This window comes from Gorilla gorilla, chromosome 5, assembly GCF_029281585.2.
Source record: "Gorilla gorilla gorilla isolate KB3781 chromosome 5, NHGRI_mGorGor1-v2.1_pri, whole genome shotgun sequence".
NCBI lineage: Eukaryota > Metazoa > Chordata > Mammalia > Primates > Hominidae > Gorilla > Gorilla gorilla.
In genome coordinates, this window is record NC_073229.2 from 112,294,027 (window position 1) to 112,366,115 (window position 72,089).

Genomic DNA, 72,089 nt, shown 5'->3' on the forward strand with positions numbered 1-72,089 from the left:
AGACAGCAAAGTAATAAATATTACAACATTTATTCATTTAATAAATACATATTTGAGACACCATAGAAGTAAGTGGGGTTACTGTAGTGAACAAGATGGACTCAATTCCTGCCCTCAAGAAACTTACATTCTGAAGGAGAAGACAAATATTAAACAACTAATTATCATCTTAATTCCAATTGTGATGGATGTTACCTAAAATGGTAGAGAAATACATTATCTTGATCAGCAGCACCTAGAAACTTTGTTACAAATGCTAATTATCAGTTCCTATTCCAGAGCTACTGAATTGAAAACTCTGGGTTTGGGGATTCACAATCTGTGTTTTAACAAATACTCAAGATGATTCCAATGCAAGTGAATGCTTAAGAAGCACTGTGTGAAGCTTTTACTGTTCAATTTAATGGAAAGAGCTCTTCATTGTAGTTTAAAACACCCTAACAGAACCTGGAATGGAACTGCTGAGAATTACTAGGCTCCAGGTATTCTTATTGTGCCTTCAGATTTTCATGGGTTTCTCTGAGGACTAATTTAGGTTTAAAAAGACTGTTTCTTAAACTGAATCTTGATAAAAATCTTAAGAAAGAAACCAATAGCTAATTATAGTCTGTTTGGTTTCCCTTCTTCATTACCCCCTGTGGAAATTTAATATAGGCCTGCTGTCTCTAGCACGGGGCTCCACAGTCACCCAACTGCTAGATGAGGCTTTCTAAGCAGGAGTGGAAGTGAAGGTCAGCTGTACACCCAGGCTAACATTACCAAGAATACAGCCAATGGATTGTAGCTTGGTGGTAGATCACAGAGTACCTTTTAAAGAAAGTAGGTCCAGGCCAGGTGTGGTGGCTCACGCCTGTAATCTCAGCAATTTGGGAGGCCAAGATGGGTGGATCATGAGGTCAAGAGATCAAGACCATCCTGGCCAACATGATGAAACCCTGTCTCTATTCAAAATACAAAAATTAGCTGTGTGTGGTGGTGTGTGCCTGTAATCCAAGCTACTCGGGAGGCTGAGGCAGGAGAATGGCTTGAACTCGGAGGTGGAGATTGCAGTGAGCTGAGATCATGCCACTGCACACCAGCCTGGCAACACAGTGAGACTCCATCTTAAAAAAAAAAAAAAAAAAAAAAAAAGTAGGTCCAGTTAACTGCAGGGCTTTTATTTTGTGATGGGGCATACAAATTGGGACAATACTGTTACTAGAAAAGAGTCCCCATCCAGATTCCAAGAGAAGGTTCTTGGATCTTACACAAGAAAGCTTTCAGGGCTGTTATAAATAAATTTTTGGTGCTGCAAAAGAAATAGCACTCAAACATAAATTTAATTTTCTCAGCAAGGCAATTTTTACTTCTATAGAAGGGTGTGACTCACAGATGGAGTAATGGCAAGACCACACCTGAACAAGGGAGGGGAAGGGGTTCTTATTCCTGTTGCAGGTAGCCTCTACTGCTCTGTCATTGCCCTATTGGCTAGGATTGGACCGCACAGTCTAAGCTAATTCTGATTGGTTATTTTAAAGAGAGCAGGGGTACGAGCTGGAGTGGTGGGGTGAGTACTTTGGCAGGAAGGACAGTTACAGAACAGGTGACTTATGATGATTCAGGTCAGAGCACATGACTGGGATGAGTCAGGATGGACCAGGTGACCAGGGAACAGATGTGAACTACTGATTAGAACTGGTGGGAAAGTTGTTTACTGAAACAAGAAGTAAGGGGGTGAAGAGAACCAGGAAGTTAAACTTTAAAATGGAGAACAAAGAATAAGAGAGCTGAACATACTAACAAACTGATTCTTTGAAGAGCAACATGGAGTTCACTATATTTAACAGGGTGAGTCCATACAGTAAAATAAAAGCAAGTTTATTAGAGAAGTAAAGCAACAAGAGACTGGCTAGTCCATAGTCAGAGCAGTGGCATTGGCTGCTCAGTTGAGTATATGTATGGTTATTTCTTGATTATGTGCTAAACAAGGGATGGCGTATTCATGAGTTTTCTAGGAAAGAAACAGGCATTTCCCGGAACTGAGGGTTCCTCCCCTTTTTAGACGATGTAGGGATGTAGGATAACTTCAGGATGCTGCCATGGCATTTGCAAAGTGTCATGGTGCTGGTGGGATTGTCTTTTTGTATGTAAATGCATTATAATTATAGTATAATGAACAGTGAGAATGGTCAGAAGTCACTTTCATTGCCATCTTGTATTTTTGTTGGTTTTGTTTATCCTGTTTTATCAGCAGGGTCATTGTGACCTGTATCTTGTGCTGACTTCCTATCTCATCCTGTGACTAAGAATGCCTAATCTCCTGGCAATACAGCCCATCAGGTCTCAGCCTCATTTTACCCAGCCCCAATTCAAGATGGAGTCGTTCTGATTTAAATGCCTCTGACAATACTACCGGTGGTTTTTCTCTTTGAGTCTCCTTTAGAGTAATACTCAACTTTTATCTTAAATGCATCTTAAAAAAATCATTCATGAAAATCCATTCCAAGGGATGCCAAATGATTAACCTGCCCAGAGCTGCCACAGGTCCAGTTCAGGCCAGTGCAAACAACAGCTCTATGTCATAGCATGTCAAGAGATAGATAGCCTGTTGCTGTGTTCTTCACTCTCCGAGATGGCCCATCTCAAACAAGAGGAAAGCAGCTGACCTCACTAAAGTTTAACAGCTGTTACAGGTAAAGGCAGCATCTTTGAGGCTGAAGCTAGTCTAGAGGTAACTTTCATTCCCAAGGCTTGTTTGTAAGGAGGAAGTTATTGTTTGGAGGAAGTTTTCCTATAGACATCTTTTTATTCATGGTTCTTAGACAACCAGATCAACCCAAACTCTGCCTGCAGAATAGTATTAATAGTGCTTTTAACTAGACATAATCAGTATCTATAAAGGAAAAGGAGGAATGCATTTGGATGCAAAGAATACTTCTCTTGGACGGGCACAGTGGCTCGTGCCTGTAATCCCAGTACTTTGGGAGGCTGAGGTGGGCAGATCACTTGAGGTCAGGAGTTCGAGACCAGCCTGGCCAATATGGTGAAACCCTGTCTCTACTAAAAATACAAAAATTAGCCGGGTGTGGTGGCACGTGCCTGTAGTCCCAGCTACTCGGGAGGCTGAACCCAGGAAGTGGAGGTTGCAGTGAGCCAAGATCATGCCATTGCACTCCAGCCTGGGTGTTGCAGGGAGACTCCGTCTCAAAAACAAAAAACAAACAAACAAACATAAAAAAGAATACATCTCGGTGTGTGATGTTCCCCTTCCTGTGTCCATGTGTTCTCATTGTTCAATTCCCACCTATGAGTGAGAACATGCAGCACACCAACATGGCACATGTACACATATGTAACTAACCTGCATGTTGTGCACATGTACCCTAAAACTTAAAGTATAATAATAATAATAAAAAAGAATACACCTCTTTCCCTTAATGGCAGGGTTAACAGAAGCAGCATTTTGTGACACATGATTGTGCTGGGAGAAGGGTGAAAGAAAAAGGAAGATGGATTCCTTTAATAAGGGTGTAGTGCTCTTTTATACTTCTATATGTGTGTAGTGAAAGAAAATGCTTGATAGCAGATATAAGAAGGCCCCTCTTAGTGTTCTGCACTGGAGACTGCAGGCATTTTGATTTGTGGGTGGAGGTGGAGGGGTGGGTTGGATTCCAGGTTATTTTACAGCCCAGGGGTGGGCTGTTTGGCAGCATTAGAATGTGGTCCTAAAGTAGATTCCTAATAGTTCTTTAGTTAAACAACAAGGAAGTGATTGACAAATGAAAACATTTTGTGTGTGTGGCCAAAATATTGGAACCAGTATGAGATGCCAAATATTATAATGTAAATTCAGAAGCATTCCTGGAGTTTTTTTAGAACCAAACCACAATGAAAGTGCTCCTGATGCAACTTTGCCATAATGAGGAAAAATTCAATAGGTCCACTACCCCAACCTTTGTATCTGCCCAAGGCAGACCATGTGTGCAGGCAACAAGGGTAGGGATGGGTTGCCACAGAGCTGAGGAATACCTGATGATACAGGTAGAAGTTATCAAAGTGGAAGGCACCTACCTCAACATATTTTTCACTCTAGAAAATGGGTTATTTGGAGAACAGATGTTCATGATAATAAGAAAAGATGAGAATAATTAGTTATTATTTTATTTTATTTTTTATTTTTTTGAGATGGAGTCTCGCTCTGTCACCAGGCTGGAGTGCAGTGGTGTGATCTCGGCTCACTGCAACCTCTGCCTTCCGGGTTCAAGTGTTTCTCCTGCCTCAGCCTCCCAAGCAGCTGGGACTACAGGTGCATGCCACCATGCCCAGCTAATTGTTGTATTTTTAGTAGAGATGGGGTTTCACCATGTTGGCCCGGATGGTCTCCATCTCTTGACCTTGAGATCCGCCCACCTCGGCCTCCCAAAGTGCTGGGATTACACGCATGAGCCACCATGCCTGGTCAGTTTTTATTCTTCAAATGGTTGACTTACATTGCTATTTGTGTGTATTTCTTATGAACTCTCAAAACTATACTCTGAGATAGGTACAAACAGAGAAAACTGGAGGTAGAGAAGCTCAATAACTTGCTCAAGGTCACAAAGTGGTGGAACTGGGTTTTGAAGCCAGGCACTCATGCTCCAGAGCGTATGCTCTTAATCAGCTAAACCCCTGTAAACTTAACTGCCTCTTAGTCTCTCTGGATTTATGGACAAAAGAATGCAGCAGCCTTTTGTAGTCTAACCTCCCACAGGTGGAAGAACCTCTGTTTTCTAAACTTTGCACTTAACCTCACTTATTCTGCAAATTCAGATGTTATGCAGCGAGACTGAGGAAATTTTCAATGCATTGACTTAATAATTTGGGCATTTTCCATTGTTATTTCCCTCCCCATTGGTCTCCAGTTGCTTTCCAAACCCATCATCACTGCATTGCCTTTGGAGGATGTTACAGTGGCTAAAATGTTTTAATTCCCAGATTTGCTATGTGTTTGTATATGACCTTAAAGCTAAGGAATTCTCAGGTGATTCTAGTATCTACATTTGTAAATGGCAGTATCTAGGTTGTAAATAGCAGGTAATGTCTATTGCCTGATGGGTTTTTACAAAGCAATTATTTTGTAAATGATGTTTGGCTTCTTGGGTCAAAGAACTACATCAATTAAATCAGAAGTGAAAGGTTCTGACATGATACCAGTTATTACTAGGAAATAGAAGAACATGCCTACAATAAGAACCATGGAGATCGGAGAACAAATACACTCAATTGAGTGAAAGTAACAAATTATTGGAAAACACTTTTCAAGTAGAAAAAAATGACGTGTATATGAACAACAATATTCTTACTAATTTTAAAAGAATATAGAACTTCTCCCATTGCAGCCCATCAAAATCACCTTTAACCGTTTTTGTCTGGAAAAATGACTTACTATAATATTTTGTTTAGAGACTAAAATTCCTGGCTAGGCTTGTTGCTCATGTCTATAATCCCAGCACTTTGAGAGGCTGAGGTGGATGGATTACTTGAGCCCAGGAATTCGAGACCAGCCTAGGCAACATGGCAAAAGCCTGTCTCTACAAAAAAATACAAAAATTAGCTGTGTGGTGGCACATGCCTTAAGTCTCAGCTACATAGGATGCTGAGGTGGGAGGATCACTTGAATCCAGGGGGTGGAGGTTGCAGTAAACTGAGATCACTCCACTGCATGCCAGCTTGGGTGACAGAGCCAAATCCTATCTCAAAAAAAAAAAAAAAAAAAAAAAAAAAAAGGCTGGGCACAGTGTCTCACGCCTGTAATCTCAGCACTTTGGAAGGCTGAGGCAGGTAGATCACCTGAAGTTGGGAGTTCAAGACCAGCCTGGCCAACATGGTAAAACCTCATCTTTAACAAAAATACAAAAATTAGCCAGGTATGGTGGTGCACACCTGTAATCCCAACTACTCAGGAGTCTGAGGCACGAGAATCTCTTGATCCTGGGAGGTGGAGGTTGCAGTGAGCCGAGATGGTGCCGGCACTCCAGCCTGGGTGACAGAGTGAGACTCTGAAAAAAAAAAGAAAAATGAAAAAAAAAAAGCTGAAGAAGCACTTATTTCATTGATTGACAGAACTGGAAACTTAAAAGACATTAGATTGAGGTGGTGAAAGCAGCCCACAGACCTTCTCAGAAATGAGATCAAGATGTGCGCAAGAGAATTACCAGAAGAGCCTGTCAGATCTGAAGGAAAGGTTGACAATAGATCAGGATCTATACAGCAGATATTATTTAAACACACAAGATGTATATAGCAACATGGATTACAGTATCTCTTCCCTAAATACCAGAACCATATCAACTTTAAATCTGCCTAATGGCACCCTAAGAACTGATGAAGAAAAATCCTCTTGTTTCACGTTCAGACAGGTTAGAAGAATCCATGGGCTTCTTGCTCCACATTGTTCAATGCTTTCCAACTCCCCTCAAGACATGCTTCATGCTCCAATATTCCCTATTCTATATAATTGCCAAATTAAAGCTCAGTTTCCTAAGTCAGACATTCTAAACCAATGTGTGAAAAAACAGCTTTGGGAGGGTTGAGTTATTTTCCTCAGTCCTTAGAGTGGCTACATAGGGCCTGAGGCCAGTGGTTTCCAGCCATATGCAGCTTTGGCAGTTTACTCTCGTGTAATATGGAAATAATATATTCTATGCATGCTGTGACTTCGCTTTTTTTTTTTTCTAAGTTAGGGAAGAACTTTAAACTTGGAAGACCTGTCCTGAGTATAGCAGGTAGACACTCTGATTAATATTACAAGATTAGCTCATACTAATTTAGGAAGCATTTGGAACAGTGTCCAGCACATGGTGAGTGAAGTTAAAGTGCTTATCAAAAAACACATATAATTGAAGCTATTATTTAAAATAATTTACACTAAAGTATAAATGACTAATATGTTCAATGTACCATGAGGGTGTTAGCTGACTAATAAAGGATCTTGTTAATCTGAATGAATTTCTAATTGGATAAATCACAACTTGTGTGATGAACTCTTGCAATCTGTGCATTTTATGCCTTGCAAACTAGTCCTATAAGGCAGAAAATGCACAGATCGATGTTGTTTTATAGTAGAAAGCATCCTGTCACCTACACTTTCTATCCTAACACCCTTACAAGTGATTTCATATCCCATAGGATTTGGTAAAAATAATCATCATTGGAGCAAGAAGTGAAAGTTGGCAAGAACCATAGTGGATATTTAAAATCAAGGAATTATACATATAAATCAATAAATAAATTCTGGTCGATTAATGCCAAATATCATCAAAGAATAGAGTAAAGCAATCTGGTCTTTGCACAGTGCTTTAGCCTGTCAAAGACAATGTAGCAATAAGCAATTTTACCAAAATATCATAACACAATATCTGAGAGTTGAGAATTATTGTACAATCCTATTAACTTGATTAGTCAAATATACAAGTTAGATTTTTCAATCTATGTTGCACTGATTCCCAAAATTAGATCTCAAATCAGGACTGAAATAGACCTATCAGTAACATGGAGAAATTTCAAGTATATTTCTAAATCCACTAGGAATCAACTATTGTTTTTTTTTTAACTTTCAGTGCCTTTAATTCTTTGCATATATGTAACCTTTGGGAAAAAGTATATATTGCAGGATTTGACATTATGTATGAATTCTATGCACATAGATTGACTGCTACTGAGTCTCCAGGAGGCTTTGGAGAGAGCAAAGTGGCACTGAATTTGATCATAGAAGACAGAATCATATTTTTAAAAGAATTCTCCCAGCAATTCAGCTGCATAGCAAAGGTTTGTCACTTTTCCTCTCAAACCCTTCTGGCTGTCAGTGCTCTTGGAGGAAGGTAAGGAGGAATGCAAACAAACTGCTAGGGTGAAATCCAATAATAGAGTTGGGCCCTATTGGGGGCTCCTGGGAAGAAACAGCCCATCTAACGTTACCTCCGCTGCTATCTCATCGTCCAAATCCTGCCATTAAAACCTTTCATTAGGCCAGGCGTGGTGGCTCACGCCTGTAATCCCAGCACTTTGGGAGGCCGAGGTGGGTGGATCACCAGGTCAGGAGTTCAAGACCAGCCTGACCAACATGGTGAAACCCTATCTCTACTAAAAATATAAAAATTAGCCAAGTGTGGTGGCGCACGCCTGTAATCCCAGCTACTCAGAAGCTGAGGCAGGAGAATCGCTTGAACTTGGGAGGCGGAGGTTACAGTGAGCCGATATCGTGCCACTGCACTCCAGCCTGGGTGACAGAGCGAGATTCCATCTCAAAACAAACTTTCATTAATACTGTACCTTACAGACTTAAGGTGTGGCCAAAGAAGTGATCCTGTCTGCTCACAATGCCAGCCTATTTTCCCTTTGAAGCAACCAAGAGAAAGATTTAATGGGGCCTCATAAATGGGTAAGGGAAGAAGTACAGCCAACATCAAACTGAGCTACTAAGTCAGGCTTTCAACTCAGGCTTAGCATCCTTTCTGCTTCAGCACTTTAGCTTCACTGAGTCTCTGCAGCTTTAGGGAGCCATTGCCTGAGGAAGTAGCTGGTGATGATGGCCATTTTGGAGAGCCTTGAGAGAGGATGCAACGCACTATAGGAGGCTGAGGTGCTTAGTCTTCTGGGCATGCAACAGACATGGACAAAACATTGCTGAATGGCAGTAAAATCTGCTCAGCGTTCTTTGCCTTGTTTATGATCTTCTTGTTATTTAGGAACTAATTACACAGTCTGCAGAGTGTCTCTGTTCCCAGGCCTTGTGCTGCTCTCTGACCACTTGCCTGCCTGTTATTTCTGTCTGTAGACAGAGGTCAGCAAGAGAAGCCATCAGAGTTTAATCAAACTTCTCCCCCACTTGTTAATATCAGTGACAAAATCTTTGATGAGGACAGAATGTTTCATACTTGGCTATCAAGGATTCAGGGATCTAGGGATGATTTATGGATTTCGTTATGCACTTAATTCCCATCCACTGTTATTGTGAATAGCTGAGGTTTTGCCTATATCCCTAACACAATTTCAAATCTGCAGAGGGGCTCCTATGCCCTGAAGTGCTGAGCATGTTCAGGTTGTCATGCCTATCCAAGAATTCTGGGTTGCACAATACAAAAATATGCAAGAAGCACTTGTGTGGGATTACAGGGTAAGATAGGTGAAAATGTTTTAAAGTGTAGGAACATCTCACTTTGAACAATAGAGCTGTTTCAGAAAAAGTTCTTGTAAAATGGATTTATGAACATTTAGTTACATTTTAATCGACCAGAGGAGTTGACAACTCAAGGCTCACTGTGCAATGAGCTCTTTTGCAGGTGCAAAGTATTTATGTGAAGAAATAATTCCCTCCCCATTTATCTTTTTTATGAATTTGAATTTTAATATATCAAGTTGTCTTAAAACACCTGTATAGCTAAATCTGCCAAGATGCTTTTCATTGAATATCTGGTAGATGAAGGAACTCATTCTCCCAGGGAAATATTATAAACAGCCTGGCTGTTTCCACTTTCAAAGCTGAGAAATGCTTATTGTAAATTGAACATAAAGTTTTCAATGGGCCACACCTAATTAGGTTTCTACACTTCTTGAACACTCACTCTCCACATACGGGAGAAAAGCAAGGAGAGCAGTTCATATAGTCAGGTTTAGAAGTTTTTGCTTTGTTTAATGTTAAATCTATTTGTTATTGTATTTATGTATATTTGTTTCTAAATATTTATGTATATTGTTTCTAAATCTTGTATCTTTGCAAATACTTTAATCACTTGCCTACAGAATTTTCATTTAGATCCAAAGAATCAGAATAAGCTCATTTTCATTTATAAATTTCATCTTTTTCTGCTGTTTATGCCTCATCTTTTCTCTTCTACTCCTAGACAAAAGCTTGTGTTTTTAGCTCCCATTTTCCAGATGATTGCTCTGTCTTTGCTGTCATTTGTGCAGACGGCTTCAGAGTTCCAGCACAAACATATAGTGCCATAAAAATAAGCCAGATTTTTTTAAAAAATGTTAAAAACATAGTAAATCTGCTTTTGCCTACTGTTTGACTTTCTCTTGGCTCACTGCCTGACATCCATTAGGTACACTTGGAATATTCTAGCCCTGGACACGAAGGAAAGAATTTGCTTTTAAGATTGCTTTGTACTATTTAAAGTCAGAGATGATAGTAACCAGAACAATGGCATTGAGCCTTGTTGCCAAGTCTTTTGGTTTATGGCTCTTCCTTGGCTTTGGTATTCATTCTCATCTTTGCATCTGAGATGAGAAGTCCTATTTTGGTTAATGACAACTTCCCTCACACATGCCTAATCATCCTTAGAGGCAGACCTGGAGGCTCTTTTGGTTGTTTAGGCATATGTTCATTTATAAACAAAAATGAGTGTATTCTGATTCTTCTGGTCTAAATGAAAATTCTATAGGCAAGTGATCAGTTAGTAACCTATCCCACAAGACAGGGCAGGAATAATTAGAAATGGAGAGTCATGGAAGCTGACTGCATTGGTGGACACCATGTTTTAACCATAGTATTGTTTGTTTCTGGTTCCTAAGCACCAAGGGAAGTCTACTAGCATGCACACAAAGCCTCAAGAAGCTTCTTTACTTCAGGCATCTCCTTAGGCCACCTTGTTAAAGAATTTACTTTCATAATCAGTTTCTAAGAATCAGTATTTCTTTTCCTATTTTCCTCCACTTGGACATAACATGATTAGAACAAAGAGTTCTCATGCTTTGGGACTGATCAGAATCATCACTAAAGAAAATACTACCAACAGTCCTACCTTCATGTAGGAACTCTGTTGTTTTCCCTCCACTTGCACATCATAATGGCTGTGAGAAATGAGGCTCTGGAGGAAATCAATTCACATGGAGCCCCATCTTCTTGGAGGGCTCTCTGGGAGGGGCAACTGCACCAAGATTTTTGTTGAACCATATTTGCTGCAACGATGACGTGTCCATCACACTCATATCTCTCGAGAGGCCCCCTGGGAGATAGTGGCATTTTGCAGTGAGTGTGGCCTATTCTGGGTCATACCAAGGAATATTTGGATCTATCTAATTTAGGTAAATAATGATGAAATACATAGGGGTTTTCCCTGTCTTAAGAACTGGAGGATGTTTTCTAAGGCTTTCTTCAATCAGTGGGAGGGTACAAACACTTGAAAGTATTCACACTGGATTACTGGGTAAGACAAATTGCTCATAGCCACCCAGGTTAGAAAGATTGGGATTTAACATGACAAGCAATCAGAGGCTGAATTGAATGGTTAAAGGGTCTGTGTCCCTTTGTAGAATAATCAGAGATTGTTAATGAAGCACAAACCAGAAAAATTGTTATTAGGCTTGTAAGTGCTAGTAATATAATGTGTCCAAAAATACATGGCAAAGCTCCCTCTCCCTTAAAAAGACACAAAATTTACACAAAAAAATTGTGTGAAATGTGTATGGTAAAATCTTTATAAAAGCTGTGAAATGTGCAATTGATTTGGAAAAGGGTTAATGCCAGAATATTTTAAAGCTTTACTCCCCTCCTTGCAGTGTAATCCAAAGATGTCTTCAGTTTTTTCCTTCCTTTATAAACTCAAACTCTTAATTGAAAAGCAGTCTGTGTTACTCAATATGAATGAAATAAGTACACTTGGGTCAGGTGTAGGGTTGGGTTGCTTTGGACAGTTTAAAAAGATTCTCCTCTTAGCCCTTATCTCTTTGTTCCCTGAAGGATTTCTGTATCCCTTCAGGCAAACCAAGCAGTAGGAGCAGCAATAATCTTATTTACAAAGGGGGCAGGAGGGCAGAGGGTTGGAAATCCCAAGGGCTAGCGCTCAATATGGTCCCTGTCATCTTGAGATCAGAGGGTTTGCCCCAGCCCAGGTGAATAATGACCAAGAACATTTTGTGACTGATGACTCTGCTATGTATGAGGAGTTAATTGATGTCCCTCTGTTCCAAGTGAATAATCCACTTTCTAGCAATGATGGTAATGTCATCAAGTGGGAAAATATGCAGCCAGCTAATGTGGAAACAAGATATAGAGTCCCCACCCCCACCCCGGACTCTCTTCTGGGCAAGCAGGAAGTGATACTTTTACAGATACATGCAATGCTTTGTAAAAAATCTCTGAACTAGCAGAACTAGGAAAAAAGCTATCTAAACTTTGACGTTTTTGACTAATCTTATGAATCTTCTCAGACTTCTGTAAACCACAATGCAGGTGCATCAAGAACAATTAATCACCTTAGCATCTATGACCCTTGGTTATCTGGCCCTCCACCCTCATCCTCATTACTCTCCTTCAGGTACCATGTCCCAGACACATGAGACTATGTGTCATTCACTGGACATATCACACTGTCTTACATCTCTCCCCTCTTACCCCCAACTCACCATAATTTATCTCCTTGGAGCTTCCTTTATCCCCATTTTCCCCTTTATTCTTTTCATAGCTAGCTCCTACTTTGTCTTCAGTGCTCTATTCAAGCATCACCTCTTCTTCCTAAATCAGGTATTTGTGCCCTTTCTAGTTTCACATAGCCTCCTCCATTTTAGCATTGATTGCATTGTATTGCAATTATCTTTTTAAGTGCTCACCTACTTTCACTAGATCTTCAGTAATTTGATGATTCACCATGGTAGATAATAAATGTTGCTTGAGTTGAACAGGATATATGCACAGCACAGTTCACTTATATAGAAATTGGCTTATGGGTCTCAACTCAGTAACCTAATAGTTAAGAGTGAATCTGAGCTATACCACTTACTAGTTGTGTGATCTTCAGCAGGCTTCCGTCTGTCAAACTGGAACATTAATACCTCACAGAGTGGCTGAGAAGATTAAATGAGATGATTCATCTCATACTAAATGAGATAAATACCAATCATTGTTATCAATGCCAAGTACGAGGTAGGTTCTCAGTAAATACTTGCTAAATTGTATTTTACAATTTTCACAATTTACACTTCACTGGCTATCAGAGTATTATTTCTTCAATGACTTATTCTACGTACAAGTTAAAAATAAAAGAGAAGTTTTTTTTTTTTTTTTTTTTTTTTAAATAAGTGAGTTAAAATCAAAACAAGAAAGTGGCCAAAGGGCTGGAAAACTCGCTACTGTAGGTGGGACTAGGAATTATTTTAGTGCCCGGCTCTGGAGATGAAATAAATCTAACTTCCCCTCAGCCACTCTTTCAGCTATCCAAGGTGTGTGATGATTCATATGAGGCCAAGTAACAAAGAACACAAATTTAATTGATTTTGACATCCAGAATAAATTTGACAAAGTTTTTGAATTGCTGCTGTCTGGAAAGGGAAGGAAAGGAAATAGAAACATGTACCTCATCATACCCATGCTCCCTTGCAATGTGGTGTGATGGAAAGATCCAGAGTTTAGAGACAAAAGACCTGGGTTTGCATTCAAGAGCAACTTACTAACTACCCATGTGAACTTGGGCAAGATACTTGGCCTCTTTGAGCCTACATATGTAGAATTAGATATTTTTACATTATTTTTACAAGGCATTCTGGTAGGTAGAGGTGGTGGTTTTCATCTTTAAATTTGTTAGCACATGGGAAATTTTCAATAAATACTTGTGGAATATATGGCTTTAACTGAAAGAAAAGTGAATAAAAGGAGGCACTGCTTAATAAAAATAATTTGGGCTTTGGAATCAGGAAGTCCTGGGTTCTAACCATAGTTACCTTGTCTTTACCTCACAGAGTTTTCCTTTCGCTTATAACATGAAGTTAATAAGAGAGACATCACAAGGATGCTGTGAGGGTTAAATAATACATATAAAGTGCTGGCACAATGCCTGACACTCAGTAAGCACAATAAAATATAGTGTCTTTGTCCTGATCACTAGCTAAAGAACTGATATAGACATTATTAACTGAATAAGCCAAAATGAAATATTCCAACACAGATTAATTCTAATACTTTACATTGTTGTAGCCTTTTGCAGGTTTCAACGCTCTTCAAAACACTTTATACCATCTGATGTTACTGCTATTTTCAGAGCTGGCATTTTTACAGATGAGAAAATCGAATCAGGGGTTGTGGCTTGTTTGAGTCTAAACAGCTGGAAAGTGAGCACACACTTCTACATTTCCGCTACAAGTGGGTCTGCATCTACACAGCGGTAATTCCTCCTCAGTGTTCTTTCCAACACAGTGGCTGCCTGGGTCAAAACTGGGTATCTTTGACATTTGTCATGAGTCTGATATTAGCCAAAAAGATTGTGTACTCAGTAAGGAACATATGAACATTTTCAAATAGATCAGGCTTACCCAAAGTTGTATTCTATTATTATTAAGATAAACACGTGAAGTGCTGCATTAGTCATCTATTTCTTAGTGTTAAGAGAACAATTATTTGTTTGCTCTACAAATATTTGAGCATATTCAAAGTAATGAAGGAGGTGCTGCAGTTAATACTTGGGAGTCCCAGTGTCTGATTTTTCTCTTAAGCTAAGATTGCAACTGTAATATTTTAATCACTCTTCCCATTTGTCAGTTTCTTTTGGTCATTTCCCCTTTTTTTGGGTATGTCACAGGGAACTATGTAGTCTATAAGCCCAGTTATTTTTTATTTACTATTACCCAGAAACTTCTGAAGTGGTTAAGACAGTACTTAATGACCAGCTTTTCTGAGGTGTTCGGAGACCAACCCATTACATATTTCACCTCCTAAGCTAACTAGATATATACCCTCCAAATTTCTCCTATCAGCATTCCAGGGGTAGGGAGTAAAGGAACAATGATGATGTGTACTGTTCATTTTCTAAAATCCAATATGGAGCCAAGAACTTTACATGTATCACCTTCAATCCAGGAAAAACTTACAGAATATTCTAGAGATGAGTACAGAAATTTTCCAATTGGAACCATCCTTGAGGCAAACTGGAGTTTCTGCATGTCTTAATTGATTTTGTTTCTACATTATCCCAAATGTATATTCCAATATAGATAGTAACATATATTGATTGTGGATTAGTTTTTGAGTCTTAAGATACTCTATGAAGATACTGAATAAGTATCTTTCTCTCATCAAGTCTCAGTATGAAATTTAAGAGCTAAGAATATCTATCATTTGTTTTTTGTTAAGAAGCATTCAGCTTATGCACCTAGCCAGAGTTTACTAAAAGAGGCAGAATGATCGATTTTTGACTATAGTCATTAAAAAGCAAAGATAATCTACTCTCAATATTTCAATATAATCTATTTTCAAATATTTAATTACTTGAAAAAATTAAAATCTTTCAAAATTGACTGCAAACACACATTATTTCAGACAGTAATATTTAAACTTCATTGTAATGCTTTCTTCATTATAAAATTTAAAGGTATTTTCTCTTATTGTTCAAATTGAAATTATGAGTTTTTACAAACTGTGTTGAAAAGTACTTATCTCTTTTCTGTGGTTCAAAATATACAATGCTCATAAATTCTTTCAATTTATATTGTACTATGTCTGTTAAGTCTCAATTTACACATTATGGTGTGTTTGTTTTAATTTACTGCAAAATCAGTTAAAATCTTTAATGAAATAATGCTTTTTAAAGGTGTGGTGGCCTTTTCTGCTTTATTGTGTAAAAAAAAGCTTCTTGTGTGTTTTTCCTATGTTAAAAATAAATAGATTAATCCAATATGTCCCCACTTTTCAAGTAGTCATAAGTGCTTTTTGAGGAATAAATTAGTTCAGCAATCTTTTAGAAATTAAATCCTTAGTATTTTGCCATCAGACTGTGAAATAAGGCAGAGTTCAAAGGCATTTTATGTTCTTCATGGTAATCTAGAATTTTTATTTGATTCCAGGTAACTTTGGACAATAGACATGATGAGATGTTTTCTCTTTGAATAAGTAACAGTTTAATTACATCATTGAAATAAAATATACTGTGGGCTTAATACATTGTAAATATTACAGAAGAAGTACTACTTTGCTATAGTAATTTAATGACTGAAGCTACATTTAATAACAATCTTACCAGTACTTGTATACAAAGTATTATACAGATTACTAACGAAGATATTGCAGTGGTTGCAACGATGTTACCAGCTCAACAAACATCTAACAATACAATATTCTTCTAAGAGGAAAAGTAATAATGTTAGATTTACAGACAATAAAGAGTCGTGTTTCCCGCTTGAAACATTGGAAATAAATTTGAATCCAGATACAAGAAAAGGTTTCCTTTCTTGGGAACTCTGATCCCCAGTAGGCCTAGTACAGTCAATTTACATGAAGATAGCTTTTAAGATGCCACGGCAATGTAAAGAAACTCTCCCATCCGAAAATTACTGATTTGTAGGCCACTGCTCAAACATCTGACTTTTTAGAAACCTATTTACATACATTCAGCCCAAATCAGTAGATAGAATGTTTTTTTCTATATTACAATAGGCATTGTTAACATTTCATCAGAAGGCCAGTGCAAGACAATTAATTGTTAATAGCCATTGCCCAGCATTTAGGAGATTTTAAAATATCATACAAATATACAGTTAGAGTGTGAGAAATCTAATTGTGTGCATGATATGGGTGGTCTCTTTTATGGACAAGAAATGGCAGAAATTAATCAACAGGACAGTAACTACAGCGCTACTCATCCAGGGCCTAATTCTCATCTGGTGGTTGGGCCTATTTCCTGCAGAGTGGATTTAGGCAGCAAAAGGTCCTTGGCATTTAATACCAGATAGACTTAACTCAAAGTGCCAGAGAGGCTTGGAAATCATCTCAAGTGTAGGACAGATGTCTACAGCATCTCTCAGATTCATATCCTTTCACATATATTTCATACAAAATAAATCAGAGGTTCCTCTTGGAGGCAGCCCTACTTGGGCAAATGAAACATTCTAGGACTGATTCATCATGACTCTGATAAAAAAAAAATGAGCAGGTTGGGAATTTGGCCCTTTCTGAAGACATGTGTGATGTTAAAATGCATGGTCAGGGCAAGTACATCATCCTCAGAGGAAAATAAGATACCTCTGATGTCAGACCTTATAAAACTTACTTAAATTTAAATCATTTAAATTAATGGATCTAATTATGGGGTTAATTAATGAGTGATATTAACAAATGGTAATTCTAATGAGTATATTCATTGGGGACAATGTTTTCGTCACTTGGGTTAAGAAATGATATGAAAAGTGTCAAAGTGAATCTAACTAGTTTTAAACCTTTTCAAATGAAGGTTGTATAACATATGTGATGATATTTCACAGATATTTCTTAGAATATCAATAAGCACCAAGTTTAGTGCTGTCAGCCCCATTGTCCCTTAATTTATTATATATGATTTAGATCTTGAAAGCACAACACACTATAAAATCTACACTGCATATGCACAAATGCAGTTTCAAAAATGAATCGTGAAATTTTTCTACCATAACAAGAATTTCTCTAGCTCTTCATAGCTGTGAAAAGAGCATTGGTACTGCCTGGTGAGCTCTGAAACATGTGGATTAATATTCAAGATGATGCAGGACAAAAGACTGGCAATTCTTAAATGCAAACTAAACCCTGGTGAGTTCTTCTTGTAAATAATCTCTCCTGTCTTTAAAAAGAGATCTTACTAATCCTCTAGTACCCTGAGCCTTCATCTGCACATGACAGAGAGGTAAAGTAAGGGAGCCAGCAGGCAGATTCAAGGTGTGCAGACAGACAATGCAAAGTATCTCACAAGCCACATCCTGCCTTACAGCGTGAACTGTAAGAAGGGGAATTGCCCCATCAGGCTGCTTGGGTATCTCGAGAGCTAGAAATCACCAGATAGATGCCAGCTCTCTACTTCACTTCAGACTATGTAGACCTTGGGGCCTTGTAGGAGTCATGTTTTATCTGTGTAAGAAGAGATTATAATTAAAATTTGTCAGGGTTAAGTAGATTCTTCAGCAATATCATTCCTTACTGGAAAAAGGCCCAACAAGCACCCATGGCGCCATTAAGGAGCATGAGACCGGGGTGTAAGAGGAAAGCAGCTGTGTTTATCTTCATGCTTGAGTGTATCTTGCTAACCACGAGCAAAGGAGAGGTTTGTTCCTTAGCCCAAACCTACCAAGACAGAGCTGGGTGCTCAGCTGTCACCAAGGGCATGTGGGCAAAGCACAGATACCACATAGCTAGACATCAATGCCAAGTGTGTCGGTTCTTCACTGCCGTTTTGTGTCTCATCCACTGTCTGATTCAGCTTTTTTAGCCACATGGGCTGGGTGTGATAGTCCTACTTTAACGTGATGTATATAGTGCATACTACCTACACATGCTATTGAAAAATGTTACCATTTGTTTTTCTGTAGAACTGTCTTCCTTTTAGTGACTGACATCTTGCTCAATATTCGGTGCTCAGAAACCAAAGTTCTCTCCTTTCCCGGCAATAACACTACAAATACATCCCTTGGATGTCTGTCATTATTTTTTGCTAAACACTGGTCTTATGTAATACCTAAAGGTCAATTTAGTAATACTTGATCCAATCTCTTAAGGAGGGATAGGGTGAAATTTTTGAATGGTTGGAGTCAGTATTTTTATCAACAAGATTACAGGAAGAACTCAATTTTAGAAACTGAATCCATGTGCAAGAGTGCAGCAAGTGGTAAAAGTTTATACTTGGTCACAGTTTTCTCACTTTATGACATTACTGTAAGTTACAGGACAGAAACACACATACACACATTTATATTCACACTCACACACAGTATAATTTTACTGATCCAGACACTACTTCTTTTCAATTAAAAAAAATGAAGACTGTTGTTTGGCCACCCAGGCATGAAAACTACTTAAACCTGGAATATAGGAACACAATACTATTCAAGTAAACAGCAACTGCACAGTGATAACGATATACATTAAGATTAACACATGCTGTCTTAAGAGATCCAGTAATAGCTAAAGACTAAAGAAAGTCAGAGATGTCGCTCAAAAAAAGTCAATATGCTTTCTCTCTTCCATTCTGATTATAATCCATTAGAACAGCTATAGTCCAGAAGATAATGTGTCTTCCTATGAAAATGCAGGGCTGATAAATTTTTAAGTATGAACGAATTCTGCTCAATATTTTGAAGGCTTCAAATTCTTCTTGTTGAGGTAACAGAAAAATAAACCTTTACGGTTATTTCAGTGTCAAAATTAAATAGAGATATTTGAAGAAATATTAAGGTTTATTTCTAAAGTTATATCATGGGCAATAATATAGAAAAAAAGTGCACTCGTTGACACGTATCCACTGCTTGTCCATTGTTCTCATAAAAGTCTACCTTTCAGTTTTGCTGAACTAAACAAATATTAATAGCACATAAACACTGATACACATCTCACAGGACATAATACATTTTACAAAATATCTCTAGTACTATAACTTGTAAAAATGGACATCTCTGATACTACGGACAGTTACATTTCACATTATAGTGAAAGCTGTGGTTACAAAGGCATTATTCATTTGATGGCATTTTTCCATGGGTTCTTAGACTTCCAATTGTGTAGCCAAAGGTTTCCCTCCTATTTCATTGAGACTTTGAAGGATCGTTCAGTCACTTAAGCAACAGGCTTTCTTCACTGTAAACCCCTGGAGAATGGAGTTTGAGTACCTAAACTATGGAAACATTAGCAAACTGATAAGTGATCATGGTGACAATCACCTTTTCATTGAGCATGGTAAACTTAAAAAAATATAACCGAGGAGACAACAGACTCTTCTAGATTTTGAGCTTAAAAAAAAAAAATTCTTTTCCTGTGCTGCCAGGGAGGCATCAGGCTCACAGAGCCTCGGCAGACGTGTCTGTGGACACAGACATGGTTACCTTGGCAATCTTGACCGTGCTCTTGATGCAGCTTTCTGCGGCCCTGTGAACACTGGCTGCGTTGTTTGCGTGTTTGTGCAGGCAGTCCGAGTCCCCCATGCTGTTATCCAGAGGCTGCGCGGTGCCTTCACAAGAGGGAAACATGCTCCGGAAAGCGTGTCGCAGGTCCTTACTCCTCAGAGCATAGATGATGGGGTTCACGGTGGAGTTCAGCAGGCAGAGCATACTGCAGAATGCAAACACCGTCTTAATGAGCTTGTTCATCTTCCCAAAGACATCATACACCATGATTGCAAGCAGAGGGCCCCAGCAGATGATCAACACCACCAGGATCAGGACCAGGGTCTTGGCTAACCTAATGTCCATGCGGGCTTGGTCTGGCCGGGTCACCTGTACCTTCCCATCCTCAGACGTGTGGATGATGATGCTCTTCTGGGTGCCACGCTGAATCATGCGGACGGCGTGGCTGTGAGCCTTCCAGAGAATGTACATGTACGCATACACGATGAACAGAAGCAGTATGCTGGTGACCCCGATCCAGAACATCAGGTAGGTTTCATCAATGTGTGGGAAAATGTCTGAGCAAACGGATTGCAGTTTCTCGCAGTTCCAGCCCAGGAGAGGCAGCACAGCGATCACAATGGCTATGGTCCACATCAGGCAAAACGCCACCACAGCCTTGGGCCTGGTGACAATCCTCTTATAAGCCAGGGGCCTGTGAATGGATATGTACCTGTCGATGGCCGTGAGGAAGAGGCTGCCCACGGAGGCAGTGAAGGAGGCCGTGACCCCACCCAGTTTGAACAGAAACACATTGCGGCTATCTTTGCGGTGGAACACGTGGAAGTCAATGAAGCTGTAGACAAAAATGACACTCCCCAGGAGGTCTGCCACCGCCAGGCTGCCGATGAAGTGGTAGGAAGGCCTGCAGCGGAGGCTGCGGGAGTGGAGGATGACGCACAGCACCAGGAGGTTCTCCAGGACCGTGAAGGTGCCCAGCGTGAGGGACAGGACTGCAATGGCCAGCTGCTGGCTGGGGTTCAGGACCATGAAGCACTCTATGTCCATGAAGTTCTCCCCACACTGGATGTTCTCCTCATTCTCCTTGAAGGACGAGAGAGACTTGTTGTAAAATTCTGTAATGTTCACCTGGTCTGCTGGGACTAGCTGGGGGTTGTCTCCTGCAGTCATCTTCTCTTGGAAGGGACTTCCCCTAAAGGAAGTTAAAGGGAATTTCTGTGGGAAGTACCCTAATTTGGATGCCATGTCACCTTTGATGTCTTCGTACTGAATGTCATTTGAGCCCACGTACAGGAGGTCAGTGGTGATGGTGCGGAAGGTGGTATCTGCAAGGCCATCTAGGATCGACTTCATAACCTCAGTCTTTGATTAGGCTGAGCTCAAAATGACTGAGAAAGTGACCCGCAGGGGGCAATCCTAAGAGGAGGGAAAACAAATAAGCTGAATGGTGAGAAACAGGAAGAATAAAAACAAAGAGACACTGTAAATGTGGCAAATGTACTGTCATGGCAACTCATTCCTGTCTCTGAACAGTAGGAGGTCAAGTTCTCATCAGATTCAGTCAACAAAATGAGTAAGTCACTCAGAGAAAAGCTCCCCAAAGTTCGGGGATGGCGTGGCACACGCCAGAAACATACCACCTTTTCATTATTTAAGTCAGTGTGTGAATTGAAGTCAGTGTGTGAATCCAGGAAGAACCTCCAGGGCCAAGAAGACTGAACTAAATGAAATGTTCCTTGGGGACAATGTCCATTTCATAGCCACGTTAGGAAGTGTTTAGCGCCTGGCTTCTCCTATCACATACACATGGTATCCCAGTGCTGGCGGGGGCTGGCGAGAGCACTGATGTGTCACATGACCCCTACTCTTGGAGACTTCACCTTGTCAGACAAATGAGACTAAATGTAAAAGACAACCAAAGAATAAGACAGTGTAGAATCAAGTGATGAGTTGTGTGGTCTGTGTGTTACTTGTAGCGGGGGAAGAGGGAGCTAGTGAGAACTGAGGAAGCTTGAGGCCATGTGGGGAGAGATGCTCCTCAAGACAAGTTTCTTCACCCAGAGAAGGGGAGGTCTGGACGGAGCCATGGCTGACACGACTTCTAGGATGTCCACATCAACCAAGAAAAATGTCACAAAGACCAAACTTGCAATGAGGCGTATAGGAAGACAGAGTTTTTTTTCTTTCTTTCTTTCTCTCTTTTTTTTTTTGATACAGAGTCTTGCTCTGCCACCAGGCTGGAGTGCAGTGGCACGATCTGGGCTCACTGCAGCCTCTGCCTCCCCAGTTCAAGTTATTCTCCTGCCTCAGCCTCTTGAGTAGCTGGGACTACAGGTGCGCACCACCATGCCCGGCTAATTTTTGTATTTTTAATAGAGACAGGGTTTCACCATATTGGTCGGGCTGGTCTCAAACTCTTGACTTCAGGTGATCCACCTGCCTCGGCCTCCTAAAGTGTTGGGATTACAGGCGTGAGCCACTGTGCCCGGCCAAGACTGAGCTTTTTCACAGCGGGGAGGAGGATATGGAGGAGGCCTCCTGACAGCCCCCCTCATGAGCAGGTTGGTGACACAAGTGTGCCTGGTGACAGGAGATAGGCCGGAGAGTGTCCAAGGATTTCCATGTGAACAGCTAAGAGGAAAGGCCCAAACTTTAAGACTCTTCGATTCTAAGCTAAGCAATTTGGTTTTGTTTCAAAATAAACAGCCAGAGAACTGATCTTACTATTTACAAATGTTTGTTTAAAATGTGGGCTATTCATTTCTTTAGTTTATTTTTAAAAATTAGAAGTATAGAGTGATATCTATAACAATTAAAATAATAATTAAAACAATATATTACTTGTTAATTGGCATTTGTTGTTCCTGAAACATATCACACTGTATGGGGTTGGGGGAGAGACAATCACTATTTCAGAACAAATTTTAAAAATGTTGAACTAACAATAAATGAGTTATTAATTCAGAGACCCTAATATCTGAATTAATAATTCATTTATTCATGTATTAACAAATTATGGAGCATCCACTATGCACTTGTATTATGTCTAGCTACTGTACTAGACACTAGTGTTGACAGCATCAAGAAAGAGTCCCTGCCCTTGGCTGGGCACAGTGGTTCATGCCTGTAATCCCAGCACTTTGGGAGGCTGAGGTGGGCAGATCACGAAGTCAAGAGATTGAGACCATCCTGGCCAACATGGTGAAACCCCATCTCTACTAAAAATAAAAAGAAATTTAAAAAAATTTTTAAAAAATTAGCTGGGCATGGTGGCACACCTGTAATCCCAGCTACTCAGGAGACTGAGGCAGGAGAATCGCTTGAACCCAGGAGGCGGAGGTTGCAGTGAGGCAAGATTATGCCACTGCACTCCAGTCTGGCAACAGAGCAACATTCTGTGAAAAAAAGAGTCCTTGCCCGCATGAAGGATATGGTCTAGCAGAGGAGGCAGGCAGCTGACTCAGAAATTAAAAGAAAGCATGGGGAGAGCTACAACTGGGGACGTACAGGATGCTCTGGGGACACCCAGTCTAGAGGGCTGAAGGAGGTTTCCCAAGGAAAAGATATTTATGCTAAGAATAGGTAGCATCAGTGTAGGTGGGGACAGGACACGGAGTCAATGAAAATAATTTTATTTAATACCCTAGTGTCATGATTCTTAAGAAAAGTAATTTGGAACAGGCATAAAGTGCTACATGTGGCCCACCTTCCCACATTCTGCCACCTCCCCTTCCAGGATCTCATAACTGCTCACCAGGGTTAGGGCGCCTGCTTTCTGACCAGTTTTCCTGCCCTTCTCTGGTCCTGTTCCTTTTTGATCACTTGCCACACAGCTGTGGGGGTAATCTTCATAAACGTATGCTGATTATGTGACTCCCCTCTTTCAATCTCTTTGCCCTAAAAAACCAAATATAAACTTTCACACAGTTTCCTTTTCAGGCCCAGGCCCTCCAGACATGTACGCAACTCTCGTCTGCCTTCTATGTTTCCGTCCAGCTGAGCTCCTTTCCAATTCTGACCCTCAGGCTCTTGTCCTTAATACTCTCCACAACCTGTCTCCCTAAACAGGATGGCTTTCTATCTCCCACCTGCAGGATGAAGTCCAGTAAAAAGTTTCCTGTGATCTAGCTCCCGCCCACCTCTCCAATCTTCTTCTTGCCAGCCCTGGCCTTGCCACTTGGGCTACACCAGATGAATTTTAGTTCCATAAACACAGCAAATTGACTGCTCCTCACCTCAGTGCTGTTGCTCCCATTGCCCCTTACACTCCTGCCTGGTCAACTCCTCCCCATCACTTTGATGTCACTTCTTGCCATAGCTCCCTGCTTCCCATGGCAATGAACACACTTTCTGGGCTCCCAGAATACCCAAACAGAGTTCTATCATGGTACTGACCAGATTTTCTAATACTTCTTTGTGTTTGCATCTGTTCCACTACTTCCTCCCACCCACTAGACAGTAAGTTCACTGAAGATGTTACTGGGGACTTTATCTTAGTATCTACTCAGCATTTAGTAGAATGCCTAACACACAGAAGAAGGCTCCAAATAAGCTGGTTGATTGGATATATGTATTTCAAAATAGAACAAAAACAAGAAGCTCTTTTCTACCCAAGGAAGGGGAAGGATTCTCCCAATGCTGATAAAAAAAAAAAAAAGATGATCATGTAACTTGAATCAAGGGATCTAGCCTGGAGAGCTGCCCAATCCAATTGTGCTAGAAATATGCTCTATTTAGGTAAGGTTATTAGCATTTTAAATGAAGCTGCCTATATAATTATCTAGTCTAAACTGTCATGGAATGAGCTATATGCAATAAGCAACTTTGGCTACAGAGAGGCAAACAAGAATATTGGCAATGCCATACCAAATGGTGAACAGAGAAAGAGCCCTCAGCACTAATGTGACAGGTAAGCCAGAAGGCTCCCTTAGCTCCTCCATGGTTGTGTAATCCTTTTACAAGATCACTGTAGCCTGTGATGGCAGTAGGAGGCACTGCCAAACTGAGGGCCCCGAATCTCCCATGGGTAACTTCTATCATCACTAAGAAAATTGAGGGTTTTTTTAGTCTGGGCTTCTGAACCAGTTCTGCACACCTCTCCTGCAACTGTCATAGAATAAAGCAGATGGGAGCCATCACCTACTGGACCAGAGGCAGGAGCTCTAAGGTACAAGCCACACAGAGGCACCCAGTGTGCTGGTGCAGTCTGCTAACGCCAATCAAGTCAAGGCAGTGTCTCAGGGGCAAAGGCTAGTGGCTACAGAAATAAAGGATGCAGAAATAAAAGACCAAAGACCAACAGCCAAGCCAGTTGCCCAGTGCTTCTGGGCTCCTTTATCTAAAATATCTCCTGAGTTCCTAACCTCAGCCTGGCTCCAATGTTAACTCTCGAGTATCCTTAGGTTCCCTGTTCATTTGTCCGTCTGTCATATCTTTTCTCATATCCTCACCTCTTCTAGAACATGCTCTATATGTCCCACATTCGGCTATTTCTCAGGAGTCAACTCTTGTTCTTTTCAAACTTATGTTTGCTTAACAACTCCATTTACATATGGAAAGTTTTCATCCATAATCAAAGGGACACAGAAGACAGCCACAATGTGTGAGAGCTGTTCCTTACATAGTCCTGGCACATCCACAAACCTAACTTTTGCCTTTCGACTCCCACCCATACTTAAACACCAGGCTTACTGGCCCTGAGTGACTTGCTGCTCTTTGAATACACCATCATACCTGCACACCTTCCTCCTTCACCTTGTCCCTTTTATCTGGATAGAAGCTCTCTGCCTACTAAACTTATCTTTCCAGGTCTGTGCCAGTGCTACTTCCATGTCTGAGACCTTCCTGACCAGCCCCTCCCACTAGGTATAACTAGTTCCCCAGCGCATCCCTCTATTACAGGCCTCATCACGTTGTATAATCAGGAGTTCACATATTTATTTCCATAACTAGAATGAGATTTCCAAACACAGAATGGCATCTTTTTTTCTTAGGTGGTTTACCAGCCTGATAGCATGATAGCAGGAGAGCAGACAGCTGAGTTCCCACAGAAACGTTCACCTGAACCTAATAAAATGGCAGTTGAATTTTTATTAGGTGGTACCTTAAAACAGTGATTTGCATTTGCCTTTTTCTTAAAATTAGAGGACAGAAAAAAATAATTTATGCAATAGACATTTAGCCTGAAAACCAGAGTTTGAGCCTCCATCTCCAAGTAGCTCCTGTGAGCCATTCCAGTCTTCTTCCCATTCCTTATGCCATCTTCCCTCAATTAACTAACTCCCCCTTACACTTTCCAACTGGAAACTAGTTTATCAGAAATTTTGATTATCTTTATGTATTAGATTCACAAGATTTAAGATTCAAAAGGTACAGAAAGACATACAGAGAAAAGTCAATCTCTCTCATTCCTGTATCCCAGCCACCTAGTTTTTTTTCTCAAAGGCAAGGAATAAGTTTCTTGTTACCCCTTCCAGAGATACTCCATGCATATTCAAACAAATATATGTATTTACCCCTCTTTGTTTTCTTTTTAGCAAACAGTAATTAACATTATTATACATACCTTTCTTTTCTTCTTAGAAGTACACATTGTGAACAGTTCCATATTCGTATATAAAACCTCTCTCTTCATTCAGCTGCCTTAAGGATCTGTTAGATGAATGTGACCAGCCTCCTACTGATGGAGGTTTAGGTTATCATCTTTTGCTATTAGAAATGATGCTGCAATAAATTGAATCCAACCACAGGTCACTCGGCAAGTCACTCAGGGCCAGTAAGCCTGGTGTTTAAGTATGGGTGGGAGTCGAAAGGCAAAAGCTAGGTTTGTGGATGTGCCAGGACTATGTAAGGAACAGCTGTCTCATATATTGTGACCGTCTTCTGTGTCCCTTTGATTATGGATGAAAACTTTCATATGTAAATGGAGTTGTTTAGCAAACATAAGTTTGCAAGGAGCAAGAGTTGACTCCTGAGAACTTTTTCACATTTCTTATGGCATTGTGAGTAGTCTTTCTAGTCACCTAAGTTCCTAACTTGGACTTACTATGACACCTCCTCTTTCTTGACCTCTACAATCAGGTAGACCACTAAGTCTTGCTGATTTTCCTCTTTTAAGCACATAGAGAGAGCTTCTTATGGACTGGTGACACTGAGCCTATTACATATATATCAATTCCTTTATTTCACAATGGCCCTATGAAGTAGGTGCTATTATCCCCATTTTCAGATGAAAGGCACAGAGGGTAAGTAAGTTGCTATAGGCAAAGCTAGTAAGTAGTAGAGCAAGGACTGCACCCAGATGAGAGACACATTTCAAGCCCTTAATAGCTCCATGTGGTGAGTAGCTACTATACTGGACAGTGAAGGTCTAGGGCCCTTGCTTGTAGCTTTTTTTGATACACCATCTCTCTAAGCTAAGACAGGGATATTACCATCTTCCTTGTTTTCTTCACTGATTCCAACCAGTCAAAGCACCTAGTCAATGGAATTAGGAGTTAGCAGACCAAGATTGGTGTTAGATGGTACTTGGGCAATCAGTCTTTCTAAGCCTCAGTATTTCATCTGTAAAATGGGGATGAGGATGATGACAATAATGCCTAAATCGCAGAACTGATCTGAAATTAGATGAAATTAAATGCATGTAAAACATAGTGCCTGACACAAAAGTAAGTCTTCAATGGGTATTATTATTATCATTACTTAGTATTATGGCTCTTTGCTATATACTATATACTAAATATATTGTAAGAATATATTATAATAATATAATACATACTAATTATATCTCAAGAATGCTCATTGCCTTAATTATTCAACCTTATTTTTGCCTCAGCACTTAAAACATGAAACAAATAGTAGATATATATAGTCATGGGTGAGGGATGGGGAACCTTTATTGAATGTCTGTTATATCCAGCCATTTGAGAAACTTTACATATATTCTATCATTAAATTGTCAAGGCAACCCTATCAGGTGCTTATTTATAATCCCCATTTCACAGATGAGGAAATGGAGGCCATCAGATGTTAAGTAAATTGCCTAGAATATGATGGATTTGCAGATGAATCGAAGTTTCTCAGACTCCACAGTCTGTTTTTAGATTTTATGTGACGATTTCAGAATTAACAGTAACTAGGTTAAAGCCATTTTGCATCTTATATTTAAGTCTTCTGGATTCTTAGAAATGTAAATTAAGGCATTTTGCCAATAGTAATTAAGACTACCTGCTACTAAATCCCTATTTCCTATCAAAGCTGGTCTAGGTAAGTCTGTCTACTTGCATGGCCCTAAAGATTAAAATTTAGTCACTATTTGGAAGAGCTATAAAGCTTCTTCAGTGAAGACAAAGGATCACACATCTTATTCCAGTAATGCAAAAAACGTTTCTGTGACTTACTTTAGATTAAGATCACCGCAAGTGTGATCGCAACTTCCCATTTTAATGCAACCAAGCACTTTCATTAAAACAAACTAGCTTGTTAAAATCTAAGCTAGGGCATGGGTGTGGTTATACGATAATAGAGTAATTTCTGTCCAATATAAGCCAATTGAATTAAAGAATACAGTTAATAATATATGGATTTTATGTAGTTCAAAGATCTCAGTAATGTTGAAATACTACTGTTCACAGGCTATTTTAACAGTTAATGGGATCATGGCAGGAAAACTGCTCTCTGCATTTTGATAATTCTTTCCTTTATTTCTACATTTGGATTATTACAGTAATTTCCACCTTATTATATTTTGCATCAACAACTTTCTTTGAGAGTTCATTACTAATATGGCTTAGGCTTTGGGGGATGTAGCTGCCATTAATTTTGTTTTTGTTTGCTACTAGGAAAATCATAATTGGAAATTTCTAGCAAGATGTGTAGATGCACCTATTAAAGAAGCAGTTGGTTTTTATTACAGTTATAGTAAAAAAATGATTGAATGACATATAAGGGAATTTTCCTAGAATTCTGCTTTAAAAAATATAGCCAACATATTCTAACAGTGTAAGCTATATAAATCATGACTTCATAGTAAAGATAAAAATATCTTAATGTATTAAATCCATTATTTTTAAAAAATCACTTCAATTTTTAGACTAATATCTATTCTTTTTGTCTATTTCTCTGTATGCAAACCTGCCTCTCCACTACCTCCTTCCAAGAAAACCATATCTATCAGCTAGCAAGCTATGGTATCATCAAAGGAATTTTGTGGGTATGGCTGCTGCATAAAGTTTTTTTTTTAATGTTTATCCAGTCTTTATTTTTATTCGTATAACCACAAAGGGTTTAAAATGTCCACGTGTTCTAGGCTGAAAACACTGTAGAAGTATTGGAAGGACTGGTGCTCCCTGATATATTATAGACTGCTTTAACCCATCATACTCCTTCTCTGATATTCTAAGTTTCTAAGTGCTTTAAAGAGACGATGCCTGGCACAGTGTCTACATTGACAGGAGTCCAGGATGTCAAATGCAGAAGTTCCAGTCCCTTGCTTAACTTGTTGTTTTTCCTACTTTGTTGGTTCTGTTGTTCGCTTGGCTGGCCTCATAAAAGAACCTTGTGAATAGTTCAAGAGAATGCAGGTTCCAGTGGATATATTTGTTGGTTATTTTCCATTCATTTCTGGGAACAAGTCTGTTTTCTACTAATTTGATCAAGAAAATACTGTGCTAATGTATTTCTCTAAAGTTAGTAGGGAAAATTTTAGTCGACTCTTATAACTGCATTATGTCTAAGTCATGCTGTCAATATACACGGCAGATGCCATAGGCCAACATCATAACTTGATGAATGATGTTTCCACTCCAGTTGAATGGGCAATGAGTCTTTTCTAACTCTTACCTAATCATTAGAGTTTTGGAATTATTAAAGAAGCTTGGTCACTTTTCCCTCATCTTCTACAGCAAAGTGAAATAACTGATTGACTTAATTATCCTGATAATTCAGGCAAAAATACATAATCTTTTTTCCTTATATTAATGTCAGCTCCTTTTCCTACATATGAAAGAAAATTCCATTATATTGGTAACGCTCAATTGGCTCTCATACCTTCAGTTCTTCATATATTTTGTAACATAAAATAGAAGTTATTTAATGCACCATTTTCTCTAGTCTATTCTTTACTAACACTATATGTGTTATATTTTTCATAAAAATATATCAATTGATATGAACTTAGGACATTGACTTATAAGACTGTAGTAGACTGTACTTCTGTTCAAATTTAATGTGAAATATGCCAAAGATTTCACATTTAGACACTAGTTAAAACAATTTCAGGGCTCAAGAAAATGATGTCTTGCAACTTCATTGGGTTAGGAACTACGTGGTGATGATGCTAAGAAACAAAGCCTCTTGAATTAATGATACAAATAAAATAATTTGTTGATCTGTATAACAAATTCCATTTACTATTTAATTTTGCTCTTCTGTTTAGCTGTTTCCTCCAATTAAGAGTGCCTTGGCATTTTTCCTGAGAGAGAGATCTTTTCTACATACTGGGTAAAGAAAGCAATTTTTTTTTATTTTTTTATTTTTTGAGATGGAGTCTCGCTGTGTCACCCAGGCTGGAGTGCAGTGGTGTGATCTCAGCTCACTGCAACCTCCACCTCCCGAATTCAAGTGATTCTCCTGCCTCAGCCTCTGAAGAAGCTGGGATTACAGATGCATGCCACCACGCCTAGTTAATTTATATATTTTTAGTAGAGACAGTGTTTCACAATGTTTGCTGGGCCGGCCTTGAACACCTGACCTCAAGTGATCCGCCCACCTCGGCCTCCCACAAGTGCTGGGATTACAGGCGTGAGCCACTGTGCCCGCCCAGAAAGCAATTATTAAAGCAGCCTTCCACTAACAGAGAACATACAAAGTTTTCAATTAAGTAAAAGCCATGGCCATATTCAAAATACTCTATAAAATTATCTTTATCTTGCATATGAGATTTGGTCATTAAAAGTAGAAGGTGATATATTATTCTGGTCCACAAAATGTGTAGAAACTAGTAAACAGCCTCTTACTTTTGCAGTTCATTATCAAGGAGTCCATAGCAACAGTGAAAAGTATGCTATATGATATCCAGTTGCGCAGCACACCTTTCAGTTTCTTCTCTCTTCATCTATCAGTGAAGGCATATTTTCTCTTTGAGTCCATAATCATACAAATTAACTCCAACTAAAAGCCAAGTCTTACTTCTCCAGATTCAAATCTGAGAGAATTTGGGTAAATGCACAATAGAGAAAATCCTAATTTCCAAATATTTTCATTTAAGAAACATTTAAACTTTTATTATATGCCAGTCATGGAAAAAAATATTATTTTTCCTTAATATTTACATGAAGTGGTTGCTATTACAATCTCTATTCCACACACTCAGAGAGAAAAATGCTTTACCCAAGGTCTCTAACTAGACAGGGCAGAGCTGGAAATTTGATCCAGGTCTGCATAATTCAAAGCCCCTGCTCTCAACACAGAGTTCCAAGAACCATTTAATAAGACACGCTTTCATTCATTTACAGGGAAGAAGAGTTGATTTGGGAGAAGGTACACATTATCTAATGTGTACATGATAATTTTATACAGTAAACCACTAAAATCTGAAGGAATGATCTGTTGACAGCAAAAGGGCTGCCCAAAGCACTTGCAAGTCATCCTTGCTTCACGGTCTTCAGCAACAAAGTATGCCAATTAACTATAAGGTATAAATCCTAACTCTGCATTAGTACCTTTGTTTGCAGTCACTGGTGCTAATGGCAGTAACTGGCAAATAAAACCTAAGTCATTTTTGCCGCTGTTTTGTAAGTAAGGGAAGGTGTTTTTTTGCTTCATTAGTCAATTGTCAGGAATATAGATGGTAATGACACTTTCCACAACACCAGTGAGACACGAATAGGGCACCTTCTTTAGGTCTGAATGAGACATGCTTATTAGTAAATGAAAGCTTCAAACATCCATTCCCTACATGGAGAAATTCAAACACTCAAAATCACTCAACTTCCCACCATGAGCCATGAGGTTTTCTTAGACCAGGGAGAAGAAGACTTTCTGTGGCCCATTCCTAAGTTCCTGGCTGGAATCAAGGTAGACAAATTACATAAACTTTGCATCATTTGTTTTTCCAACAAATGAGTGACCGTTACCGTCTCCTGGTGCCCAATGGATGTAAAACTGCATTACTACAGCAATGTGGCTAATAGATATAAAGTTATAGGCCTTCAAATGCTTGATTTAACACATTTTTATTGGGCATACAGTCTGTGCCTAGGATTGTGGACATTATATTCCAAGATGTAACATTTTTCTGTGATAGATGACCCCCAAAATACATCCATGCTTCACACCCATGTAAGGGACATGGGTCAGGTCAAGAAAGCAAGGGAAATGGTTCTCCCCTCCACCCCTCCACCTCGAATACAGCCCACCCTTCTGTCTTCCTTTCCCTAGTTGAAAGAGTAGAATAGGTTATAAAAACATATAAAGGGAATATATTTAATCATCAGATAGTACTGGGCTGTGTAAATTCTCTTTCTCTACATGCTTTGAGATTTTCTCCCAGGAGAGGTGATGGGCATTGCTGAGCCACCCTGTAGTTGTCTTTATTGTGTCCAAACCCTTCAGACCATGGACACCTTGAGAGCTGGGAACTATCTTATAGGTCCTCTGCCTGGCACAGTGCCTGGCACAGAGTAGGTATTCAATACCTGTTTACTAAGTAAATGTTGGTATGCATCAGCAACATGGAAGATCCAACGTAACAGAACAGCTTTTAACCATGGACAGTTTTTTCTGGCAGAAAACCAGCTGATCATGAGGGCATTAAACCTGAATCTTGGTCTCATACAAACATCCATCTGAAAAAGCGTCCAAATGGGAAAATTATATTGAATCCATCAATTATTTACCCCAGGATGTCTTATTTCAGTATCACATAGAAATTATATTGATGGCAAGTGGAAGTTATGGGCAAAGATCAGGTATTTACTTTTTATTCCAATCCTTGTTCGGCCTGAGTACATATTATGAACTGCAAAGTTCAGCCACTTAGCAATGACGTATCAAGAGTCTTTTGTGACATGCACAACCTTGAATGAATCTTAATTATATGCTGTTGATAGACCTTTAAAGACAATATATGAAATTACTATTATAATGGACTTTTTTTCTTCCCCCAAATGCACATTATTGTGCATTGATGTTTCCCAAATGGGTTTCTCCACTTGCGAGTGTGTTTCCAAAACTTCTCAAGAGAAGTCATGTGAAAATTCAACCACTAGATGGAGTGGCTTTTATAAGCCCTCAGGAATCAATTTGTTATTCTATTTGGTGGACATAGTTCTTGCTTTGGTTGAGCAACTTCTCCTCCTGCTACAACATTTTATGTATTTTACAACTGAATTAATTAAAATACAAATAGGAAAATGTGTTATGGAGAGCTAAAATGGGTTATTACTACTGCCTACGAAAACTAAATTTCTAATTACTTTTCTGAGGCAAAAGGGCATTGAGAAAATTTAATATATTGATAAAAATTAATTTTGAATATCAGGAATTCTGCCTCAAGAAAGTAATTAAGAATGAGAAAAGGAAAGCAGTTCTACTTCAAACAAATATGTTTAAACCAAGAGATGTTAAAAGTAAGAGGGGTGGTCTCAGGAACCCACAATCAATATTAATAACCAACTCATTCTATTTTATAAAACACTCAGCTTTCCAATTTCCAAATATGCAATCATCACTACTGGTCCTAACTCTGTGATGAAAAAGAATAGAAAATTAATCTCTATTATTGTAGGGACTAAAATGGAATATTTAACAAGAGAAATGAATTTTGGTTCAAATATTCATACAAATTGAGGACATAGTGACTTTCTAAATAATTCAATTTCCTTCCTATCATTCTCTCACTAAAATAATTTTAAATAAGTTTTTATTATTGCATAAATCCGGGGTTTCCTTCAGACATTATTTTAAGAACTAGGTACTTATGTATCACCTACTTTAGTCGAAATGTTTAGGAAATTTTCAGTGTGTGCTAACAATGCAAGACATAAACAGAAAAATATGCTTTCAAGATGTAAATAATTACATACAAACAGAACTGGAAGAACGAGGTTTCAGTAGCAATGCAAAATATGCTCTGGAAATGTAGCTGTGATTAAGAAGTATGTATGCAAATTGGATGCAAGTGCAGAATTTTTATGCCATTGAAGCCATGAGGCTGTTCTATTGTATTCATTCCGGATCGAGCCCTTCTTAGGGTTTGTGTGATACAATTAAGAATTAAGAGATTCCAGGAACTGAAAAGTGTTCAGAAAAAGTGATGTGAACATACTGAATTAGTAAATAAGACAGGTACCAATGGGCTGAAAATTATAATATACATCTGAAAGACCAGTCTGAGAAGTTACACAATGGTTTGTAAGTGTATGCAGGGTTAGTCTATAGGTCAGTGGCTCTCAAAGAGTGGTCTCCCAACCAGAAGCATCAGCAGCATCTGGGAACTTATGAAAAACACAAATTCTCAGGATCCAGATCAGATCTATGGAAACAAAAACTCTAGGGTTGGGGTGCATCTCCATTCTTAGCAAGGCCTTTAGGAGACTCTAGCACATTCTGACGTTTAAGAACCACTGTGAAAGATTATGGAGACATATGAAAATGACTAAATGAGAAGGGGAAGTAGATTTAACCTTTAAGAAGAACTAAGGTTAGATAAGAAGAAAGAATATTCTGTAAGCATAGGTTTTTAGATCATTGAAACAGATTGCTACGGGAGCTAGCTCAAGATAAAATAACCTCCCACAGAAGATCTTTATAACTGAGGTATTCCTATTTGGAATAGAATAATGTCATTTAGCCAGAAAATAAGAATAAAGAGTGGAGAACCTCTCCAGTTTTTTTAGTCTACAATCCAGGGCTTCTCTGGACTTTTTCAGGAAACTTTTTTATGTATTTTGTCCAGCAAAGGAAAGTGGCTTCAAAATGTAATGTGTACTGATATAATACACAGATATATATTAAGAACTCCACACCATTTTCTCCTAATTCTATTTACAAAGGCTATGCGAAGCTTTATAGGGTTGCTAAGACATTTCCTTCACCACCACTGTGAAGGAACCCATGATTATTGAGCATAACAAGAAAAAAGTAAAAGTAATTAACATGTGAGCTTATTTCTTTCAAGCTGGAAATACTTGTTTCTGTTCTTCTTTTCCCCCAAACCATAAAATACTACATCTTAAGAGATGAACCCAGGAAAGATCGAACTAAAATGAAAATTTTGCTGTAGGCCCAAGTAATATGGATCTACTGCAAATTATTTTACAGAATTACTCTGGTAATTATGCAATTTACACTTTTCATAGTGGACCTATTTCAAAAATACCTAAAAGTTATAAATATTTAGAAATATATCCCAAGGCACTTAAATATATGACTCTGGGCAAACTGTTCTCTTTCTTAATTATTTCGTCAATAAAAATGGATCACAGATTACTCACAATTAGTTACTTTAGCTGAGGACTAAAATAATTAAAAGATTTCTCCTTTTTTGTTTATAAGACATTAGATGTCATTTCCAAAAGTAGCTGTGTATCTTCCAAAGTCAAATTCCCACATACGCAGAGACACAAAATTCTTTGGCCAATCTTGCACTTGTTTTAGTTATATGTTAAATTGTATAGCTTTCGTTTTTCACATGTATACTGCCTGCTCACAACTTGTACAAAAGCTAAAGAAAACATTTAGCAAATTCTGGTAGCAATGCATTTCAATGAGCTGAAAATTGGATCCATTTAGCCAAACACCATGGAATAAACCAAAATACTCAGATCATAGTGGCATTAAGTCCCTCATATAAAGAATAAATAAATTTGATTAATTTTTAAATATAGCTGAGTTAAAAGCAAACACAAGTGACAAAGGTCTAGTACCTAAATGATCTTTTTTTTTAAAGATCAACAATTACATTGGTTAACTTGCTATATTAAAAACATCATTTTTAGGCCAGGCACGGTAGCACACGCCTGTAATCCCAGCACTTTGGGAGGCTGAGGCAGGCGGATCACTTGAGATCAGAGTTCAAGACCAGCGTGGCCAACATGGTGAAACCCCGTCTGTACGAAAAATACAAAAATTAGCTGGGCGTGGTAGCATGAGAATCGCTTGAACCCAGGAAGTGGAGGCTGCAGTGAGCCGAGATTGTGCCATTGCACTCCAGCCTGGGTCAACAGTGAGACTCTATTTCAAAATAAATAGATTAAAAATAAATAAATAAAAACATCATTTTTAGCTTTTTGACCCGAAGAAATCAATGTTATGAATTACCTAGTACAAACGTCCATATAAGTAGAAATTTATTTAAAACAAACTTTAAAAATTTTTTTCTTTTTTTCTTTTTTTTTTTTTGAGGCAGAGTCTCACTCTGTCACCCAGGCTGGAGTGCTGTGGAGTGATCTTGGCTCACTGCAACCTCTGTCCCCTGGGTTCAAGCAATTCTCCCACTTCAACCTCCCGAGTAGCTGGGATTACAGGCACGTGCCACCATGCCCGGCTAATTTTTGTGTTTTTAGTAGAGAAGAGGTTTCACCACGTTGGCCAGGCTGGCCTCGAACTCCTGACCTCAAGTGATCCACCTGCCTTGGCCTCCCAAAGTGCTGGGATTGCAGGCGTGAGCTACCCCGCCTGGACTAGAATTTGTTTTTTCAAAAGCATATTAGAATTTATCGCCAGCTTGAATGTAATACTCCTTAAAACTTCACTCAATTTTCAGGACTCATATTGATTCCAGTTTTCTTCTCTAAAGTTACGATCTAAAAGAATGAATAAAGAAATGGTGAAGGAAAGAGGGGGACCCTCTCATTTAAACATAAATTTTGAAAAACATAATTTCCTAATTAATTAAGAATCCAAATAAGAGTGGAAAAATAAGACATTAAGTAGTAAAATATTGTATTTTAGGGAAAAATTATTTGCCTTTTGTGTTGACAGAAAAGGCAAACTAAATTCTTGCATTCAAAAAAATGCAAAATGTACTTTTGAAAACATTCAAAAATATAGAATATTATGCAATAGCACAATGGGTTAAAAAAGAATTTGCTCAAAAATGATTTCCATCTAACCAGTCTCTACATATTCAAAAACAAAAGAAAACAAAGCAAAGAAAGCAAAACTTTGAAAGCTTTCTTAAAGTGCAGGTGTGAACATTTCTCCAGCTGGGGCTCAAATACAATTCATAGTATTCCCAGAACAACTGCAATGACTCTGCCATGCCCATTTGCTCAGGTTTTGGGAGTAAACAATTCTTCCCTCAAAAACCCATACAAACTATGAACCTCGAGAATTCCATGGTGATTAAGTTATTAGCTTAACCTGTCCAAGTGAAACTTAGAGGCTGTCCATTATTAATTCATCTATATGGAAAATACTTCAAATATATGGAAAATATCAATGGAAACTAGATCAAGAATATATACATGCAACTAACTGTCCTCTAAACTATTATAAAAAATATACTTTTTTTCATTATGGGGCCTTGTTAAATCAAGAAATATAACCCAGGAAAGCTTTTAGTAAATACTTTGATAAGAACTAAAGATAATTACACTACTTTATGTCATGACTTTGACCTCTTATTAGTAATATGTATTAAACATGCCATGTGAGCAAGTTTGAGATGGAAGTTGCTTGCTCTAACATCAAACAATTTCAAAAGCAGCAAGAGAGGTGACAGGGTCTACTAAAAATCACCCACCTTACAAACCTGCCCCCCTAACAAATTTCCTATAGTTTTAACTCACTTGTGGTAACATTGTAATGTGTTATATATAAAAAATATAACTATCTTAATATGCATTCTGAGATATGGTAATAACCTTCTGTATTTTCCTCCAACTTGTACAGCCCTAATTTCCAAAAAATAATAAACAACTAAAAGGATTGGCTAAAAAGAAACTGTCTTAAACCCATCACTGTTTATGATAAAATTATAATCAAATGTGGTGATGTTCATCCTGGCATACTTGCAAGATTCTTAGAACGCAGGGGACTGGCACGGATTTCCACCTATCCTGGAAAACAAGAATGGCCTTGTTTCCATTCAAGGTGGGTATCTGCTTTAACTCTTCAGTGTCCATCTGCACAGCTGCTTTGAATGCGGACATTTCCCCAGATTTGTAGTATTTATTTAAAATCAGAATTACATATTCAAATGTATAAAGGCAACATATTTAAATTTTTATTTCAGTCATGATTTACATCTATAAAAATGCTTATACATGTAAATAAAAGTGTGTTTCTATGTCCAGTTATCCAAAATTATGCAATATATACTTTGATATTATACATATATTCTGGGTGAAGTTACTGTTTCTTTTAATCCAGGAAACATTTTGGAGAAATCTGAATTTATAAAGTCAATCCAATCTAATTTAAGAATATACAGAGAATTAAATGCTTATCAAAGTATTAAACAGCAATTCAGTGGCAAAAAGTTGAATCCCCCAAGTCCTCAAAAGCAGCATTCATGCAGCCATAATATAAAGTTACCATTTCTCTGAGAATAAGATTAGGAAAGAACTGGAGATTCAGGGAAGAAAACATGAAGTTAAAATTTTGGCAACACAAAGTATATAAACTGATTTTGATTTCCTCTTATTCTTTGACTTCTCTACCAGTCTTCAGTATATAAGAGAAAAATCAGCAAAGCAGGCTGCCTCTCAAAATACAGATATGCAGTATGTAAACCTGGCCCTAGCACAGTGTTTCAAACAATGTTGGGTCCAGATTGTTCTAGAGCCAACAGCAGAATTATAAATAATTTAAACCCAAAGCCTGGTTTCACTCTAACTATTTGTCAGTTCAATTAGAAAATGATAAATACAAAAATAGAAGAAACAGACTTGCACTGGTGGAGGCATGGCATCTTTTTCAGCAGGGAATGAAAGCTCTCATCTATGTTCTTTATGCAACTGAGCTAACATGGAATTTGGTAAGTAAGATGGAGCCTGTCCTTTAGGTTACTGCCTGTTATCATGCTTTAATTGCTTTAATTAGCATTTAATTCACTGTATATTCTTAGATTAGACTGGATTAACTTTATAACATGGATCAATTCAGACTTCTCAAAAACATTTCCTGGAATAAAAGAAACAATAACTGTCACCCAGAATTCTTATAAATTCAAGAAGCTATAACCAAATCTTTCATTTTGCTAGTTATGTGTCATTAGGTATTTTCAAATTCAATTTGTTACTCCTGTTTTTGCAGCATTCCTGGATAGCTAGTTATGGGAAATAATCCCTTATTAGGCCAACTGTTTTCTGGTAAGAAACATTTGGTAAGCGTGGTGAACTATAAACTGCTATTAGAAGTTCCATCTCATAATGGTTTATTCTTACATAGCCAAGTATTTGATTTCTAACTCCAAACACTAATATGCAAGACAACCAAGGAGCCTGTCTAAATTTCCCCGTGGTTAATGTTAATTTTGAGTCAAAGCAAAGAACAGTGTTATACGACTGTTTTGAAACAGTTTCTCAGGCTTTGCCTTAGTAATTAATAAACTGACACTGCATACTAAACACTTATCAACACAATCAATGGGGCTGCTTCCTTCTTGGGAAAATAGGTAAACCGAATCAAAGAGTTTTCTTTTGGAAGAGGCTGAAATATGCCACAAATACAGTGGTTCTTTTTGAGAATTTCATTCCCAGCAGTTTCATCTTGGTAACTATTTTACCATTTTGAAATGCCAAAAAGAACACACTGATCCTGCAGCTAGGCTTATTAGAGAAGAGCAATCTCACAGGCAAGACGGAGAGGAACATGGTCCACTGGGAAATGGGTAACAGAAAAAGACAGAAAACAGTGGATAACAAACAAAGCCAAGCACTACTTCAATGTGAGACCTGGTGTTCATCAGAATTTAAAACTTTACACACTAAATAATAATCACTTATGGCTTATTTAAGGTTCTAGTCATAACATTCTTTTTACATACATATATTAATGTTATTAAAATTCAGGGGCATGAATATCTAATTTGCTTTCCTAACAACGAGTATGCAAGCACAGTAATTTTATTTGTGAAAGGCCAGAATTGGGTATTTCCACCTTGTGGCATCATTTTACCCCCATGGACACTGAGAAACACAATGAGACCTCTCCCCATCAGACACTTGATACATACCTCAGCCAAAAGCGCTCCTCGCCTGGAGTGGGAGACATCTTTGAAACAAAAAGAGTCGGTTTACAGTAAGTTCTCCTGATAAGCTAAAATGGATTAGTTTTTTAAAACCATGTCCCACATCAAGTCTCTTGCCCCACTATGGTAACTGCCATTGTGCCTACAAATAAGTGCCTGTAGTATGCAATGTTTAAAATTCTGGAGGTGCATGTCTTCTGCTCATGTATGGATATAATCTGAAAGTAATTTGTCTCACTTAAGAAACTATAAATGGCCTTTTATTTTTATAAAATTGCTCTTAACTGAGTTAGAGAGCGGGGGAGGGGGAGGAGTACCAGGGAAAAAAGGGACAGAGAAAAATCAATTAGTGTATCTTCCCTTGCAAACTGTCAGTAAGGTAGGATTAGAAAAGCAACACTTTAAATCACATAAAGTCCTATGGGAACCTTAAAGGTTGGTTGCTCTGAGCTTCTCAATATTCTGCAAAATAGATTGATGTCAGTGGTGACCCCACTAATACTCAGTGTCCGCTAAGCTTCCTCTAAGAAATTGCATTTCCCCCATTGTTCAAAAGATATTAACTTGGTAATAAAAATGAGGAGAAGTTATGGGACCCACAGAGATATCTTTCAACACCTTTAAAACCAGTAAATCTGTTCTAATCTCTTATTGGATTACATGCCCGAGGAGGCTTACTATATCAGGAAATCAACAACAAAGGCAAGAATAGCACTTATTTGGAGGAAAATAAAAAAAGATGGGAGGCAAAATGATTAATACGTTACTAAACATTTGTTTTTTTATCTGTTCAATTTTAAATATCTGAGAGACAATCTATTAAAATCAGAAACATGCATGTTGCTTTTAAACTTCCAAATGACCAAATGACAGTTTCTCACGTCTATTACAGCAAACATATTTTTATTTGAGAGGTGATCCGTTTATGATTTGTAAGCCTTAACAAGAAATGTCTTTTAAAAATGCAACATTAACTTTAGTCATCTAACAGCTAGTTCTGAGTTAAATGGTTCCATCAACATTCAATTTTAGGTGTTAGTTACATGGACATTTGTTTTTCCTCAAAGAGAAGTGGTTCCTGTAGCTTTTTATCAAAAGTTTATTATTTGACATACATCTCTTTATATGACATTTACTATTTTACATTAGTCAGTTTCTAGGTTTGCAGCAGAGATCGAAGTGTTTCCCTGGGAAGACTTAGCTGCTAATATGGTTTATAGGCATTCAGCACCAACTCAAGCGCCCGTTTTTCAAACATGCACAATTACCCATTTTCTACAAACAGACATCAGTGCATACAGAGCCAGGTGCACACACATTCAATAAATAGTAAATGGTAGAAATCTCCAGAAGTAGAACAGATCACAGTTAACAGGCTGGGGCCATACAGCTAAGTAAACACCGACGCACGATTCGCTCACACGGAATAAGAACTCCACGAAGGACACTTGGGGACCACACTGGTCGTACCCGAGGGAGCGGGAGGCGGAAAAAGTATTTCCAAACGCAACTCTGCCAGGTCTTACCCTTCGCATCCCCTGGTCCTCGGGACAGAAGCTCCCTTGGCACCTCTCGCCCAGCTCAGGGGCTGGTTGTCCGCTAGAACGAAATGTCCCCCACTGACTACGGAGAGCTCTGCGGGGAGCCGAGGCCCCCGCCCGGGCCAAGGGAAGGCGCTGGCGCCGCAGGAGACAAGAAGAGGCGGAGGCGGAAAAGAAGTGGAGAAGGAAGGGGTGGCAGAGGGAGTAGCGTGCGGGAGGCGGCGCCGGCGCCGGGCTGCTGGCGAGGCGGGGTGGGGTGGAGTGGGGTGTGCCTCCGGCGGGCGGTCAGCAAGTCAGTCCGTCCGAGCGCCGGCGTCCCGGTCTCCAGCGCCCGCCCGCGACAGCGACCGGGACTGGCGCCCCGCTGCTCCGACCGCCGGCGAGCCTCGCCCCTTCCCAGGCTCTTCACTGGGTCCTCCCGCGAGCCCCGCCTGGCCCGGCGTGGGGCCGCCCGTCTCCGCCAGCCCGGGCGCCCGTCGCCTCGTCCCGCTCGCGCAGTCCCTGCCGCTCCCTCCGCTCGCGCTGTCTCTGGCTCCCTCTCGCTCCAGTCCCATTTATGAAGCGCGGTCCCATCACGTGTTAATGAGCCTTTGTCCTGCCCTGGCAGCGGCGGCGGCACAGACCCCGCCGAGGGAACTGCGCGGGGAGGGACCTGCGCGCAGCGCCCGTAGCTCCAAACTTTGCTTGGGGCGGGGGACCCGCCGCGGCGCCAGCCCTGGGGCCAGAGGGGACAAGCCTCTTCGGCCCGCGTCACCTACTTCTCCTCTTCCTCTTCCTCCTCCTCCTCCGCCGCCGCGCTCCCGGAGGCCCCCGCTGCCATGACCTCGCTGTGCTCCCGGATACCCTCACACCCTGACCAGGCCAAGAAGCGGCTGGTGCCTGCGCCGCCCACGACCTCGGGGCCATTAATCACACGCTCCCGGGCAGCGCGCATCGCCAACACCTTGCGCGGGGGTCACGTCTGGGGCAGCGGGCTGAGCCGGAAGGGGAAGGGGAGCGGGAGCCCAGAGGCCGAGGCGCGCCGGGCCCGGGGGTGCGGTCTCGCGCCCCCTCCCTCCGCACAAGGCCGCTCCCGTGGCAGGCGGCAGCGAGCCGGGCCCGGGGCCGGGCTGAGCTTTGGGACCGCGCTGCGCAGCCCCCGAGCCGTTCGCTACCTGGCTGCGACCGCGCGGCCACCTGTCCTCCGCCCTCGGGGCGCCGCCCTGCTTCGCGCCAGGCGCCTTCTCCAGCGCCCGCCGCCCTTTCCCGGCGAGACCACTCGGGCGCGCCCCGCCCGCCGGTCCCCGATGCAAACAGTTGGGCTCCGTAGGCGGCTGGCTCCGCGCCTCCCGGCCCGGCGCGCCCCCTCCCCGGCCACCCGGGGCCCCGCTCCTCGCACCTTTTCGCTGGAGGAGGACGCCCCACTCCAGGGCCGGACTGGGGGCTCTGGGACTCGGGGGCGGCAGCGGCGGGCGCCTGGGGAGCCGCGGTGTGCTCAGCAGCCGCGGCAGGAATTAGGGGACATGCTCGTTAATTGTTTCCACTATCAGCCGCCGTCTGCCTCCTGTGTGCACGGATCAAACCTTAATTGGTCTTTATATTTATCATGGTGAATTGCGAACCTCCAAACAAGCCTGGGCCGCCGCTTCTGCCGAGGAGGCGCTCCCCTCCCCTCCGCCCCCGGGGCCCGGCAGGGTGTGCGGCGGCGGTCGTGGTTATTTAGACATCTTTATCTCTCGTGAGTTGGGTCGGGAGAGGATCGCACGGTTTCCACCTGACGGAGCCACGTCACGTCGGCCACAAGGGCCCCGTGCTGGGCGCTGGGTTCGGTTCCCGGCCGTCCTCTTGTGGCCGCCTTGGCGTTTATTTTATGACACCTTGCCGGTGTTCCCACACACCATCCCGCACCGCTCCGTTTTACCGACCTCCAGGTCTTCCCGCCCCTGATCAGACCCCAACAGCAACCGTACTATATCTGGACCCTATATTTGAACTACGTGGTGAGAATCCGTGAAAGCAAGCCTCTCAGGGAAAGAAGGAAGATTGTTGAGTTCAAGGTCCTGGAGGAGGGAAGGCTGTAAAACCGTTTTGGAAACGTCAGGCCAAATCGTACAAAGGCTTCCCGCAGAGCACTAGTGCAGTTTTTGAAAATCCCCATAGACTGCTTTAGACTAGAAGTATTTCCGTCAAGCAAATGACCATTTGACTCCATTGAGAGAGAGAGTCCACCGCTGAAATGATTAAGTCCTACTAGATGGGTGGTTAGAAAAGGTTATCAATAAAGGTCTGATGGACCCATCGATAGATGGAAGAATGACTGGGAGATAGATAGTAGATGTGGGATTAGTGCTGAGCCTTAACCCTGCTGCTTGGGGAAGGCTCTACTCATAGGCATTTTTAGCCCACCTCCATGGCAGAGACAGCTCCAGCGCAAGATTCAAAGGGAGGAGGCTTCAACATCTGTTGCTTTTTTCTTTTAGGGGTCGTGGTTGTTAGATTTTCCCTTCACCTCACACCCCTGGCAGTAGGAAATATTTGCAAAAATTTTCTCTCCTTATGACCTCTCAGACTCTGATTTCCCAAGAGGCCAGATGACAATAACTTCAAAGTCTCTCCTCCACCTGGCAGCTCAGGTTCAAATGACTGCTAGTAATTAAAAGAAAGGATCAAGGCAGCGTTTCCTCTGACTGTGATAAGGACATCTTCAGTCACAAGAAACCTGGGGGAGCTGGACTCCTAGAATGCTTTCAGGCCACAGGATTTCACTTGGGTGCTACCACCCTCCCCTGTAGCTGGAGGGCATGAGCTGTTGGAGTGGCAGAGCTGTTCAACATCACTCAGCTAAACAACACTGACACACCCTGGTGGTGCTCCTTCTATAAGGAGCACTTTCCCACATGTTGATCTATACCTTCGTGGTGGTCAGCATCAACCTGTGAAAGGTATTCCATGGAAATCTTGTATCTCAACTCAGCCACACCAGCTTTTGCTTTTTCATAAAGAGGAACAATCTGATTATTGTGTCTCTAAGTCATCCCAAATATCTTCTGATTGACGTTGGGTTTCTTCACTGAATTCTATGAAATTCCAAGCAGAAACCTAAGATCGTTGATGGGCCAGTGTGACCTGTGGCCAGAGCCAATCACTCAGAATCTCATCTAGTAGTGACTTCAGCCGAGATAACTGTTTAGTTTGTTATTCTGTTGTTTAGGGTTGGGAGAAACCTGGAGCCTGACAGCTGAATTGTACTGACTTTCCATTTAGAGCTCAAGGATAATAATCAGTAATGGAGTCAAAATTTGACTTATGACCTGGCATTTTATCACCACAAGTGAATGCTATGTCAAAACCAAGAGAGTTATGTTCCTTGGCAAATACTGTTCTCGTGGGCCTTCATGTGCATCTTTAAATTTTCGTCAAGGTATTAGACTGACAGACAGGAGAGCTGCTGTACTTTTTCCTTGGATTGGGGCAACTGGAAGAGGGGCAGAGATCAGACAGCAGACGGTGCGAGGGAAAGCTGCTCTTCGGTACCTTGGAGTTCACATTTTGCAAGGATCACCTTTATGTGGGAGGAAATGATTTAGTTTCCACATGTGGTTGGCCATCCACTGTACTCCTGAGACAGTCAGCAAGAATGACAAATGCAAGCTGTCAGCCTCCCTATTAGGAACATTATGTTGAGAGCACTCATAAATTTAACATGAAGTGCGGAATGGCTCTTGGTCATCACAAACTCAGGTCGAATTTGAATCCATGACCTTCTGAGGAAATGCCCCGGCAGCCCCTGAACAGGCTTCAGTAGTCCCTTCAGTACTAGGCTGCCTGGTTTTTCAGATCCTTATCCTTTTAAAATTAGAACAGGGCTATGATGAGCCAATTTACTGCCGTTCTGTGTAATTTAGGTTATTCACTCAGTGAAATGTAGAGGATGAGAGCACAGTTAAGGCTGCATATTTCAACTTCAAAGAAAGATCTCAATTTATGCCTGCCAAAGTGTTAAGAGTTCTACTGGCCATAGAGCATCAAGGAAACATGTCTGCTTTGGTGAGATAGCTGTGGATCCAAAAGGAGCTCTACTTCAAGATGTTTTTGGTTTTATTTTATTTTTTTTAACTTGCCATGGTTTGTCGTGCTTCTCTCCCACTCCCCAAATGGGTGGTCTGTTGGGGATGATGAGTCATGATTTCCTGGTTTGGAAAGCGACATCACTCCCTTTTAGAGTTTTGGGGGTTCGGTCCAAGTTTGGTCCTCACGTTTTCTTTGGTATTTTCAGTGCGATGCTCACACTACAGGGCTGGAACGCTCACTGATTAAGGACATTTTAGGAATGATATTATGACTACACGATTTCATTCTAATTCGGAGCATTGCTTTAGAGTTTCGACAGCTGTTATTGGCTCTCCTTTGAAGCATTTTGTTTTTCAGTGGCTCTGCATTACTAGATGGGAATCTGCTTCTTCACTCCCAGTCTAAAGGGTAAGTGTCAGTAAGCCTGCAGACTGGGCTGGGGCTCTGCCATCCACAGCGTAAGGTCTGAAATGCCTGCTCGTGAGATGCTCCACCAGCGATGCGAGCAACTGAAAGAAACTCCTGCACCACTTCTGCGTGCTTCTCAAGAACTACAAGTTGGTGTTGGAAAAGAGATTCTTTTTCACTCAACTGTCAGAAATTAAACTTTGTGAGACCTGCTCTAGGTGGAGAAGTGGGTTGCCAGGGTAGGCAATGAATGGGTAAGGAAGGAAGGGCCATGGGCTTCTTTGACCTTGGGAAATACTGCGTTGTATTAGGTACAAAGAAAATTGCTGCCACTTCTCAGTGATCTTCCCGTATAACTAAATATTCGCTCATTAGGGCTTTTTGTTGTTGTTGTTCACCTTCTCACCTTCTTTCATTAAATCCAGATCTTTAACATCCCAGCTGAGCAGCACAGGGAAGGCTGAGAAATGACAGGAAGGCATTTTCCTTTGTTCATATGTTTTGTTTTGTTTTTCATCACCAAGCAGAGGATTGGTAATGAGGAGATGGATCATCCTTTCATTTCAAACCATATGAGGAGTATGTTCCAACAGATAATAAACAAGCACATCGTGCAAAGAAGGGGGGTGAGGAGGCAGGTTAATAAAGCTTTTGTTCCCCTTTGATTAAACTCTTACAAACGAGTCATCACAACTTTCCAATTAAAAGGCTATAAATATTATATGTCTAAATATTTCACTTTTAAAAAATAGGGCAAGCAGCAGTATTATAATGCTAAAATACGGCAAAGAATAGAAACATACTACTAAAAGATATGTACTTCTTAATCACTTGGCCTTCCGAGTAAACTCTCTTCTTGGTGTTCTTCATGGTTTATTTCAACTTCAGGTAGAAACTTGGAAAAAGAAAAAGAAATGACCATCTATCTTGGTCTATGAGGATTAAATGAAACAATATACATAAAACAACCAGGCTGGTACCTGGAAGTTAGACTCTCAATCAGTGATTGCTGTTTTTATTTCTCCCACAACTTCTGCTACACTGTTGCTGCATCTGCATTAAGTGTATGGAGAGGACCACAGCCTGGCTGAGGCTCTTTAATTCTCAAGCCATAGAGCAGGCAGCTGATTCATAAACAAAGTGCTCACATTTTGAGGGTTTCTTGGGGCTCAGCTGTGACTTCTTTGCTGTCTCTCCCATTCTAAACAGATGCTGTAGATTATCTGCTTTGCACAGTGGTCTAGATGTACTGATACCTTGAGAAGCCCCCATTATCTACTCCCTGCAGTTCACCAGCTTTTCCTTGAAATGCAGCTGCCAGTAAAAATGAGAATTGGCAAAAGCCAATGGGGTGTGCGGTTTATCTTTGGATTCCTTGTCTGGCTTGTTGTTTCTAAAACATTGTTAAAGAAACAGGTACAGTTTAGGCCTTATTGAAGAATTGAAAGGATCAGATTGTTTTTGAATTTTTTTTGTTTAAAGAACCATTAATTTAGACAGGCTGTAGTGGAGATTTGAGAACATTTGGGGATATAGATTTTACCCCCAGCTCTGGTGCTGATAGCCCAGGCTATCATGCACCATTTCTAGGCCTCATTTTTCTATTCTGTGAGATGGGAATAACACTAATATCTCTAACTTCCTTTATACAGTCTTTGTGAGTATCTAATAAGATAATAAAGGTAGAAATATATTGGTAGAGCTTCAAGAAAAATTCGAACAATTATTATCAATAATTTATTTGATTTAATGGTCCACTAATTTCTTAGTGGAAACAATCTGATCAAATTACATAGAATATTTTAATTATTCTTCTTATTTCAAGAAAGAACAATAAATAAATTGTGAATCTTAGAGCTTCGACAGCACTGATTTTTGTATTGAAGGCCCATAAAAGAGGATGTAATGTGTTAATAACCAAGTTAAAGACTCTTAAGCCAGAATACTAGATGAATGTAAAGCATGATTATAAGCATTGAAAGCAATTTTAGTTCATGGCACGATGATTTTTAAGCTGCGAATTGACTGATTGCTGTGGTCTAAATGTTGGCGTCCTTCCAAAGTTCATATGTTGAAACTTAACCCCCAACATGATAGTACTAAGAGGTGGGAAGATTTGGGAGGGGATTAGGTCATGAGGGCTCCTCTCATGAATGGGATTAGTGCCCTTATAAAACAGGTTGAAGGGAGCTACCTTGCCTCTTTCACCATGAGAAGACACAGCATTCATCTCTTCCATCACAGCTTGGTCTTGAACCTCCTAGCCTCCAGAACCGTGAGAAATAAATTTCTATTATTTCCAAATTACCAAGTAATTCTACAGGTTTTTGCTATAGTAGCCCAAGTGGATGAAGACATTGATCTACCTGTGATTATTGCTACTACATCCTGCAAACTGTTGCCCACTGGGGGTTACTTTTTCAACTTAAGAGAACATAGCTTCCTTATACATAAAAATCTATAAAACATGCAATTTATTACCCTCTAAAAATATCCTTTTTCTCAAAACTGGGATTGCTGAATGTCCAGGCTGCATATTCTCCCTATAGTAGGCGTTGAGTAAAATAATTATAACTTTATCTCTGTATTGTGTGTGGTTCTCAGGCATCAGAAGAACAACTGTAAGTGCAGAAATCCCATGCGAGAAGTTAATTTAGGAGCTATTAATAATTTCTCAGATATGATCTCATGTATCAGCTCAGCACAACTCTAGTGTTAAAGTTATCAAAGAGCATATAGGGGGACGATGAACCATTGGTTAATGTTTTAAAAAAAATCTTTAGTTCTGAGCTTTATATCATGATCTGTTTTGAGGAACATCCTAATGTCAAGGCCACGTTCAGTCCTCTGACATCTTCCCTCCTTTGTCACCGTCTAGAGGAAGCCTTTCTTTCCCCCTTCTGCAGTTCTTTCTTCCTTTAATAGCTGTCTTTGTTTTAATAAGGAACCTGTTGGGGGCAGGGTGGAGATAAGGAAAGGAAAAATGAACTGAAGGAATAAAGAAACTACAGGAAAAGAGAAAATAAGAAAGATTTTTCAGAAATATTTATATCTCTTAGAGTCCCTTAAATACTAAAAATTAGAAACTCGAGATGGTATGTGACATTTGTACCCTGACACTTTGCCTGCTGTGAAGTGGTAATGGTGCTCAGCTTTCCCACGGCAGCCCCAAGAGTCTGACTTTAGAGAATTCCTCACATACTCTGCCAGGGCAGACACGTGACTAATTTATTTCTGTTCTAAAAGACCTCAGAGAAGAAGACTGGTCTAGAATATCTCTGAAAGTTAGAGCAGATTGCAACAGAGTGGATATTTATTTTTATTTTATTTAAAAAAATGATTTAAAGATACCACGATGTCAAGATGACATCGTTAGGTGATATGGCCGTAGTATGTTGGGACTAACGTACTCAAATGAGTGGGTCACTGAGTCAAGTCATAGGTTCATACTCAAGTTCATCATCTAATTTTTAGCCCTTTATTATTTTTGAGTAAAAATAGCATTTAAAAATGCTGTTTTAATAAATACTGAAACATACTCATTATAAAGAAAGACTAGGTAATAGAAAGTTTAAGTGAAAGTCTCCACCCCATACTACCATCTCTCAATTCCTTACCCAGAGAAATTTGCTGTTAAGTGTGATGTATAGCCTTTTAGCCATTGTTTGTATATACAATTGGTTGGATGAGTTAAAGGACAAATCCCTAGAAGTAGAATTTTCCAATCAAAGTTTTGTGCATTTCAAATGTTGAAAGAAAATGCCAATTGCATACCAAGCCCTTTAAATGGATTTGATCAACTCATTTAAGCACATGGCTGGATGCAAGTGAAAACCCCATCCGGCCCCATCTCTAGGACAGCATTGGGCTAGCTCAAGTATGGTAGACCAGGGGACAGTAGCACTCCACACCCCAAGGGCTTTGGAAATTTGTAGGAGGAGAGGTATTCTGTTGTCGCCATGACTGGGAGGTTAAAATAAGGGATTGGGAGATTAGGCTTGATGCAGTGCACAGGGCGGTTCCACACAATTAAACGTTGTCTTGTGTCCCACACAATTTACAAATATTTTGGTGGGCGTTCATATTGGTGAAGAACCTGCTTATTATTCTGGGCCCAGAGCCTAACTACATTTTACATATAAATTCAAAGTTGGTTTTTGCTGTTGTTGTTGTTCATGGTTTTAATATACATTGAAGTTTTTAGGAATATAACCACCATGTAAATTGAGAGTTAAAACATTATGGAAAATTGCCTCACTGTGGCATTTAAGCCATAGACCAACAGATCTTTATCAGTCTATATTCACTACTAGGACATTTGCAGGGATTCTATGTATAATCTCTATGCCTAAGCTTATATATTTAGAGCATTATACTGACTTTTAAAAAAACATGTGTGGAGTAAATTATATTATTTATTTCACTTAAGGTACACTACAAAATATTTGTTATAAAAGGAGCTGTGTCGGGCCGGGCACAGTGGCTCATGCCTGTAATCCCAGCACTTTGGGAGGCTGAGGCGGGTGGATCACCTGAGGTCAGGGGTTCGAGACCAGTCTGGCCAAAGTGGGCGAAACCCCTTCTCTTCTAAAAATACAAAAATTAGCCAGATGTGCTGGCATGAGCCTATAATCCCAGCTACTCGGGAGGCTGAGACAGGAGAATCCCTTGAACCTGGCAGGCTGGAGGTTGCAGTGAGCTCAGATCATGCCATTGCACTGCAGCCTGGGCAACAAGAGCAAAACTCCATCTCAAAAAAAAAAAAAAAAAAAAGCTGTGTCTGACAAGGTTGAAACCCACTGCTCCAGAGAGCAGTCACATTTCCTGGTTCAGATGTGCTCTGCTGGCTCATGTGGTCTCTGGTTCTCTGATTCTGCTTGGCTGGCTCCTGAGGTGTTCACCTCCTTCTCCATGCCCCAGAACCCATAGGTTAAGAGTTACTCCAAGCTTACACCACAGTCTCAGAGAACATGACCAAGACAGGTCCACTCTGCCTTGTGCACTCCAAAGGAACAGGCAACTTGTTGGCAGAAGAGTTCCTCTCAGTTCCTAGGAGAAAGCAAGTTGACCAACCTAGTGACCATGAAGCACGCCTGAGAGGAGTGAAAACAAGAAGATACTCGCTCCCTGCCTATGCTAACTAGTGCTTTTTGCAGTTGTAGGTATGGAAGGAGAGAGTGCAAGTGTAAGAGATTATTTAGTTGCATTTCAGGATATTTCTTAGTCTCCCTCTTATTCTCCTAAAATGATTTATTACTGTTTTTTGACCTTTGTTTTACATAACATGAAAATCCTTTCTCCAAAATATTGACTTCCTATGGAATTACAAGACTCTGAAATTTTAAAAAGAAGAAATCTGAATCCATCACTAAAATGTCAGCCTCATCCAGAATGCAAGTTCTATGAGTGTAGGGTTCTGCATGTTTTGTTCATCATTCTAGTCCCAGCATGTAGAACAGTACCTAATCTGTTCTCAATGATATTGATTGAATTAATAAATTCAGACATTGTGTAAAGAATCCTTTCCTTTTTTTTTTAAGTTACAGAGCTGTGACAAATATTCCTCTTATTTCCCCATGCAACTGTGCTTCCAAACGTCAAAAGTCAAACCTTTTTATACAACCTTGTTGAACCCTAATCTCCTAATTTACTCCAGTGTCATGAAGAACCAGTGTGCTGGATCGCTGTAACATAGGAATATCGCACAGACTTACGTATAATGAGTATCATCTAGAAATCATGAAATCCCTCTTAGGGCATTTCATTCTTGAAACTGTGTTTTGTGGCCGGGCGTGGTGGCTCACGCCTGTAATCCCAGCTCTCAGGGAGGCAAGAGGCAGGAGGATAGCTTGAGCCCAGGAGTTCGAGACCTGCCTGGGCAATATAGTGAGGCCCCGTTCTCCAGAAAATGGAAAAAAAAAAAAAAAAGACGAAACTGTGTTTTGTTTGTTTTTCTTTTCAGTGTTTCGTCTGCAAATCAAATCTATCACTCTTGTTTCTCTTTTAAAGCAATGTGAAAAATCAAGTGTCCTGCTTATTGACATTGTTAAGATAGAATTGCAGTGTTCTGGGGGTATAGGTCATCAAACTTTGAGCATATATGTGCTGAAAGTTGGTGTGCCCTGGAGTGTGCCAGGCAATTTTCCTTCAGTCTGTGCTGTAACTGGTAGTTTTTGCAGTTTTAGGTGTGGAAGAAGATTGCAAGTAGCAATCTGAAAAATCCGCCTTATCTACTTCAAAAGAAGGGGGCAATGACTTAGCATTGTTCCCAGCCTGCTCTGTGTCATCAAAAGCACATGTTTGAAAGACTGGTTGTCTGGCCGGGTGCGGTGGCTCACGCCTGTAATCCTAGCACTTTGGGAGGCCGAGGGGGGTGGATTACCTGAGGTCGGGAGTTTAAGACCAGCCTGGCCAACATGGTGAAACTCTGTCTCTACTAAAAATATGAAAAATTAGCCAAGTGCAATGGCATGCGCCTGTAATCCCAGCTACTCTGGAGGCTGAGGCAGGAGAATCACTTGAACCTGGGAGGCAGATATTGCGGTGAGCCAAGATCATGCCACTGCACTCCAGACTGAGCTACAGAGCGAGACTTCATCTCAAAAAAAAAAAAAAAAAAAAAAAAAGACTGGTTCTCCATTCCTGTGGTAGGCAATGTACCCCACAAAATATCACTGCCCAATCAAAGGCCTATATAAAAGTACTAACTGATCCTAAAAGAAACAGAAAATAACAGGCACTCTTCCTATGTTTCTTCATTTATCTACTTTTGTGGACATCTGCTGAAAATTGTGTATCCACCATAACTCTTACTCAGTTACAATCATAGTATAACCATTGTTTTAGGACCTGAGATAGATGCAAAAATAAATATGATGCAGTCCTTGGCCTTGAAGATTTTACAGTGTGGTAGGGAAATATGGATATAGAGATTTACATGCAAAGAAGTCCTTGAATTGGATAGATTCATGTGGAAACACAGAAAAAAGAGTAACTAATTCTTCCTAAAGTGAGTGTTTGGGTAGTGAAAGAAAATTAGGAAAGGCCTCATAGGAATGAGATTTGACCTTGGCTCTGAATAATAAAAAGCATTCAAGTCATAGAAAACACCAAATGTAAGGCTGAGAGTAGAAATAAGTATGATGTCTCTAGCAAATGGAAAGTTTGGAGGACTTAAAGGGAAAAGTGTGGAAATAAGTCAGGAGATGAGACTGAAAGTGGAAGTTTGAAAACTTTTCTTAAAGGATATCATATATTGGGCTGAGAAGTTTAGACTTAAGGACTTATCTTATCATATGCTAGATGGACTGGAGAGAAGACAGGCTGCAGGCATAGTGACCATTAGAACACATTTAGGAAAACTTAGGAGGAGAGATAGCAGGGCAGCAACCTTGGGCATTGGCCTTCAGTAGAAGTGATAACCTCAAAGGCCTCTAGGGCTCTGCAGGTATCTTGAATAATTAAAGGGCTGAGTATAATGCAACAGAAAGTCGTGGGACCTACAGTGGCAGAAAGACTAGGTGTGCCAAAGCATCAAATTCAATAAAAAAAGTAACGACAACAACATCTTTGTTGAACAAACAGAGCTCATCTGGGGATCAGATTTGTTCTGCAGATGTCAGTTTGCCACTCCTTGATCAATATAGAATGATCTGTTTACTCTCTTTTTGGTACCCTTTCAGAAGAGACGGCATTCCTGATCTTCTCTGGTGAACTATGCTGGTGTTCGGTCACTCTGAAAGTCAAAGACTTTGGTACTTTCTCAACTTCTGCTTCTTTAGTTCAAATTCACTTCCTTTTTTTCTACCTTCAGTGTGGCCACAGATCATTTGGTTCCCCCTGCCCCCATTGTTAGAGTCTTTCATATTTTTTACCTTCCAACTCAAAGTACATTTTGTTTAAAATCAATACATGAAATTATAGTAATAACCACAACCAAGATTTGCATAACACTTCATGCTTAAGATGCATTTTCATCCCCTTCTTTTGAGGTAGATAAGGCAAATTTTTCAGATTAAAAAAACCCAGACTTCATTTAAATGGCATATGCAAGTCATACAGCTGGAAGATGGCAGTGGAACTTTGGTCTCTCTCACTAAGTCAGTTTGCTCTTTTCTTGACCTCATCGTGCCTCCCATGGCCTCTTTGCAAGTTGGATGACTCATCTGCATATTTGTTCTGTCTAAGCACAGAGAAGAAGAATACTGGTTCAGAACTTAGAAAACAATGGCATTTTAATAAAAATGACACTTTGGACCTTAAAAACATTAAATTAATCTTTTCTTTAAACCCACAATTTTGTTGACAGTGTGCTAAAATGATGAATATTTAAAAGTTTAATTTTTTTCTTAATATGGAAAATTTATTCCAGTGACTACTTTTAAAACTCTTTAACTTTGAACTCATTCATTTGTTTATCCATCAAATCTTCATTATCAGATATTGTGCTAGAAATACAAAAAGGAATAAAACATGGTTTCTGGCAGCAACTCAAGCTCCAGGTCATTTCTGATTGCCTCCATGCTGGACCCAAGAACTGACTATCTTCTGAAGGCTTTTCCCCTAATGCCCCTCTGAAAGGATTTGTACAAATATATCAATATTTTTGATGGGACCATCTCAAGTTTTACTTAACTATAAGCAAAACTGGCAAGCATATAGCATTCTTTGGACAATAGGTAAGCAGAAAAATCATGTTGCCTACAAATGTATTTTTAAACCAAAAAAATGTGGGGGATGAGGGTGATGATCCAACTCAGAGAACAGCCATTTTCAGTAGACTGTTTTGAAAAAACAACTGATTTGTCTTCTTATTAAGATTCAAGAGAGAATTGCATTTATATAACTTGAATAAACATCTAAAATAATTAAGGATTGCCTGAATTTGAAAATCATGACTGCCAAATTTAAAACAGAGATGGAAGCAGCCAATAGAAGAAAATCAGTTAGTGAAGTACAAAAGAATTTGCAAAACTCTCCCAGAACAGAGAAGAAATGGGTAAAAGATTGAGGTGATGAGTGAGATTTAAAAATATGGGGAAAAGATTTTTTAATCACGGAGATTCAATCAAGGAATATAGAATTCCCAAAAGAGACAACTGAATTGTTGGGCCAGAAACAAAGATCAAAGTGTTAAGATAAGAAAAGATCCAGAGAAACTCAGTGTAAACATCTAGACATTGAAAGTGTGAATAACATTCCCATTCACATTGTTTTGTCATAACAAAACAATGACAATGCTTAACCATTAAGAGAACGTAAAAATCCTAGACATTTTCACCACCCTGTCCCCCTACTCCTGCCCCCACCACCTGCAACGCACACAAAATAAAACCAACAACAACCCACCAAGTTATCTACTGTGTCTGTTAGGATTCCTGCAGGAAACAGCAACCACCTCTGATGGTTTCATGAAGAGAGTTCAATAAAGGCACTACTTACCGAAAGGATTAAAAGAGCAAACAGGAAGGTGAGGCACCCAGAGACTAGCAACAACCTGTTGATGTCTCTTGGGCTAAAGAAACAAGAAGAGGAAGTAAAGTTAGCAGAGCAGGGGCCCTGTATGTGTTCTAAAATCACAAAGGGACACAGCTGCTGTTAAGAGATTCTGCACTGGGCTAGGGGAAATGGGGAAAAGGTAAGTTCTGACCTCTCTCTCCCCTCCTGCCCTCTGATCACCTGCTGGTACTTTCCATTGCCTGAACCCAGCCCGGAGCCAGCAGGCAAGGGGGCCAACAGAGGCAGAAAACAGCTGTGAGCCTTCTAGTGGTCACAGCAGGGTAGAGAAACATTGAACGGATTTGGAGGGCTGGGTGAGGACTTGAATAAGGAGAATAAGGAGTATATTTATCAAGGATCAAATAACTAGTTCAATTGAGAAATACTCAGTTAGCTTTGGAAAAAAAATACTATAGTACACGGATTCCATATTCAAAAATACTGTAGTACATTAATTTGTTGTTCATGTGTGAATGAAGTAAAAAAATAGTCAAGGATAAGCAAGGACTTAGGGAAACTTCTAGAGGATTCAATGAGTGTAAGACAAACTCAGTCTCTGCTCTCTGAGCTTATATTCATGTTAAAATTAATTTGTAATGAACAATGTCATGTGCTGGGAGGAAAAACTTCCCCTCTCCCAACTCAGGTCCTACTGGTTGGGAGCCTGTGAATTAAGTGACAATAAACAGATTAATAGGAGAAAAATATATTAAGCATGCAGGAGTACCTTATATAGAGAGTAGCTCCCAGAACAGTTAGAGTCTCTTAGACTATTAGTCTAGCAAGACAGTCTATTAGTCTCTAATAAGAAGGGCAGAATTTAGAGTTTCAAAGGTTGAAAGGTTCTGATGAGGCTCATTCACACCGTTTTTTTGCATTGTCCTGTTGTGCAAGGCCACTACCTTCTTGAATGGACACCTCCCCAGAGGGGCTTCAGGGGCAGCTGACTCTCATAAAACACTGTCAGATGAAGGAAATTCAAAGATTTCTTTCTGAATCTTCTGCAGCTCAGATGTCTTTACTTTGAAGTATGTCCATACCAGTTTGATGGGCTGTTGGTCTCTTCACATGGTAAGGAAAGTGGAAGCACAGGGTGCTACAGGTATACCTTGGAAGGGAAGAACCTGGTTCAGCATGATTAGGAAGAGCTTGGAAGGAAGTGGGGTCTTAGTTGAGACTGAAGGGTGAGTAGATGTTAATCAGGCACAGCACCTCAGGAGAAATCCAGGAAGAGGGATCAGTAATATGTACCATGTACCATCAGGTTGGCACCCAGTAGGTATTGAGCAACCATGATAAGAGAGTTAATTAAAATAACCTAACAACTAAAAGTCTTAAGAAAATGTTCACAGGGAACTGATGTTATATATACATTTAGGAAGTATATACTGATCGTCCATTAAGGAGCTGGCACTGGGACACAAAAACAAGTAAAATGTATTCAGACCCATGCTTTTGACTGGGCAGTCCCAGAGCGAAGCAGGTAGAGACTTAGAGAATTAAATAAGCCCTTGATGAGAACTGTGTTCAAAGCACCATAGGGAAGTGTGGTTGCTATGATGCATCCTATCTCCCCACTTGCCTGCTGAAAAGAGCTTTGATTTGATGTGCTGCACTTGACCCCTGGATCATCTCCTTTCCTCCTCAGAACTTTGCTGTTATGTTTGGGGATATTCAAAGTGTCACTAATAAACTTAATATTAATGCCTGTATCATCCTTGTCAATGAGAACCGTAGAGGAGAAAAGATTTCTTATCCATTGCTAGGTTCATAGCTGAGGCTTCTATAACAAAAGACAGATATAGATTAATAGGAGAAAAGCATATAAACTTATTTAATAAAAGTCTTGCATGACACAGTAGCCTTCAGAAATGAAGATCGAAAGAGTCAGAGAAACCTGTGTATTTTCATTCCTGAGTTTGATGAAGAAATGGATAGTTGTGGAAAAGTATGACTGGGTAAAAGAAGTATGGTCTAATGATGGTAAACCAGGAGGAACTTAGCAAAGCCTGTTTGTTCTCTGGGTCTTCAGAGCTCACATGAAGGTCTTATGGCCTATTCAGGTGAAGGTCAGAAACTCCATTTCCAGAACTAATAGCCTGCTTCAGGGGAGAAGGGTGGGAGAAGGTCAGAGAGAGACCTTCCTGCTTCTGCAGTTTTCTCAAACACCAAGGTGCCATATTTGGGGATAGCATATCCTCAGCCCCATCAGAATCATATTCTCAAAGATCTGTCAGCCAGTTGGCAATACTATCTCTGTCTCCACTCTTCATTTCCTTTCATTTCTATGCTTTATCATGGTAAGAGAAATAGTGCAGCTAACTGTTTAGTTTCCCAGAAATTTGGATGAAATTACTGAGGAAATATCTTGTCAAAAATCTCTTTTTAAATTTGTTTATTCAAATGAAGAAAGCATAGGGAATTCTTCAATAGTTCTACATTAAAAGGCATATCTTGTATTGACTAACAAAGATTTTCTCCTTGATGAAACTTTAATAAGGCTCCTCTGAGCCCTCTGCTTGACTAGACCCACCTTGGGCTTCTGTCTCCATCCCTGCAGTAGAGTCCAGTTTGGGCAAGAATCCAGTCAAGTCGATTTACACAGAATCTTCCACCCTCCATATCTAATCAAATTACCTGTACCCATCCCCCACCATGTCCCAGGCGACATCTAATCACCCTGGCCTGCCTTCAGAAGAATCTTGTTAGGTCAGTTTAGTGAAGAATTACCCTACTGATATGGTTTGGCCCTGTGTCCCCACCCAAATCTCATCTCAGATTGTAATCCCCATAATTCCCATGTGTCCAGGGAGGGGCTTGGAGGGAGGTGATTTGATCATGGGGATGGTACCCCCATGCTGTTCTCCTGATAGTGAGTTCTCACAAGATCCAGTGGTTTTATAAGCGTTTGGCAGTTCCTCCTTCATGTGCTCTCTCTCTTGCCACCATATAAGACGTGCCTGCTTTCCCTCCCACCATGATTATGTTTTCTGAGGCTTCCATGTGGAACTGTGAGCCAATTAAACCTTTTTGCTTTGTAAATTACCCAGTCCCAGGCAGTTCTTCATAGCAGTGTGAAAACAGATTAATATAACTACCCTTTTAGTGAGGTTCCATCCGTGGAACCCCCCAACTCTGCTCATTGGCTGTAAATTCCCACTTTTCCTGGCTGTATTTGGAACAAGCCCAATTTCTCTCCTCTACTGCAAAACCCCATTGAAGGAATCCTGAGTAAAGTCTGCCTTACTGTTCTTAACAAAAGTGTGAGAATAATTTTTTTTAACATGACACACATTTCAGTAATCATTATCCTTAATAATTCTTTAAGGGACATACAAAGAAAAAAAGTAGCACAAAAAAGGGAAATGACCACAAAATGTGCTTGGTAATAAGGTACATATAGCCTAAAATGAGATCATCAATAATTAGAATTGTTCAAAGGTACTTCTCATCTGGAAAAATAAGATTTTTATATTTATAGTTAAATGTGTAATTAAGTATTCTATGCATGTCATGTATAAAGGTATATTTATGCAATGTAATTTTAATCAGCTTTCTATATTATTTATCAATAAAAATAAGAAAAATCCAAGAGTGCTTTGGACTTTAATATGCAGAATCTTAACTCTCACATCCTGTCACTTTTGTGGGAAAAAGTAAATGGTTGGATAAGAAATATGCTGATTTAACTTATTTTCAAGCTATGAAAATAATGTGATTCTTGGTAGCTATGAAAACAGAGTAGGCTCTAATGAAATATATGCATGAAGGGAGCTATTAAGTCACACTTTATCTTCTTTATCTGGGTTTGTGATAAAATGTTCCCTACTGCTTAAAAAAAGCTGCAGTGAATTGAAGAGCTAAACTCTCTCCATCAAGGGACTAATGATTCTCCTGTTAAAATGTAAATGGAGCGGCCTTGAGTGCTTTAAAGCTTGCTAGGAAAGACTGTGGAATTGTCATTATCCTGTCATTACTGTGGCTCCCCACAGGAGCAATTGTAAAGGGGAAGGAGGGTTGAACTGAACTTCTAAGTGCCAGGGACACTTCCTGTAGCATTGAGGCAGTTAAGAGAAGAGCCTGGTATTCCAGAGATGGCAAGTGAGGAAGCAAGCACAGGAAAGCATTTTAGAAGGTGATATATTAATAGTTTGGATATTTGTCCCCACTCAAGTCTCATGCTGAAATGCAATTCCCAGTGTTGCAGGTGGGACCTGGTGGGAGGTGTTTGGATCAAGGGAGTGGATTTCTTATGAATGGTTTAGCACCATTTCCTTGGTGCTGGCCTCCAGATAGTGAGTTCTTGTAAGACTTGGTCATTTAAAAGTGTGTGGCTCCCCCTTGCCCCACTCTCTCTCTTGCTCCTGCCTTTGCCATGTGATGTGCCTGCTCCCACTTCACCTTCTGCCACGATTTTAAGCTTCCTAAGCCCCCAGAAGCAGATGCCAGTGATGTGTTTCCTGTTTAGCCTGCAGAACTGTGAGCCAAGGAAACCTCATTTCTTATAAATTACCCAGCCTCAGGTATTTCTTTTTAGCAGTGCTAGGACAGCCTAATATAGAAGGTCAGGTTAGAAAGAAAGTCCTGGGTAGACTCAGAGGCCACAGCCACTGTTGGGGTGGGTGAGGACAGGTCTGAAAAGATTATGATTTTTTTTTTGGAAGCCAAAATAAATCATTCTGTTGCTGGGTTCAATCTGGACTTTATTCTTTCAGAGCAGAAAGGGGCTCAAGGCAAGAAATTGTCCTTGGACTGGAAAGCAGAAATGAAGTAAAACAGGAGAGGTCCATGCGCCTCTGAAATTGTGTGTAAAAATGCATGTGTCTCTGTGTCTCTGCCTCTGTGGGGAGAAGATCAGATCTTTAGCAAGCATCAGATTCTCAAAGGGGTCAATAACTCTATCCTCTTTTCCCCTTCTCCCTTCGCCAAAGAAACTAACAAAAAGCCACTGAATTAGAAATGAAACTTCCCATTTATGGAGTTCTTATCATCTGAAAGAGAAGTGTCAACAGGGGCCACTTGAAAGAATTTATTGTTTCAGACATGCCAAGAGAATTGATTAACCTAAGCTTATAGTTGTAATGTTTTCTCCCTCAACTATATGTCATTTATCTCTGAACTCCTTCACACTATAGCGAAACTTAATTGTGCATTGAAGTGAATCTGTGTTAAACTAATGGGTTAAGTGGAATGAAGGAAAGTCTTCTGAGAAGAAATTAAAGTCCAGAACTCAAAGGACTAGACTTTCAATCTATTTTTCATAGGATATCTTCCCTCCTGTTCCTCCCACCTTCAGGCCCCAGCCCATATGTGGCATCAACAAAAACCTGCCTTTTCCTACCAGACTGTATTACCCACATGACTTTCATCTTTACTCACAAGATTCATTTTCCGTATTATGTATATGTTTGGGCCCTTTCTCTGTCTGTCCCCATGCTACTTAATGTGGAGTGACAAAACCTGGGTACCACACCGGAGCAAGGTGTCATTATCAGTGTGGCATTCGCTGTCCATGTCAGGCTGGGTTTGCAGGCGGCTTGCAGTCCAGGCATCTGGCAGCTGCTCTTTGTGTAAGGTTAGTTCCATTGCAGTGCTGAGCAGCATTCTCAGGAGGCAGGTAGCATCAGAGGCACTTAGAAATGGAAATGGTTGGCACTGAACTTGGTGACTGGGCTCCTTTTATGTCATTTAAGGATTTATTCATCATCTAGCTGGAGGGGAAGTATGTGCATGTTCTCAGTAGTTATAAGTTTAATGCCAGAATATAGGCACACATTGCTGGCAGTCTTTTTAATGATAGGATAAAAAGCTTTCAGAGGCGAGAAGGTAATGGTGGGGAGCAAGAGACTGTGACAAAAATAGGGACGTCATAATTTGCCTCTCCTCCACATTCCTGAATTAGAATGTATGGGAAATTGACTCTGGGGTAAAGCTATTTCTGCTCTTCTCTGCTCTCATCCATTTAGTGCAAATGAAAATGCTGAAAAATTATGGACCCAGAAATCCTAATGTACATGATGTAACGGAATCTTAAAGACATGAACAAGAACATCTAAAAATATTTTTCTTGATAGAAATCTGATATAACCAGGACATTTGATAAGATTATAAATTAATTCACCTATTATTCTAGAAGCAAAACTAGTTAGGCTAAGGATACGGTGTATAATATAGCAAAGAAAGCTTTTTCCTTTCTGGAAATACTGTTTTTCAAAATGAGTATTCAAATTTTTTAAGAGGAAAATTCATACTAGAATTTTATATACATATATTTTTTCACGTGTTAAAACTTTTAGAACAAAAGCCTTAACATACTCCCTGAATTTTATATTTCTTACAAAGGATATTGAATTAAGTATTCAAGAGTGTTTTAAGTATATTTATTTTCTGTGGCATTATACTCAGCCAAAATCATTTTATGCTATATGCATTTTCTATATTTTACTTTTTTTAAGAAAATATAATTTTATACTTGTTTTTATATTAAAGATGATTTTGAAATAATTTCATATTGTGGACAGTCCTACACTTCACAGATTCATTTGTAAAATTTTAATGGAGCATTTTGTTTAAAGAAGGGACTTCATATCAGAAGAACAATTTCCCAGGGGGAACTCTTCTCAAGTATGATCTCCTACTACTGTAGTTTGAAGTTCAGAAGTCTTTAATAATGTCACTCCAACAGTATTTGTGTCCTATAAATGAAATATCTTAAGTAAAAATAGGTGAAGGGCATTTACCATCATATTTGTTTACATTTTTTAAACAAATGTATTTTATATACTAGCTCTATCTACTGAAAAAGCCTAGAAAGTGACCAATCCAATACCAATAAACTCCTCTACCAGCCAGATAGTGGTCTCTAAGCAACCATTTCCCACTAGAGCAAAATAGGGCTTGTTGGAGAAATGGCCGATTTCAGGTCAAGGGCAAGACGAGACTTACATATCATATGTGAAAGCTGGGAAGCTATTAAAGCCAATTGAAGTCATATCAAAAAAACTCAGGAGCCAACTTGGGGAGGCATCCACCCACCCAAAGATGAAATCAGTGGATTATGAAATATATGTGATGCTCAAATTGAAGCATATCGAATACACTTAAGTTCTTAAGTTCATAATGACGTTGGGGAGCAAAAGCTCATTAGAAAAAAAAATACTCATTCGTCAACTTTGGAGGATGCCAGGGAATCAATTCATCATTTTGATACTGTTAAATAAAGGGAAAGAATCAAGCATTCTGGTTTTCCAAAATGAACTGTACCACAGGATAACCAAATGTTTGAAGAGGGGAACTTTCTTTTTACAGAATTTTAACGAATGGTTATAGAAGGAATAATATACTTAGAATGTTACCACTTTGGAATCTTGAATGAAATAATGGATCTAGGGAATGATTATCGTGAGGTACTAGCATCACAAAAAGAGAGACAATCATATATTATGTGCCTCCTGATGGAAGTACACACCACTGTTCATAAAATCTTCCTGCCAAAAATTGAACCTGATCCAATCAGCCTCTGCAGCCAGCTACCAAATTATAGGAGATACATAGGATAGAGGAACATGTTAAACTATTCCACTGGCATGGAACCAGCACAGTCTAGAAACTTTACAAGACAAACAAACCACAAACCAAGGTATTTTCAGCAAATGAATTGCAAGGGGAACAGACAAAGGGAGATACCCCTATGAAATAAATGAGATTTGAGACACACCAACCAATTGCAATACATGAACTTGATTTGATACTGATTCAAACATTTAAGTCATTTAGAAATGACGGGTAAAAGGAGAAATTTCAACACCAACAGGATATTTGATGATAGCAAGCAATTATCATTAATTTGGATAGGTGTAATAATAATGTTGTAGTTACATTTTTAAAAATAGTTATTTTATTTTATTTTATTTTTTCCCAAAATGGAGTCTTGCTCTGTTGCCCAGGCTGGAGTACAGTGGTGCGATCTCGGCTCACTGCAATCTCCACCTCCTGGGTTGAAGCAATTCTCCTGCCTCAGCCTCCTGAGTAGCTGAGATTACAAGCGCCCCCCACCATGCCTGGCTAATTTTTGTATTTTTAGTAGAGACGGGGTTTTACCATGTTGGCCAGGCTGGTCTTGGACTCCTGACCTCGTGATCCGCCCACCTCGGCCTCCAAAGTGCTGGGATTACAGGCATAAGCCACCGTGCCCAGCCAAAAAAGAGTTATTTTAAAGTTTTATACTGAAATATTTACAGATAGAGTTTGCTTCGAAACAATCTAGGTGGTTAACAGAAAGAGGAGATGTGGGTAAGACTATAGATGAAACAAATTTGGCTATGAGTTGATGATCATTAGAGCTGGGCGCTTGTCCGTGAAGATTCACTATTTCACTTTCTCAACTCTAGTAAGGGTTTCAAATTTTTATAATTAAATTTCAAAACTAAATATTTAACAAATATTTTGAAGATTTTTCTTAACGATTGTTTTAATATCTTTCCTTACCCATCCTTATTTAAGTTTTTTTAAAAAGGCCAATTATGATCTCAAATAGAACTGACTCAGATATCTTAGTTCTTTTAATTGGTAAACAAATCAAAACTAAGCTCTGTTTCTGAAGCTCCATTTCCTCTCCCAAGACTTCTCTGTTAACTCTAGCAGTTAGAGAAAATACGCACTTTATCGCTATTCCAAAGGGAGACAAACTGGGCTGCAACAGCCAGCTCTGCTGTGACATAGAGCATGCTCTTTCCTCCTGGCTTATAACTCAGATCTACTGAACAGTAAGGATAATAATTTAGTGGTGCATGTACACTTCAATAAATGCCCACTTGAGGAAAATTTTCAAAGGGAAATATAAATATGCAAACTAAACTCAAAATTTCAAAATGTCGTGAAGAAAAATTTTATTTATGTATGTATATAGTTATATATTGAACCACAAGCTTTATCTGAGTACTTATGTTTTTGGTAAGCAAGATAAAATTTCTATCCTCAAAGAATTCAAAATCTTAAAAAAATCAATGTTTACAACTTATTTTTTTAATATTATAATAGTGTCTGTCTCTTAACTGTTTTGCCTTAGCATCTTGCAATATCTGGCACATAAAGAATATAAATGAATATTTCATAGATAGGTGGATGGACAAATGATGTTATTGAGGGATGTGGTGGGAGATAAAATAAGAGATACCTGAAGGTCAGGTCCAAAAGGGCCAGGCATACCGTGAGAGGAAAATACTCTTTATGTGGAAGGCTAGGAGCATTTTGTTGTTACTGTCATTTTAATATTACTTTTTTTAAAGAACAGTTTCTGGTTCACAACAAAACTGAAGGTACAGACATTTTTCTTCTATTCTCTACCCCTACATATGTGCAGCCTCCCCAACTATCAACATCCCGCACCAGAGTAGTACATTGGTGACAATCAATGAACCCACATTGACATATTATAATCACACAAAGTTCGTAATTTACATTAGGGTTTGCTCTTGGTGTTATACATAGTGTGGGTTTGGACTAATCTGTAATGACATGGATCCACCATTATAGTATCACACAGAATAGTTTCACTGCCCTGAAAAGTCCTCTGTGCTCTGCCTAGTCATATCTCCCTCCTCACTAACCCCTGGCAGCCACTGATTCTTTTACCGACTCCAAAGTTTCTGCCTTTTCTGGAATGTCAGATAATTGGAATCATATAGTATGTAGGCTTTACAGATTGGCTTCTTTTACTAGTAACATGCATATAAGTTTTCTTCACGTCTTTTTCACAGCTGGACAGCTCATTTCTCTTCAGTGCAGAATAATATTCCATTGACTGGATGTACCATAGTTTATCCACTCACTTGCTTAAGGGAACATATTGGTTGCTTCCAAATATTGGCAATTATAAATATAACTGCTATAAAAATTTATGTGCAGATTTTTTGTGGACATGTTTTAAACTCATTTGGGTGATATCAAAAAGCACAATTGCTAGATCCTGTGGTAAGAGCACTCTTAGTTTTGTAAGAAACTGCCAAACTCTCTTTCAAAGAGACTACCATTTCTCATTCCTGCTAGCAATGAATGGGAGTTCCTGCTGCTCCACATTCTCACTGGCAATTGGTGTTGTCAGTGTTCTGGATTTTGGCCACTTTAATAGGTATGTAGTGGCATCTCATTGTTGTTTTAATTAGCAATTCCCTAATGATATATGATGTTGAGTATCTCTCCATATGCTTATTTGTCATCTGTATATCTTCTTCAGTGAGGTGTCTATTCAGTCTTTTGCCCATATTTTAATCTGGTTGTTTATTTTCTTATGGTTGAGTTTTAAGAGTTCTTTGAATATTTTGGATTACAGTCTTTTATCAGCTTTCTCTTTTGCAATTTTTTTTTCTCTCAGTCTGTAGCTTGTCTTCTCATTCTCTTGACAGTGTTTTTCACAGAGCAGAAGTTTTTAATTTTAATGAAGTCCAGCTTATCAATGATTTCTTTCACACACCATGCCTTTGGTGTTGTATCTAAAATGTCATCTTCAAACTCAGGTTATTATCTAGGTTTTCTCCCATGTTATATTCTAGGAGGTTTATATTATAGTTTTATCTTTTACATTAGGGTCTACGATTCCTTTTGAGTTAATTTTTGTAAAGGGTATAAAGTCTTTGTCTAGATTTATTTATTTATTGCTTGTGGATGTCCGGTTATTCTAGCATCATTTGTTGATAAGAAGAGAGGAGTTTTAAAAGCTTTTAGAAAAGAGAGTATATGTCTTAAGAAACCAAAGGAGAAATTTTTAAATTGTCTTTCATTTGCTCTTCCAGGATAAAAATACACTCTACCATAATCAAATAAGGAATTCATTTACCAATATTAGACATAAAGCAATTAATAACCTCTATTGCAGGAATCTAAAAATACTTATTTATGTATTCTATGGTCTTCAAAAGAGTGAGGAATCTCATTTTTTCAATTGTTATACTGGGAAGAAGCATATTATTATGAATATAAAATATATAGCTGAATTCACTGAAGAAACAGTCACACATGAGATCTCTAAATTCACAAAACAAAAACATTGTATGAACTAAAGACAAACTGTCAGTTCACAATTGATTGTTGTTTATAATCATCATTTTAAATAACAAAATGGGATTTTTGTTGTTTAATAAAAATACAAGCTATAAAAGATAATTATATCAAATATATTTATCATTAATACTTGAAATTCTTGCTGTTACTCAAAAACTACAAAAGGGAAAAGTCTGTTGTAGTAAAGAAAGAAAAAGACAGACATTACTATTAAACACAATTCATATGGTACCTTGTACCCAGATTGCAAAACTGCAAATTCCATTTACATTGATTCTAGGTGCAATATAGATAAAGCTAGTTCAAAAACATAATTAATTCTACTAAGATTTGGGAGCAAAATGAAATAGTAATATTCATTCATTCATTCAACATTTATTATGCCTCTAACATGACTAAATAAATGAAGAAACAGTATTATAGTAGAACAAAGATGCATCAGACAGAGACCCACTCCCAAAGACCACACCTTCTGCTAGAGTAGGTAAGAACCTACTGAAATGACATAGTTAAAATAGAAAAAGATCTGGAGATAAAAGAGGCACAAATTAGTTGCTAGAGATTTCAGGGAAGAAAAAAATTATTTCCAGCTGGGAAAATCAGGAAATATTTCACAGAGGAGAAAACATTTGAGCTAAATCTTAGGAAATTGAGGGACCCTACCATCTGCCACAGCCTTTCTGTGCAGAGCCTGCTTGTTTCACAAATCTCAAATACCTGAGTTTGAGGAGATGAGGGTGTTGTCCTCTCCTTGCACTCTCTTCTTGTTTCTACACCGCTACTCCTTCTCTATCCTGTAAAAGCTCTGCTCCCCTGAGGTTCATGCCATTGAACTTTCTACCCTCTCCCACTTCTTGTTGCTGACGGCCAACAGCCTCTGATTATTCCCCTTCTGTCACTGCCAAACGGGGTTCCTGGAACATCTTCCTTTTCACCATGACCACCTAGGATTCTTGCTGGATTCAAGACACACATAAATAGGGCTGCTGCTTACAGCTATGTAAGTCCAGGAGGCTGCTCCATCTGTGTCGCCATCAATGATCTGCATAGAGATTTTGACAGATTCTGGCAGATGATGATAAAACATTTTGAGGAAGGGGGTGCCATTTTCTAATTTGCATAAAGTCTCCATATTGGCTGGTAGCAGGGCTGCATATGGATACTTCATTCAATGTTCTGACCCCTTTGTTCTTTGACCTCCACACCTATTACCTTGACCACTAACCCCCTCTAGCCATATGATCCCAGAGTCACTTCCTGGATTTTGTCACGCCCGGATATTAGACTATATCCTAAACAACAAATCTAGAGACCTTACTTTCCTACCTTAACTTCCCTTGTTTCTAGCTCACTTTACTCAAGTGTGCCTTTGAAACAATTTTCCTTTCTAGTTGATACCGTCAAGTCATTCTCCTATTTTATCTCTGTTAATTAGGTACTGTTATCTTTTATTCTCTCCTATCTGGCTCAGATTTTATGGTCTTTCATCAGAAGCATTCTGTTACAAACATTTTCAACATCCTTTTCTCTCTTCCTCTTTCACATTCTCTAGAGGAAAATCCAATTCTATATGTATCCAACATTTGCCTTCTCTAGGATGGCACTAATGCAGCTAAGCATTGTTGGAGAAATTACACAGCCACCATAAAGCTACCTCCCACCCCATCCCATAGCAGACTTTCCCTAACTCAGGCAATTCCAGTAACACTGGTCTTTGGATAGATAATACAACAAACTGGGCTATATTGCCTTTGAACATACTGTTCCATCTTCTTGGAATGCTTTTTCCCCAAACTCTTAGCATGGTTGCCCTCTATGTGGTCTTCAAATCTCAGCTTAATAATAGTGATAATTAGTAGCTAATATTTACTGAGCACATTCTTTGTACCAGGTGTTTTATAAAAATTAGTCTGATCTTCCCAATACTTTTAGAGGTAGATGGTATTATCTTCACTTTACAGATGAGAAAATTAAGGATTAGAGAGGTCAAGCAACTTACTCAAGATCTCACACACACGTAGAATGGTAACTGCAGAATTCGGTCCCATGCTAGCTGTGGCCCTGCATGCTTAGGTAACCTGCTACTCTGTTCCGGGCTATATCCCCACACTCCCTTGTTACTCCTTCACAGATATACCTTCCCAATAACACCATTAAAATAACTTATAAGAATCTTCTCAGTTTGTAATTACACATTTATTTACTTGTGTATACCTTACACTTTCATTGTTTCCCTCCTCTCACTAGACTTAAGCTCTGTAGAGGTCACATGTCCATTTCACATACCACTGTGTCTTTAGGGCCTAGCAACATGCCTACCCTATAACAAATATCAGTTAACCCTTGTTAAATGAATAAAGAAAACTTAATATTGGGTAAAGCAAGCAGAGTAGGGCATTCCAGGCAGAACCAGGCATGAACAAAGGCCCAGCAGGAAGATTGGGGATACAGTCATGTGATGGCCTCATGTGTTTGTGACATGAAAGAGTTCCCACTCTGTACGTTTGCATTGGTGAGATAAGCAGGGCTAACGAAGTAACAAAGACTATATAAAACTAAAAAGTGGAAGGCACCCTGCCCACCTGGGCTGGGGACCAGCTGTGAGGTCACTGTCATTGCCAGGGAAGGTGGGGCCAGCTCCCCCTACCCTGAGGTGTGGGCTCAGAGGTGTTGGAGTGCTGCCCTTCCACTCCCATGTGGGCTTCTGCTGAGGTTCAAGCGCACTTCCCATATAAGTAAAGATCATGCTATCAGGCATGGATTGCCACTGTGGCACCTTCTGTAGAGTGGGACGGGAAATTTGAGATGGATAAAAGAGGTAAGACAAGTAAGCTGCAGCAGAGTAGAATTTTATTACCTTTGACCAAAATCATTCTAAGGATACTTAATACAGCAAAGGACAGGTACATGTAATCTTTAAAATAACTTACAAAGATCAAATGGAACAAAGCAAACGTGAAATTCCGAGTGTGCAGAGAGGCAAGACTGCAACATTAATTTTATGAGGGGACTCTTCAAGGCAATAGTATATCACTGGGTCATTTTAACGGCTGTGACTAACATAGCTTTAACTTTAGATTTTAAAGAAGCAAGTGCAAAAAGAGAATCCCTGGAAGTTAGGTACATGTTTATGTGCTATAGTAAGTCACTTGCCTTTTCTGATGTTTTTTAAAAGTTATTACAGTTTTTACAATGTTCCTGAGACACCTGTAGCTTGGTGTCACATGCATGGGTCAGAAATAAAAGATGCTGAGAGGTGTGGGTTTCACAGAGTAAGGAAACTTAGAATTAAACTGGGGTTGTAGCAAAGACTGAAGGAGAAAAGGATGTGTCTTGTAGTTGATTAGGCCAGAGTTCTCAGATTTCCACACACGCTCTGTACTGAGTGGCAACTTTCACCATGGAATCCAGAGTTTGTCTTGGCTACTAAGAACACCCTCTGGATAAGGAGGTCGGTGGGATTCTATCTTGCCTCAGCTTTCAGAAGGGATTTGTGAGGAGGAATAAGAAGGTCTGAAGTTGAGGAAACTCAGCAAGGCCCACCCACCCACACGCACCCTCCCATGGGCTGCTCCTGAATGGTGCCTGGGGGCTGGAGTGTGTCTGAAGTCTGTGTCTGGCATGTAGAAGACCCCACTGGTGCCTGACCACCATTCCATGGAGTCTTCCTGCAAGGACCAAGCCTCAGCCACAGGAGCCCACTTGGCCCATGCAGGGCAAGCTGAAGGTGCTGGGGAGTAAGCCCTGGGGGAGCAGCTCTCACACAATGACAGCAGGGAAGCTGGCGGGCAACTGTGTCTCTCTGGGATGTTGCTAGGGTATGTTTTACCCCTGTAGGATTGAGCCCCACAGCCCTGCAGTAGTCCCCTCTTGCTCCACTGCGATCTCTTCCTTCCCAGTCTCACTTGCCCACCGCCCGGCCCATGCTCTCTGAGAGCACCTCCCAAATAAACATTGTGCACTCAAATTCTTGCCTCAGGCTTCACTTCTGGAAGAATTCAAGTGTTGTGAACTGGATGTTTATGTTCCCCCAAAATTCACATGTTGAAATCCTAATCCCAGTGTGGTGCTATTAGGAGGTGGGGCCTTTGGGAGGTGATTAGGTCGTGAGATGAGCCCTCATGAATGGGGTTAGTGCCTTTATAAAATAGGCCCCAGAGAGCTCTCTCACTCCCTCTTTACCCTCTGAGAATAAAACAAGAAGGTGGCCCTCTAGAAACCAGGAAGTGGGCCCCCAGTAGACACCAAATCTGCTAGCACCTTGATCTTGGACTTCCCTGTCTCCAGAACTGTGAGAAATAAATGTTTGTTGCCTAAGCCACCCAGTGTATGGTATTCTATTATAGCAGCCTGAACTGACTAAGGCACCAACCTAGTACAAGAAGCAAACAAACACTAATTTGAAGGAAAGAAATACCAAAAGAAGTAGATAAATTTATCTTTGCAACTTTGCAAACAGTGGTATGGTTCTAGTGATTTGCTGTAACTCTGTGATCTGGTGTGTACCTTTCTTTTTTCTTTTTCCTTTCCTTCTTTTCATTCTGTCTCTCCCTCTCTCTTTCTTTTTTCCTTGTAAGTTCTATTTTAGTAGGGCAGCAGCAAGCTATCACCACTGAGCAAAGTCAGCGTGGTATCTGTTTCTGATATTTGAGGGTCAAGGTGATTTCCAGGGGTTCCTAAATGAGAATTGTAACAGCTGAGGGATGTCTCAAGTGTTTACCATCAGGTGAACGAAACTTATGAAAGTTGCAATTAATTCTTTTCTCTCTCTCAGGTATTGTTATTCAGTTTTGCAAATATGGAAACTAAGACTCCAAACCTAATTCACACACCATACAATTCACCCATTTAAATGGTACAATTCAATGGTTTTAGTATATTTGCAGAGCTGTGCATCCATTACCATACCTGAATTTTAGACTGTTTTCATGATCCTAAATGGACTTTGTTTTTGCAGTTATAAAAACTAAACATTTAACCTATGTGTTAGGTGCTGTGCCAGGGTCTGAGCCAGGTGCTGGACCATGTGGGTGAACAGGAAAGATATGTCCAACTCTTGTGCCAATTGAATCCCAATGGGAGAGATAGACATTTAAGTTCAGAAGTGCAGAAGCAAGATAATTACAGGCTATGGTAGGTACCAAGAAGAAATAAACAGAATGAATGAGAAAAAGAAGAATAAGGACAAAGCGAACCCTTACGTCAAGGGCCAGGGACAGATTCTCTGAGGCAATAACATTTAAGTGAGAACAAAAAATATTGAAGAGACCAATTTTGGCAAATATTGAACAAAAAAAAATAGAAAAAGACCAGGCAAGAGTACAGCAGGCTCAGGGAATGGCTGGAGCTGAGGCCTGAGGGGTGGGTGCAGAATGAACTGAATTGAAGTTGGAGAAATAGAAAGAAGGCAGATCCTGCTGGGCTTTATACATTGTGGGAAGGAGTTTGGATTCTATCCTAAATGCATTGAGATGCACCTGATTTTTTTTTTTTTTTTTTTTTTTTTGAGACAGAGTCTCGTTCTGTTGCCC

General features: G+C 39.8%; 1 protein-coding gene across 3 annotated transcripts; it reads right to left on the reverse strand.

The window, feature by feature from the left end:
• Window positions 1-15,748: 15,748 nt before the first annotated feature.
• CNR1 (cannabinoid receptor 1) lies at window positions 15,749-42,569 on the reverse strand. 3 transcript variants are annotated; one of them, XM_019030111.4, is made up of 3 exons: window positions 41,530-42,569; window positions 23,561-23,703; window positions 15,749-21,222 (listed from the first exon to the last, which is right to left on the reverse strand). In XM_019030111.4, the coding sequence occupies exon 3, from the start codon at window positions 21,157-21,159 to the stop codon at window positions 19,741-19,743; it is 1,419 nt and encodes a 472-aa protein (XP_018885656.1). In that variant the 5' UTR covers window positions 21,160-21,222; window positions 23,561-23,703; window positions 41,530-42,569; the 3' UTR covers window positions 15,749-19,740. The 3 variants fall into 3 exon arrangements, with proteins under 3 accessions (XP_018885656.1, XP_055247141.1, XP_018885657.1); XM_055391166.2 differs by having other exon boundaries at window positions 39,989-42,569; XM_019030112.4 differs by lacking the exon at window positions 23,561-23,703.
• Window positions 42,570-72,089: the final 29,520 nt, after the last annotated feature.

What these genes read in the sequence shown, in the direction of transcription:
- CNR1 (XM_019030112.4), bottom strand. Translation starts at nt 21,159, where the DNA reads ATGAAGTCGATCCTAGATGGCCTTGCAGATACCACCTTCCGCACCATC.